The 72,089-nt window shown below is 37.4% G+C and overlaps 5 protein-coding genes and 1 pseudogene across 8 annotated transcripts in view; 3 read left to right on the top strand and 3 right to left on the bottom strand.

The window, feature by feature from the left end:
• The window catches only part of LOC121741539, a 15,580-nt gene extending 9,604 nt beyond the window's left edge, over positions 1-5,976 (bottom strand). The window contains exons 1-2 of one of the 2 annotated variants that reach the window (XM_042134352.1): positions 5,626-5,976; positions 377-5,553 (exon numbers count right to left, since the gene is read on the bottom strand). In XM_042134352.1, coding sequence (XP_041990286.1) covers positions 584-1,558 — 975 coding nt within the window. In that variant the 5' untranslated portion in view covers positions 1,559-5,553; positions 5,626-5,976 and the 3' untranslated portion in view covers positions 377-583. Of the gene's footprint in view, positions 1-376 lie in introns of both variants that reach the window. The other variant, XM_042134351.1, reaches the window with a different exon arrangement.
• Positions 5,977-35,086: 29,110 nt separating this feature from the next.
• Positions 35,087-37,463, top strand: LOC121811155 (annotated as a pseudogene).
• Positions 37,464-37,515: 52 nt separating this feature from the next.
• LOC121811156 (superoxide dismutase [Cu-Zn] 2-like) lies at positions 37,516-39,406 on the bottom strand. The gene is made up of 7 exons (XM_042211955.1): positions 39,255-39,406; positions 39,071-39,169; positions 38,904-38,999; positions 38,790-38,821; positions 38,255-38,330; positions 38,130-38,183; positions 37,516-37,751 (listed from the first exon to the last, which is right to left on the bottom strand). The coding sequence occupies exons 1-7, from the start codon at positions 39,340-39,342 to the stop codon at positions 37,723-37,725; spliced, it is 474 nt and encodes a 157-aa protein (XP_042067889.1). The 5' UTR covers positions 39,343-39,406; the 3' UTR covers positions 37,516-37,722.
• Positions 39,407-41,787: 2,381 nt separating this feature from the next.
• Positions 41,788-43,585, bottom strand: LOC121810588. The gene is made up of 2 exons (XM_042211349.1): positions 42,646-43,585; positions 41,788-42,017 (listed from the first exon to the last, which is right to left on the bottom strand). Exons 1-2 carry the CDS (start codon positions 43,583-43,585, stop codon positions 41,788-41,790), a joined length of 1,170 nt encoding a protein of 389 aa, XP_042067283.1.
• Positions 43,586-57,923: 14,338 nt separating this feature from the next.
• LOC121811339 (DEAD-box ATP-dependent RNA helicase 52C-like) lies at positions 57,924-62,681 on the top strand. Of its 2 annotated transcripts, none has more exons than XM_042212177.1 (7): positions 57,924-58,045; positions 58,312-59,077; positions 59,170-59,253; positions 59,854-60,096; positions 60,579-60,746; positions 61,645-61,758; positions 61,855-62,681. In XM_042212177.1, the coding sequence occupies exons 2-7, from the start codon at positions 58,379-58,381 to the stop codon at positions 62,332-62,334; spliced, it is 1,788 nt and encodes a 595-aa protein (XP_042068111.1). In that variant the 5' UTR covers positions 57,924-58,045; positions 58,312-58,378; the 3' UTR covers positions 62,335-62,681. The 2 variants fall into 2 exon arrangements, with proteins under 2 accessions (XP_042068111.1, XP_042068112.1); XM_042212178.1 differs by lacking the exon at positions 57,924-58,045 and adding an exon at positions 58,081-58,129.
• A 638-nt stretch (positions 62,682-63,319) lies between these two features.
• LOC121742552 (metal tolerance protein 4-like) lies at positions 63,320-68,129 on the top strand. 2 transcript variants are annotated; one of them, XM_042135716.1, is made up of 7 exons: positions 63,320-63,608; positions 65,963-66,135; positions 66,204-66,402; positions 66,489-66,667; positions 66,741-66,891; positions 67,552-67,685; positions 67,759-68,129. In XM_042135716.1, exons 1-7 carry the CDS (start codon positions 63,425-63,427, stop codon positions 67,936-67,938), a joined length of 1,200 nt encoding a protein of 399 aa, XP_041991650.1. In that variant the 5' UTR covers positions 63,320-63,424; the 3' UTR covers positions 67,939-68,129. The 2 variants fall into 2 exon arrangements, with proteins under 2 accessions (XP_041991650.1, XP_041991649.1); XM_042135715.1 differs by lacking the exon at positions 63,320-63,608 and adding an exon at positions 64,342-65,856.
• Positions 68,130-72,089: the final 3,960 nt, after the last annotated feature.

Genomic DNA, 72,089 nt, shown 5'->3' with positions numbered 1-72,089 from the left:
AAATATTTTAGAAACATCGAGCACACTTTGGAAATCAGTTTTGGAATTTAAAATATTTTGGGATTCGCAACCCCTTGACCAGGTTGCTCAGATGTCTCGGTTAAAAAAATGGTGGAGGTAGTTTTAAAAAATTTCAAAATTTGAATTTCAAAAAAATTAGATGGATAGGGAGGTGTACGGTTTCTGAGTGCTTGCATCAGCATGCAACCGTCCCTCTCCTTTTGCCTTTTCTTTTCCTTTTAATTTTATTACCTTAATTTCCTTTTCTTTTTCTTTTTATTGGGTTTTCCTAAATAACTTCCCTCATTCTATTATAACTCCCCCCTCACATAATTTCTCTCTGATAATTCACATATTTTCGAAACCTTTACCTCACCTTTAAAATTCTCTTTGTGACAGTTCCGGCGAAACCGCCATCAACCACCACCGATTTCTGATCCGACAACCATGGAAAACCAACCACAACCACAACCACAACCACATAAAGCCCGACGGAAAAATTCCCAACGGTAAAATCTACCGCCGGCGAGTCGTCTTCAAAACCGCCCCAGAATATACCTGCGAAGAAGCCACCGTCCGCTCCTCAGACAGAGGCGGTGGCAACTTCGTCGTCTAAAGCCACAACAGAGCAACCAGGAACAAGGGGGACGGAAACGACAATCTCCGCCGCTATACCTTCAACCACAGTTCCGCCATCAGTTGATGAGTCCGATCTAGAGCAAATAATGAAGGAATTTATGATGAAGTTCGGTACCAGGGCGAAGGCTAGCGATATATTCGCTCGACTCGTAGAGGAACTCAAGAAGGAGGAGGCCGCTTCAAGCCTAGCCCCGATAAATATTCCCCCACGACCTGCGACCCTAACAAAAACTGTTACATGCAAAGCCATCTCAACCCAGAAAGAGACCCCCAAAACTCCGTCCGGAACCCTAATCTCCGAAGTTACACCGATAATACCATCCGCCCAACTCGAACCCCAATTTGTCACGCATACGGTTCCACCCATTAGTACATGGGACGAAGGAGTATGGAACGAGGGGGATGCGTGTGAAGACGAAAAGAGTGATGTGGAGACGGAGAGGGATGAGGGAGTAGAGGGTGCAGGGAATGAGAGTGAGGGAGATGGAGAATCTGCCGAGAAAGGGTTGTTGAGAATGAGGGTAGCGGTGATAGGACTGGTGAGGGTGTTGGTAAGAATGAAATTGGTGAAAAAAGTGGGGATGTAGAGGGAGAAATCCCTAATGATGAGAGTGTAGAGAGAAAAATCACTACGGGTGATACTACTGAAAATGCAGAAAAGGGAGGGTATGTTGAGGGAGAATTCCCGGAGGTATTGAAGGCTGATGAAAGGGAAGAGAATATCGTCGAGGGAGACGATGATGAAGATGATGGGACCGAGAAGGTCGATGACATGGATGTAGACGGACCCGAACTGTCCAATAGACCAGAACTTACTGAAGGGTAGGCGTTTGAAGTTGGCAGATTTGGAGAGCGACGAGGAGGTAGGGGATGATATCCCCGAGGCCCAGGAGATGCTAGAGGAAGCAGGGGAGGACATTCCCCAGGCCCAAGACAACCCAGTTGAAACAGAGGAGTTTTCTCCTGGGGCCAAGGAAAAGCACTATGCAATGGAACGGAAACACAATGGGAAGCAGGAGCCGAAACCCCTCAAGAAGAAGCCGAGACAAGCCTCGTCAACCCTGGAGATTAAAGAAGCCTCACTGGAACCTTTTCGTGTCCCATTTGCCCAGCAGAAAGAGGAGGATGAAGAGATTGAGTAACAAGAGGAAGCGGAGACAAACCAGGAGGCGGAGCAGGTGTACGAGCCAATGGAGGACGGCTACTAGAAGCCATGGCCCAATTCAAGGACCCCAAACTGGCTCTAACTTGTGAAGGACGCGCTTCAAAGGGGAAGCTCGCGAAGTTCGAAAAGATGTACGATCCACCGTCCCTCCAAGAGATAGAGTCGGAGGAAGAGTTCCTGATGCATATCCGAGCCATAGGATTTGAGTGGCTGCTGGATCACTGCACGGCAGAGGTGCCAATTGCTTTGGCAAAGGAATTCTTCACATCATACAAGTTCAAGTTCACCATGGACCCCACGCCGACTCTATCAGTTTCTGCCTCTTCGGTGAAGACATGACAATGAGCATCCGAGAGTGGTCCCTGCGGATGGGATTGTTCACCCCGGAGGAAGATGACGAGGGAATGTGGAATGAGAGGGAGATAGGGCCCCCGAAGAAGACTGAAGGTTTTGACATGCAGACAGCCAGGGAACTTATAACCCGAAATCGTGGAGGGAAATTCAAGACGAGTTCGTCTAAGGGATACCACATTGCCAACCCGATCCTTCGTTTTGCGTAGGTTTTTCTTGGGTACAATCAGCTTGGTCAAATAGGCATCGCACTCACAACCCCAGATCTTTACTTTACCTAGTGTATGGCGAGAGGTGTGAAGGTCCATCTTGGGTATTGGCTGGCCTATGCTTGCAACTCGATGACTAGTCACACGGTCCGCCATCTCTACAATTGCCACCTCCTTGGTGCTTATCTGAAAAGGAACGTGAGCATGAAGGTGGCGAAGTCAGTGCCCAGCCTTCAGGTGTGTGACGTCCCAGAGCTATTCAACGTGGCGTTCTTTTTCAACAAGGGACTCCTACACATGAAGGACGACAAGATTGTGGTCTATGAAGTGGGCAAGCCTGATGTGATGACCGTGAAGAGGGAGTTGGAGGATTCTGAAGGTCCATCTAATGCTGAACGTGAGGAATGGAGGTGCGAGATGGGAGAGGTCCGAAGTGAGATGGGAGCGATGAACAAAAATATCGCAGGGCTCACGGGGAACATGGAAGTGCAGAATGAACAAATGGCCAAGGCCATTAATGTGATGATGAGGATGATCGCCTCAATGGAGAAACGATTTCCCCAGGTCCAGCAGATGATGCCCCTAGACCCAGCGGTGAGCCTAAACAATTAGGCCCAGGGACCTCCCCTGTCAAGAAAGCCGCCAGTACTCCAACAAGTACCCCGACCGAGAAGAGAAAGGAAGTAGTCACCAATCCCATCACCATGTATGTTAAGAAGAATGTACCAAAGCAAGCAGTGAAGGAGAAAGAGAAACCAGCCCCATCAGTTCCTAAGAAAGCAAAGGCGGACCACCAGAAGAAAGCACCCCAGAAGTTTGGCTCCCATGGGGGCAAGACACAGAATTGAAACCCCCAGTAACAAGTAATTTTACATTTTAGTGATTTTTTTTCAGTTTTTCTTTTAGCATGTTTATCTGTTTTCTTGCATGTTTTAGGTGTCTGTACATATTTGTGTTATGTGTCTTCTCCCACTTAGCTCAATTCTTGGTCTTAGTGTGAGAAGTTTTTGCTGATATAACATGTTTTTGTTCCCGTAATCGTGTTTTGTTATTTTTCTGATTGTTTCTTCTCCCACTTAGTCCATTGTTTGGCCTAAGTGTGAGAAGTTTGTTTTGTACATATGTTTGTTGGTTGTTGTTCTGTTATTTCTCCCACTTAGCCCAATTCTAGATCTAAGTGTGAGAAGTTTGTATTTCATTTCTGTCTGCAGGTTCTGTTATTATGTGAGCACTAACTGCCCAGTTTTCCACTTCACTGAAATGCTTAGGGACAAGCAGGATTGAAGTGGGAGGGGGGGAGTTAGTGCAGTCAGTCAAGCATGTATATATGTTGTTAGTTTTGAGTCAGTAGAGTGTTAGTTTTTTTTAGGATTCTGTGTTTAAGTATAAACTAGCGAAAAAAAGTAAGATTCCCTTAGTGAGAGTGATTGAAGAGAGGATCCATGTCAATTTTAAGACCTCTTTCCTTAATAAATCAAAATCAGTTTGGACGAAGTGAGAACGATAGAAAATGCCTTGTTTTGATCTAGTTCTGAAGCCTTCTAAAAGTGAGTTAAAATCCTAGAGTAGAACACTTTCTACTAATAGAATAGGGAAGGGAGGCTGTCACTTGATGCTTAAAAGAAAATGACATGGGTGAGTGAGGACTAAAGGCAATAGGAGATCCCAGTTGAGCTTAATTCTTTCGAATCTACTGGACTCGCCTCATTGTAAGGGCATCCCTTAGCTAACCAAGTTGAGCCTATAAAAATTGTTCCTTCTTTTGGCACCTCAACCTTCATTTCATGTGAACAAGGGAGCGGAGTGGATGCAACTCACCAATCAGGGTAGGAAGTCAGGTTGAGAAACATGAGAAAGTAAAGTAGAAAGTTAGATAATAACGGGCAGGAGATTCTGTAACCTGACCCAGTAGAATGTTAGTTAGAAAACGGGCATAAAAAAATTGTAACATGACCCGGTAAAAGATATATATATGTTTAGGAAATGGGCAGGAAGAAAATGTATAGTCTGACCCAGAATAAAATTAAAAAAAAAAAGAGAGAAAGAAAAGGTGGGCAGGAAAAAAAAATGTTACCTGACTAAGTAGAAAGAAGTTAGGCAATAATGCCAAAATGGCTAGGGAATCGCTCCAAATTTTGGGAAGTCAAATTTGTAAATAGGGAGGTTGTTTCCATCTTTTGTCCCTAAATTCACATGTCCTTCGCGTATTTGCACTTATACTTTTTGAACTTAGACCCCTAGGATTCTCACCTACACATATTATAATCCCCTAGCCCCGTTACAACCGTATAAAAGACCTTAAAGAACTTTTCATGTGTCAGTAGAACCCAAGGCATCAGTGGTATGGCAAAAGCATAAATGAGTAATGGTCCTAACGTTTCTGGTGAGGAATGAGTGACCGAGTGAATCCAACAATTAGAGAAAATAAATGCTATCTTGACGAACTGACAAACTGACTAGATAGACAAAGGGAGGGGGATGAATCTGAGACTGTAGACAATTGGATTGACCTTAAGCTTGTGGGGACGATTGCTAAAACTTGAACCAGTTTATACATCTATGCTAATCTTTGCTTCTCTGTATTTTTTATTATTTTCTCTTATGTATTTTTGTGTATAGGTCTAGGAGTTTGTGTTTGTTCTTTTCTTTAAGTCAGTTTAATAATAACCATGCACGAAATTTGCTTTATGTCTTTATTTTGTCTTTCATACTTGCCCTAGGGCAAGTATGGTTTAAGTGTGAACAGTTTGATAAGGTCAATTTCATGCATAGGTTATGGGGATAAATCCTATGATTTCTATGAACTAATATACACATATTTCTCTGCGCACTTAAACAATTATGGGGTAAATTCTGGGAGTTCGTGATAGCCGATCATTCTCAATTTCCCACTCAATCAAGCCCCACGTTCAATGTTCACAATCAAACTCAAGCTTCTTGCAAGAATAGGTTCTTCCTATCTAAATCAAATCAAGTTTAAGGTAATTTCCTACAACTATTATCCCCCTCTGTTCTACCGGTTTTGGAATTCAACTTATTAAATTTCGCTGTCAGAAACCGAGATCTAAAGAGAGGAAGTTATTGTTTTTCTTTCACAATCTGCCACGCCCACGGTATACACTCTCACCCCAACTCCAATTCTGGTTTCATACTATCGCATCCACGCATCATACTCTTTTGGCTATCAATCTGTAAATAATCTCATAATCTAATAAACCGAAGCAAACTCTGTAAAACACGAATTCAAATTAAGAACTCAACTTCGGGGAGAAAATCAGGGCTGCCGGAGCAGCGACAGCCGTGGTGGCTACACCGGTAGCGCGGTACTTCGCCGGATCTCAGGGACGACAGCATCGGCGTCGATTCTTGTACAGCGCCAACTTCAGCAACGGCAGTCTCGAGCAACGACACCCGGGGTGACACTTCGAAGGGTCGTCGATTCGGAAATCTAGAACCGACTCAGATATTGAGGGAGGAGAGATTGAGTTTAATTTGGGGGAAGAAGGGTGAGGGAGAGAGAAGGGAGCCGACGGAAATTTGAGAAGTGTATCTGCGTTCTTATCTAAAATTTCTATCCTCTTTCTTCAAATATTTTTAAGTGAAAAGGGAGTATTTTATTCTTAATTGTCTCCCCTTTAACATTTTAGTGGTTGAATAAAAAAATAATGGAAGAGGGGCGGTACGTATGGTTTAGAGTGGGAGTATATGTTAGACTTACAATTTTAATCCCTTTTGTTTATCGTTCATTTCTTTGGGCCACAAAGTGAGTGAACTGCGTTTTAATTGTTTTTGCCAAATTCTTTGATTTGTTTTTAGTGTTGGATCAGGTGATTAATAATTTAAATGGACCAAAGTACTTTGAGAAATGGAATGGAGTAGATTAAATCCTTTTGAACCGAATTATCTATTCGCAAAATTTTGGGGGACGTGAGTGGCCGGCTGTAACACCCGTACTTTTTATAGTACTTGGCACGTTTAAATCAAGGATCGGTGGAGGAATTTATATTTGGAACAACACCAAATTTAAGTGGTTGCGTTGGACGATTTTAATCGTTGTGAAGACAAGATAGCGAATTAATTAAATTTTCCGTGAATTTTAATTAATTGAAAGAAATGTGAGAATGTAAAGTATTTATATACTTGGGCTTCTCTCAAATTAAAATGGGAGTCCAAATGTTTATATAGAATGGTCTTGGGCCATAACAAACAAAAAGCCTAACAACTAAATAATTATACAAATTGGGCTTGCAACTAAATAAACCCTTTTTTTTCTTCTTCTTCTTCTCTTTTTCCTTCCCCATGACCGACGGTTTCTCTCATCAAGGAAGACCCTCCATTTCTAACTCTTCCATCCTTCCATCTTCCACCATTAATCCTAGAAACCAAAGGTCACCCATTACTTCTTCACATAATCTCTTCCCTAACTCCTCACCATACACACATTACATTTTCAAACAAAGTTGTGAGAAAGAGGGCGAGAGAAAGAGCCGAGAGGTTTCAAGGAGTTACTTCCATTTTTGTTTCAACACCCAATTTAACGTTCCAAGGTATAATTTCTTCCCTTTTTCCGAATCATGAACTGTTAGCATTAGTTCATAGCATTTGCATCACATAAACCAAACACGAATTTGAACGCATAACTTGAATAGATGTAATCATCAATCGAACACTCGCCGTATTTAATCGAAAACCCGAAAGAACTTAACTTTGTTTTGAGAATGTAAATTGCGGGTTGATTCGGGGTGGTTCGGAGTGTTTCCGGAGAAGAGGAAGCTGTCGGCAGCGGCGAGCTGCCGGTGACAGCAGCGGCTCCTCCTCATGGCAGCAGCAACTGTTGACGGACCAGCAGCGGCGGCTGACTCCAGGCGGCAACGGAGCAGCACGGGACAGCAGCAGCGACAGCGGGAGTATAATGACACTGAGCGATGCTCGGTGCAGCGGCTACTGGCGGCTCCGACACGAAAGGAGAGGGGAGCGGCGGAAATTGTAAGAAGAAGAGAGAAAGAGAAGAAGAAGGAAGAGACGTGGAGTAGAGAGAGAGAGAGATGAGATGGTGATAAAAGAATGGGGCTTTGTTTTAAAAGAGTTTGGGCCTCTACTTTTTTTGTGTGGGCCAATTAATTAAGGGGATGATTTATTTTAGGTTGGGCCTTTCATTTTGGGGCTTTTAAAATTTAATTGGAAGAAGGAGGTGAGGAAGATAATTAAGGTGTGGGCCGAAAAACTTAATCGTAAAGAATAATTCAAATTAATTGTGGGGAATTATTTAATTAAATCCCGGAATATTTTGAAGGATGAATAATTTTATTCCAAGACCGAAATAATATATTTTCAACGATAAATAATTGCGATATACGCTTAAATAATTTTTTAAGAAATTATTTTCGACGTCATGGAAAATACGATGAGCCAACGGAGGAAAGAACGAGCGTAAGCGGCCGACCGGCGTCACACGCGACACCTTGGGCGGCTGCTGAATAATAAAAAATGCACGAAAACCGAGAAAATAAATTAAAGGATTTTAATTAGAGCGCATGCATTCTAAATACCTTCGTTACCGAGTTTTGATGTGAACTTTATGTATTTTCCGAAAAGGTGGTTCGCACGCATGCTAAAAGTTGGAACGAGGAACTATTTACGGAAATCCTAAGCTTTTGAGGTGGGCTTTATTACTTAAATCTTTTTTATTTGAAATTGATATGTTTATGGTGAAATAAGGGAGGTTTTAAATAGTATGTCATGCCGTATTTTGTTTTGAATTGCCTATCTGATTGTCTACTAGAATAATGTTCTACTAGACTTTGATGGTTAACGAATTCGGGTGTAACTAGGGTCTAAGCTCTACTCAGACTAGTGCACTGATGGGGATCGTGAGTCGTCCTCTAGGTCGGCCGGTCCAGTGATCGAGTTTGTGGCCACATTCTCGTTTCACATGATGGTTCAGATATGGTATATGATGGAGGATGATGATTGCCTGCAAGCATAACGCTATTTTAAGGAATGATTTTAGTGTTTCTCGGCCTTTTAAAGTAAAACCCGAGTTTCACTCAATGATGGCTTGACATAACTTAAACGATAAATGTATTTCGGGCATGAGTTCACTGGGTGCATCAAGTACTCAGCCCCTGCATATGTTTTCCCTATGTGCAGGTTGAGCGAGGACGGGAGGCGGAGGATGTTGAGCAATGATTCCAGAATTGTATTCAATAACTGTTTCGGTTACTATTGTGTCTTCATACATAGTAGTAGCCAAACTCTCAATTGCTTCCGCTACTCTACGTTTTAAGAATTTCTTTTATTTCCTTTGGATTGTCAAACTATGTCATTCATGTTATGTACTTTCGGGATTTGAAACTTTGAATTGATAATGGAATTTCTCCTTTTGATCTACATGTTGTACCCCTTGATTGTTTTCCCCCTTCTGCCCCGCTTCTTAATTCCCCCACTAGTCGCGATCCACCGTGCTTTCTATCCTTAGGAAGTGCGGTCGTGACACCGGCGGGCGTCGTAGCGACACCTTGGGCGGCCGAAATTAATCGAAATAATTATGTATCTAATGGGAGAACATTCGTAATCCGATCGATAAAAACAATCGAAACCTTAGGATGCATGCATCTTATTTATCTACTTGATTCCTTGTGTTGATTTATGTGTTATTTTAAATTCCAAATGTGATATCTCGCAAGTGAATCATGATCGGAAGTAAAAGAATATAATTTCGGATTAAGCACTCAAGGTGGGATTTCTTTTAAATAAGGACAATGTCCTAACTATTTTATCGATGGAAATAAAATGCGAAAATGTTTATCATGCCGTATTTTGCTTTTAACGTGCCCATCTGAAAAGACTTTGCCATTTATTATATAAATCGAATTCGGATCCTTGTATGGCCGCAAACCCTACTTGGATTAGTGTACACCTATGGTAGACTTTGTGCCAGCGTACGGGTTGGCCGGTCTAGTGACTTGGTTTGTAGCCACATTCCAAGTCATGTATGAGCAGATATGGTAAACGTCTATGAGAAAATGACTGCGCACTCGTGATTTTTGAACGATGAAGTATTTTGGTGCTTCGGGCCTTTCTAAAGCTAAAACCCCGATGGTTACCTGACAATGGCGTGATAAATATTCTTTTGATAACTTGTTTTCGGCATAAGTCCACTGATTATTTTATAGTACTCAGCCGTGCATATGTTTTTCCTATGTGCAGGTTGAGCGGCGACGAGCTGGGTGGTGTTGAGCTTAAATTTGTAGTCTTGTTTGTTATTATTTGAATTCCGAGTGTCGTCGTGTCTTCATACATGGCGTCACTCTTTCTCTTGAATGCTTCCGCTGAGATAATAATATTTTTTGCAAATTATATTTTGAACCCCTTTAAACAATAGGATCATAAATTATGAAATAGTAACTGTTTGTCATTGGATTTAAGACATTGCTCTGATTTTCCCTCCGTTATTTGAATATTAAATATTATGATTAAACTCTTTATTGAAACCTTAGTATATTCCCTTTGTTAAAGAACTATTAGTCACGACCACTTGCATTTATTAACCCTAGAAAGGGCGATCGTGACAGTTTGGTATTAGAGCCTCAGTTCTTTCCGCTCTGGACCCAAGAGTCTTCTTTCGGTCTTAATCTAAACCTGTATTGATATACTAAAGTGTTAGCCGTCGAAGGCTCAACACCACGACTCGTCACGCCAACCAAGAAAGAGGAGGTAAAACTATTCTCGTGGAGAATGTTTTTTTCTGATGGCTTGAAATGAAGGATAAATTGTTGATAATTGAGATGAGAGAATGAGGATAAAATGATGGAGTTGTACCCTGAACTCTTTATTTGAGGGTAGCAAATTTCGGGTCGAAATTTTTGTTAAGGTGGGCAAGATGCAACGCCCACTTTTTGAACCCTAAAACTTTTGCATTTAATGCTTTTAATGCCGTGAAGTCCGTGGATTAAATGACAAGTGAAATGATTATTTGATATTCTTGTGACCTAATTGGATTTATGGTTTTGACTATGCGATGACCAAGTCAACTTTGTCGATTACGTGACGTGGCTATTTGAATAATTGATGCGGGGTGAATTTAATTATTATTCGAATGAGTGGTTTTACTGCCAAGGCACGATATAACTTGCTTTTCAAGTTTGACATTGCGATGGCAAAATTACAATTTACAATTTATATAATTCATTTCCTTGAGAAATATTTATATTTATTGGTCTCAATTTCGTATAGGATCCTAAAAATTAAATAAATAATAAAAATTCAAGCTTGTGAAATACAAATTGTGGGCTTTGTTTTAAATAAATAAGGACAATGTCCTAACTATTTTATCGATGGAAATAAAATGCGATAATGTTTATCATGCCGTATTTTGCTTTTAACGTGCCCATCTGAAAAGACTTTGCCATTTATTATATAAATCGAATTCGAATCCTTGTAGGGCCGCAAACCCTACTTGGATTAGTGTACACCTATGGTAGACTGTGTGCCAGCGTACGGGTTGGCCGGTCTAGTGACTTGGTTTGTGGCCACATTCCAAGTCATGTATGAGCACATATGGTAAACGTCTATGGGAAAATGACTGCGCAGTCGTGATTTTTGAACGATGAAGTCTTTTGGTGCTTCGGGCCTTTCTAAAGCTAAAACCCCGATGGTTACCTGATGATGGCGTGATAAATATTCTTTTGGTAACTTATTTTCGGCATAAGTCCACTGAGTATTTTATAATACTCAGCCCTGCATATGTTTTCCCTATGTGCAGGTTGAGCGGCGACGAGCTGGGTGGTGTTGAGCTTAAATTTGAAGTCTTGTTGGTTATTACTTGAATTCCGAGTGTCGTCGTGTCTGTATACATGGCGTCACTCTTTCTCTTGAACGCTTCCGCTGAGATAATACTATTTTTCGCAAATTATATTTTGAACCCCTTTTACTATTTCATCATAAATTATGAAATAGTAACTGTTTGTCGTTGGATTTAAGACATTGCTCTGATTTCCCTCCGTTATTTGAATATTAAATATTTTGGTTAAACTCTTTATTGAAACCCTAGAATATTTCCCATTCTTAAAGTCCTATTAGTTACGACAACCCGCATTCATTAACCCTAGAAAGGGCGGTCGTGACAGTTTGGTATCAGAGCCTCAGTTCTTTCCACTCTTGACCCAAGAGTCTTCTTTCGGTATTAATCTAAACCTCTATTGATATACTATAGTGTTAACCGTCGAAGGCTCAACACCACGACTCGTCATGCCAACCATGAAAGAGGAGGTAAAAATATTTTCATGGAGAATGTTTTTTCTGATGGCTCGAAATGAAGGATAAATTGTTGATAATTGAGATGGGAGAATGAGGATAAAATGATGGAGTTGTACCCTGAACTCTTTATTTGAGGGTAGCAAATTTCGGGTCAAAATTTTTGTTAAGGTGGGTAGGATGCAGCGCCCCACTTTTTGAACCCTAAAACTTTTGCATTTAATGCTTTTAATGCCGTGATGTCCGTGGATTAAATGACAACTGAAATGATTATTCGATATTCTTGTGACCTAATTGGATTTAAGGTTTTGACTATGCGATGACCAAGTCAACTTTTTCGGTTACGTGACGTGGCTATTTGAATAATTTATGCGGGGTGAATTTAATTATTATTTGAATGAGTGGTTTTATTGCCAAGGCACGATATAACTTGCTTTACAAGTTTGACATTGTGATGACAAAATTACAATTTATAATTTATATAATTTCTTTCCCTGAGAAATATTTATATTTATTGGACTCAATTTCGTATTGGATCCTAAAAATTAAATAAATAATAAAAATTCAAGCTTGTGAAATACAAATTGTGGGTTTTCTTCTAAATAAGGACAAAATCCTGACTATTCTATCGATGGGAATAAAATGTAAATATGTTTATCATGTCGTATTTAGCTTTTAACGTGCCTATCTGAAATGACTTTGACATTTATTATATAAATCGAATTTGGATCCTTGTAGGGCCGCAAACCCTAATTGAATTAGTGTACACCTATGGTAGACTGTGTGCCAGCGTACGGGTTGGCCGGTCTAGTGACTTGGTTTGTGGCCACATTCCAAGTCATGTATGAGTAGATATGGTAAACGTCTATGGGAAAATGATTGCGCAGTCGTGATTTTTGAACGATGAAGTATTTTGGTGGTTCGGGCCTTTCTAAAGCTAAAACCCCGATGGTTACCTGACAATGGCGTGATAAATATTCTTTTGATAACTTGTTTTCGACATAAGTCCACTGAGTATTTTATAGTACTCAGCCCTGCATTTGTTTTTCCTATGTGCAAGTTGAGCGGCGACGAGCTGGATGGTGTTGAGCTTAAATTTGAAGTCTTGGTGGTTATTATTTGAATTCCGAGTGTCGTCGTGTCTGTATACATGGCGTCACTATTTCTCTTGAACTCTTCCGCTGAGATAATACAATTTTTCATAAATTATATTTTGAACCCCTTTTACAATTGGATCATAAATTATGAAATAGTAACTGTTTGTCGTTGGATTTAAGACATTGCTCTGATTTTCCCTTTGTTATTTGAATATTAAATATTTTGGTCAAACTCTTTATTGAAACCCTAGAATATTTCTCTTTCTTAAAGTCCTATTAGTTACGACCACCTGCATTTATTAAGCCTAGAAAGGGCTGTCACGACCGCCCTTTCTAAGGTCAATAAATGTGAGAGGTCGCGACCAAAGGGACTTTATGAAAGGAGAATTTTCTAGGGTTTCAATAAAGAGTTTGACCAAAATATTTAATATTTAATAACGAGGGAAAATTAGAGTAAACTCTTAACATTTGAATCCGAAGTGACGCCATGTATGAAGACATTCAAGAGTAAGAGTGACGCCATGTATAAAGACACGATGCCCCTCGGAGTTCAAAATAAATCCAACGAGACTTCAATTTAAGCTCAACACCACCCAGCTCGTCATCGCTCAACCTGCACATAGGGAAAACACATGCAGGGCTGATACTTGATGCACTCAGTGGACTTATGCCGAAAACAAGTTATCAAAAAAAGTATTTATATTTTATCATGTCGTTGTTAGGTGACCATCGGGGTTTTAGCTTTTGAAAGGCCCGAGGCACCAGAATATTCCATTGTTCAAAATCACGACTGCGCAGCCATTTTCCCATAGACGTCAACCATATCTGCTCATACATGACTTGGAATGTGGCCACAAACCAAGTCACTAGACCGGCCAACCCGTACGCTGGCACACGGTCTACCATAGGTGTACACTAATCCAAGTAGGGTTTGCGGCCCTACAAGGACCCGAATTCGATTTAAATAATAATGGCAAGGCCATTTCAGATAGGCGCGTTAAAACCAAAATTTTGGCATGATAACATATTCACATTTTAAATAAGGACATTGTCCTTATTTAAAAGAAAGCCACCTTGCGAGATATCACCTTTAGAATTTACATAACACATAAATCAACACACTTTCAAATTAAATAAATAAGATGCATGCATCCTATGTCTCCAATTATTTTCCTCGTTCAAGACTACCAATTTTCCAAGATTAGAGGCTAAGGTTTTTTTTTGATTAATTCCGGCTCCCCAAAGAAAATGTTAGAACAGGCCCAACCAATTAAAACAACCCAAAGAATTAAATAATTCGGCCTACTGACTGACCCAATAGTTAATTAAAAATTTCTCATTTCTTTACAAATAAAATAGAGAAAGGATTTTCATAGGAAAGCATATACTCCTAGTTCACGATACGTACACACTACTGCCGTTCCACTTTTAAATCAAATACTCCAGCCTTAAGACCATCCACAATAGGCACCCAGCGACCGCCCAGCCGAGCGCTGGCGCTGGGCGGTTCGCTGGGCGGTCTATTGCAGCCGCCCAGCGGCTGAGTGGAGAGAGAAACCGCACAGCGCTGGGCGGTCCGTTCGGCGCTATTGCAGCGCCCGGATCGCCCAGCGCACCGCCTAGCGCGAAAATTAATTTTTTTTTCCGAAACACTATATATACGCGCTTTGCTCGTCATTTTCATTCGCACCACTTGTTTTAACGAGTACTCTCTCTATCTTAATTTCTGTTCAAGATCAATAACGGGAAATGGATCTCAACAACGAGCCTAGTTCCGGGAGTAGCGGGTCACAAACTCCGACGATCCCTGTGGGAAGTGGATGGGGTCAGGTGCCCGGGTACTACAACATGTACCCGTGGCAGCAGATGATGCCCGGGGCCCCAATGGGGGGGAGTCCGCTGGGGGGGTTTCCGCCGATACCGGGGTGGGTACCCGGGATGTAGATGATGCCCGGGGGAGCACCGGCGACACAGTGGACTCCGGGGGTCGTACCGGCGACACAGTGGACTCCGGGGGTCGTACCGGCTACACAGGGGACTCCGGGGGTCGTACCGGCTACACAGGGGACTCCTGGGGGGTCCCCGGCGACGGCGGGAGATGTCTATCGCCCCAGTTTTGATTTTTCGACTGGGTCTTCGCACACATCGACTCAAACACCCTTGGGGTTTGATAGTTTCTCCTTAGATGAGTTGGGGTTTGATACTCTCGGAGCTCCGGAGGGAGACCGGTGGCGGCGGCAGCGGCGTAGGCGGCGGAGGCGACGACGATGGTGGCGACGGAGGCGACAGCGATGGAGGCGACGACGACGGAGCCGAGGAGTGAATTGTCACTCTTTTTTATTAATGTATTTTTTTTTTAAATTAATGTACTTTTTTTAAATTATTGTACTTTTTTAAATTTTAATAGTATTATTAAACTTTTCCCGTATATGTCTCGTAAATTAAATTCCGTATATTGTGTGATTGTTAATTATGTCATTTTATATAATTGTTATTAGTGATGTGGCTATTGATGTGGCTGGGCTATTTATGATGTGGCTAGGCTATGGCTGGGCTATTTATGATGTGGCAGGAGGATTTTTAGTACTGATGATGTGGCAGTGGCTAGGCTATGGCTGGGCTATTGCTGGGCTATTCCTATTGTGGATGGCCTAAAAGGAATATAGCAAAAGGAGTACACGTATACCCCTTTCCCAGAATTATACACTTACTGTCTACTCCTTCACTTCCATTTTAAATCCAAGATTCACAATATTAAATTAATTAACCAATTAAAGAAATAAAACAATGGGGACAAGAACCTCATTCCTACATTCTTCATTCCATCGTGAACTCTCTCTCTCTACACAAATTGAAAACAAAAACCCCCAAATTCACCGCTGCAGGCTCGCCGTCATAACTGCACCAATCGATCCGTTTGAGCAGCAGCTGTCGCCGGTCAGGGCCCCCTCCGAGTTCGCGTGAAGCCGCCGCTGCTGATTCGGCCATCACCGCTGGACAAGCGCTGCTGCTCTGCCGAAACCGCCACTGCCCCAGAGTCGACGCCGCGTCTGACTCCGATTCGTCACCCGCGTCCACCGCCGTCGCTCGGCGCCGCAGCAGCCGCTGCGTCGCCGCTCCGATGGCCTCGACTTCTTCCGAAACAGCCTCATTTCCACCCCGATTAACCCCGCAGATAAGTTCTTAATTTGAGTTCATGAATTAAAGCTCGAATCTTTGATTTAGATTGTTCAAATTATCGATTTGTTTCAGTTACTGTTTTTCGTTAGATGCACAAATATGGAATTGGATAGGAACTGGATGGAAGAAGGATATACCTTCAATTTGCAGATTTGCAACTGAACGAAACAGGAACTCCCTCACTTTAGTTCTCGGTTTCTGACAGGGAGAATGAATGAGTTGATTTTCCAAAACATTGTAGAATAGCAGGCGGGGAAATTTTGTGTAGGAGATTACCTTGAATTTGTTTCGATTGAGATAAGAAGTATGTCAGCCTTGTTCTTGAAACTTCTTGCTGATTTTAGTGGAGCAACTTGTGGGGGTGGAACTTGATTGCGAATGAAATTTTATGGAGGAGTGGCGGTAGAAAAAGAGGAGATTAGGGTTGTTAGATATTGAAAGAAGCGTGTGATTTGGGAGAGATTTAAGGAGTGGGGAGAGATGACGGTTTCAAACGTGAGTTGAGGGGACTGAAATTCGAATTCTTTTTTTTTATTCACGGGTGAGGAATATCTCAGCAGAATCTTTATTTAATATTTGAATTAATGCAGCTTGGTGACCAAGTCAACAGGTCGGAACTAATTAGATAAGTTTAATTCACAGTCCTTTGTATTTTATTTAAATTGTGCAGCCCACAATTTATTTTTCCACTGGACTGGATTTTTGTATTATTTATTCAATTTATCGGATCCAACACGAAATTGAGTCCAATAAATATTCCTCACGGAAAGGAATTATTTAAATTCGCATTGGGATTTACTTCACAAATTTCTAGCTCTCATAAAAAATTATCAATTATTCAAAAACATTTAATTTCACCTCACATCAATTATTCAAAACAGTCGCGTCACGTATTCTACAAAGTTGACCCAGTCAAAATTCCATCATCTTGTCCTCATTCTCCCACGTGGCTTCTTCATGCCCATGATTTTCCCAAAGTTCTTTCACACAAGCAACGAGTTTATTTCTGACATTCTGGATCTTTCTGTCCAAAATAGATTGGGGTCTCTCCTCGTAACTCAAGTCCGGATTCAAGGTGACTTCTTCATAATGGATCACGTGCTTCAGGTCGAACACATATTCTTGTAACTGCGACACATGAAAAGCGTTGTGCACATTTCCAAGGTTTGGTAGTAGCGCCAATCGATAGGCAACGGGGCCCACCCCTTCAAGAATTTCGTAAGGCCCAATAAATCGCGGCTTCAATTTGCCCTTGACGCCAAATCGTGTTATCCTTTTTTTACGAAGATACCTTCAGGAAAACTTTGTCGCCAGCTTGGAATTGTAAGTCAGTTCGTCGGACATCCGCATATGATTTCTGTCTGTATTGAGCTTCTTTTATCCTTTCACGAATTTGTCGAACAATTTCAACCATCTCTTCAACTGCAACGGGTCCTAGTATTCTTCTCTCGCCAACTTCGTCCCAGTATAGCGGAAATCTACACTTTCTTCCGTATAATGCCTCATACGACGCCATGTATATCGTTGCCTGAAAATTATTATTATAGGCGAACTCATTCAGTGGTAGTGCTGCCTCCCAACTTCCTCCTCGGTCGAGTACCACGGCTCTCAACATATCCTCGAGAGTTTGGATCGTTCTTTTGGACTGTCCATCAGTTTGCGGGTGAAACGATGTACTGAAGTTCAATTTGGTTCCAAGCTCTTTCTGTAGACTATCCAAAATCTTGAGGTGAATTTTGGGTCACGGTCAGACGTGATAGTCCCTGGGACTCCATGCAATCGAACTATCTCCCTTATGTAAATTTGAGCTAGTTTGTTGGACCCATAGCTTATGAGAATTGGTATGAAATGCACTCTTAGCAAGTCGGTCTATAATTACCCAAATGACGGTGTTCCCTCCCAGAGTCCTTGGCAATCCCGTCACAAAATCCATTCCGATGTGCTCCCATTTCCACTCAGGAATCTCTAGTGGTTGTAACTTTCCATACGGTAGTTGATGTAGAGCCTTCACTTGTTGGCAGACTAAACATCTCTCAACAAATGACGCTATATCCCTCTTCATACCATTCCACCAAAAGGACGTCTTCAGATCTTGATACATTTTCGTACTTCCTGGGTGGGCAGTGTAGGGGGTCTCATGTGCTTCACTCATAACTTCATTTTTGAGTTCTTCATTATTCGGTATGCATAGTCTTCCTTCGAAAGTAAGGGCATTGTCACATTCTTCACTAAAATTCCCAGATTCGCCGATTCTCACTTTTACCCGAATTTCCTCCAATTTCGTATCCATCTGTATGCTTCAATAATTCTCGACCTTAGATCAGGTTCAACAACTAAAGTGGCGATTCGTGTTCCCACTGTTTCAGGTGTCCTCACCACTTCCAAACGCATCTTGCTAAACTCGAGTATTAGGCTTTCTTCTTTGGTGAGAAAAGTAGCCAGTTGGGAATGGTCCTTCCGGCTCAAAGCATCTGCCACTACATTTGCTTTGTCGGGGTGGTAATTGATGCCACAATCGTAGTCCTTCACAAATTTGAGCCATCTTCATTGTCGCATGTGCAAATCTTTCTGCTCGAAAAAAAAAACTTCAAGCTTTTGTGGTCCGTAAAGATCTCACATCGAACTCCGTAGAGATGATGTCTTCAAATCTTTAAGGCGTGTACTACCGCTGCTAACTCCAAGCCGTGGGTTGGATAGTTCAACTCGTGTGACCTCAATTGTCGTGATGCGTAAGTGTATACCACGTAGTTCACTCCAGGCTCTGGCACGGCTGGAATCGTTGCACTAGTTAGCTTCTCCTTCAAGAGTTGAAAACTTGTCTCACACTCAGGGGTCCAATTTACTTTTGCCCCTTTCTTGAGTTGTTGGGTCATGGGTCTCGCTATCTTGAAGAATCCCTCTATAAACCTTTGGTAGTATCCTGCCAAGCCTAGGAAACTCCGAATCTCGTTTGGTGTTGAAGGTGCTTTCCAATGTTGTACCGCCTCAACCTTGGCGGGATCAACTCGGATTCCTTCTGCCGACACAATGTGACCAAAGAAGTTTACTTCCTTAAGCCAAAATTCACACTTGCTGAATTTGGCGTATAATTTCTCACTCCTTAACGTATCCAAAGTGATTCGCAGGTGTTTCTCGTGTTCTTTCTCATTCTTCGAGTAGACGAGTACATCATCTATGATGACCAAAATGAATTTATCCAAGTATGGGTGAAATACTCGATTCACCAAATCCATGAATACTGCAGGTGCATTCGTCAATCCAAACGGCATTACCACAAACTTATAGTGACCATATCTTGTGCGAAAAGCGGTCTTCGGTATGTCTTCTCTTCGGGCCCTTAATTGATGGTATCCGGACCTTAAGTCAATCTTTGAGAACACATCGGCTCCTCGTAGTTGCTCGATTATGTCATCTATCCTCGGCAGTGGATATTTGTTCTTGAGGGTCATTTTGTTCAACTCTCTATAGTCGATACACATCCTCATCGACCCATCCTTCTTCTTCACAAAAAGCACAGGCGCGCCCTGTTAGGGTTTTGTATACAAGAAATCACCTTTCGAGTGATTGCATACTGTAAAACTCTAATGGTTATTTTCCAATAAATGCAACAGATTATTTTTGTCATAATGTTGTTATGTTTTACATTTAATGGTTGTTTATTGCATATTTAAATGTATAAGCAAACGTAACAAAGTCTAAGTCTTTGTTTTAGTAGACCGGTTGTGGGCGTCGCCCAATTTAAGGTAACACGGTCAGTTCTAAACAAAGAAAAATAAGAATTTCACAACCTACATAGGGCTTGACTACCTATCGCGAAAGGTTGCAATGTCAGTCCAATTATTTCTAAGCCTTATTGAAATAAGATGATGTTGGTGTGGTATAGCACTGAATGGATCTAACAGCAAGACGAGTCTTTATGCTATCTACTGAAAGACGAGGTCTTGATAATTAATTTCTTAATCAATGTACGCTTAGCATTGAGCACACGACATTGAGTATCCACTACTTTGACTTACCAAAGGTGCAGGTTTTTTGTAACCCAATGATCCAGGTATATTAGGTAGTGGTGATCATTATCTAGCGGTGCTAGGATTGCTATTATGTTGAAACGTGCGCGAGGAGAGTCTCGTTTGATAACATCCACAAGAGGAGCTCGAAACGAGGTTTTATTATTCGAAACCTAGCTAGTTGGAGTTTAATTACTCTATGAATAGTAAATAAGAGTTTCTTGCTAAGTCCACTCTTGGAATTCGAAATATGTTAATTAATTAAGTCTATAGCAGACATTAATTAATTAATGGATGTTTCTATCTTAAGCGCGGGAAATAAATCAAATGCAATTAAAGGAAACCCAGAATGCTTGTAATTTCGGATTTGGAAGGCAGTGCAATATTACTTCTGTAGTGGCTGCTCGTAATATTCCAATATAAGCTTATATTAAATTGTGGGTTCAATTTAATTAGTAAAAAGCTAATTGGGTGAGGCCTGTTCCAAATTCTTCCTTAGATCCCTGACTGGGCCCAATATGTGACTTATATAAATAGGAGAATAAAGGAGATAGAAAAACAAAAACACTTTTCAATATACAAAATTTTCGTCCCCTTCTAGAAAAAGAGAGCTCGAAATTTGTGCTCCCTCCGTGAGCAGTTTCTGTCTTCCATTATTCGAGTCCAAGTACATTGGTGAGATTTGGCCACACAAATATCGGCGTATAGTCCGGGACACCAGTCAGAAGATCCGAGGTCTTGTATTGAAAATCTTCACGTGGAGACGGAGCAAGCCATCATCGATTCTTGATTGAATCTACGAGGTAAATTGGCTAATTCTGTAGTAAGCATGCTTTAGGGATTTTATGTGCTAAAGCATGTTTTTAATTCAAGTTATGAGTATGATACATGTGATAGATTTTTTATTTTGAAGAATGTTTTGTTGATACCTTCTTTTAGAAGAAATTTAACTTCTGTTTCTAAATTGGTTTATGATGGATATTCGATTTCTTTTAATGACAACTGCGTTATTAAGAAAGATGGTTCTTATATCTGTCGTGGTATCATAGAAAACAATCTGTATACAATCACTTCTACACAGTTTAATAATCGCAAATCAGAACTCAATACAACATCAAAAATTTCAAAGAAACGAAAGGAACCATCAAGTTAAATGAACGAAACGTACTTCTGGCACCTTAGACTTGGTCATGCCAATGAAAGGAGGATCCATTCTCTTGTTCAACAAGATCTTATCAAAGGTCTAGAGGAGGAACCTTTTCATAAGTGTGAGTCATGCTTAAAAGGCAAGATGACCAAGAGGCCTTTTAAGGCTAAGGGCAATAGGGCCAAGGAAATACTTGAGCTCATTCATTCCGATGTATGTGGACCAATGTCTACTGAGGCAAGAGGTGGTTTTCGATACTTCATCACTTTTATTGATGACTTCTCGAAAATTGGATATGTCTACTTGATGCGTCACAAGTCAGAGTCTTTTGACAAGTTTAAAGACTCTAAGACTCTTGTGGAGAAGTATCATGGGAAGAATATCAAATGCCTACGATCTGATCGTGGAGGCGAATACCTCAGTGCCGAATTTTTGGACTACTTATCGGAAGTGGGAATTGAATCCCAACTGACTGCGCCGGGCACGCCCCAGCAGAACGGCGTGGCTGAAAGAAGGAAGAGGGCCTTATTAAACATGGTTCGATCGATGATGAGTTATGCACGTCTGCCTATTTCGTTTTGGGGACATGTCTTGCTTTCTCCAAGTCACATTTTAGACAATTTACCATCAAAATCCGTACCTAAAACTCCATATGAGTTGTGGACTGAGCGTAAGCCCAATCTAGCACATCTCAAGGTTTGGGGTTGTCCGACTCATGTATTGGAAAAGGATCCAACTAAGCTAGGATCTAGGACGGAGGTATGTTTGTTTATAGGATACCCCAAAGGGACGAAAGGTTATGAATTCTTTAGTCTCCGAGATAAGAAAGTCATTGTGAGCACTCACGCGACATTCTTAGAGGAAGACTATGTAATGAATCATAAACCCAGCAGTTCCATTAACCAAGAACAAGTACCAAGTGTACAAACAATTCCCGAAACTTCAACTTCTACTCAAAATATTGTAGTGCCGCGCCGCAGTGGGAGGGTCTCACATGAGCCCGACAGATACATTGGTTTGGGGGAATCTATGGATCACTCCTCGGACAGCAATGTATTAGATCCCTGGAACTTTGCGGAAGTGCTGGCAGATGTCGATCATTGCGAATGGGTGAAAGCAATGGATTCGGAACTACAATCTATGATAGACAAAGACGTCTACGATTTGTCCGTCCTACCCGAAGGCTGTACTGCCATTGGGAGCGAGTGGATATATAAACGTAAACGTGGACCCGATGGATGAGTTAAAGTATTCAAAGCAAGACTAGTGGCCAAGGGGTATACCCAAAAGGAAGGCATCGATTATGATGAGACCTTCTCCCCAGTGGCCATGCTCAAATCGATCCGGATACTGTTGTCTATTGCAGCTTATATGGATTGGGATGTATGGCAGATGGACGTTAAGACTGCGTTTCTCAACGGCAGTCTTGAGGAGATCATCTACATGAAACAACCCGAAGGATATGCCATAAAGGGCAAAGAACACATGGTTTGGAAGCTTAAGAAGGCCATTTATGGCCTCAAGCAAGCATCTAGATCGTGGAACCAATGTTTCGATCAAACTGTTTGCAAGTTTGGATTCGAAAAGTGCCCCAGTGAAAGCTGTGTGTATAAGAAAGTTGATAAGGGGAATGTAGTGTTCTTAGTTTTATATGTAGATGACATTCTTCTAATTGGAAACAATAAAAATATGTTTTCATCAGTTCGAACATGGTTGTCGAACCAGTTCGAGATGAAGGATATGGGAGACGCGGGACACATCCTCGGGATCAAGGTTCTTCGGAATTGAGAGAAGAAGATGTTGTGCTTATCTCAAGAATCTTACATCGAAACAGTACTTAGTCGTTTTAGCATGCAGGATGCCAAGAAAGGTTTCTTACCTTTTAGACATGGCATCCATTTATCTCAAGAGATGTGCCCTAAAACGCAGTCTGAGATACAGGAAATGAGAAGGATTCCATATGCTTCGGCAGTTGGAAGTCTCATGTATGTCATGCTTTGTACTAGACCTGATATTTGCTTTGCTGTTGGCATGGTGGCAAGATATCAGTCGAATCCGGGCCAAGGACATTGGACTGCCGTAAAGAACATACTCAAGTACCTTAAACGGACTAAGGACTATGCTCTAGTTTACAATACAGCCGAGCTCTGTCCTTTGGGATATACTGACTCAGACTTTCAAGCTGATCAGGACTCGAGAAAATCTACTTCAGGATATGTGTTCACCTTAGGAGGTGGAGCCGTAATTTGGAAGAGTGTGAAGCAGAAATGCATCGCGGACTCGATCATGGAAGCCGAGTATGTGGCCGCTTCGGAGGCTGCAAAAGAGGCGGTATGGTTCAAGAACTTCCTTATGGATTTAGGTGTGGTTTCGAATCTGCCCAAGAGCATCACCATATATTGTGACTATTCTGGTGCTGTGGCAAACTCGAAAGAACCAAGAGCTCACAAAGCGAGCAAACACATAGAGCGGAAGTATCACATCATTAGAGATATATTGTAGAGAGGAGACATAAAAGTGGTCAAGATTGCGTCAGAGAACAACCTGGCAGATCCTTTTACAAAGGCTTTGGCGGTGAAACCGTTCGAATGCCACGTTGAAGGGATGGGAGTTCGACTCATTCAAGACCTCAACTCGCTTTCAGTATAAGTGGGAGAAATTTAGACGTGTGCACTACCATTTTGTATACTTGAAAGTTGTTTTGAGTATAAGTGGGAGATTGTTAGGGTTTTGTATACTAGAAAATCACCTTTCGAGTGATTGCATACTGTAAAACTCTAATGGTTATTTTCCAATAAATGCAACAGATTATTTTTGTCATAATGTTGTTATGTTTTACATTTAATTGTTGTTTATTGCATATTTAAATGTATAAGCAAACGTAACAAAGTCTAAGTCTTTGTTTTAGTAGACCGGTTGTGGGCGTCGTCCAATTTAAGGTAACACGATCAGTTCTAAACAAAGAAAAATAAGAATTTCACAACCTAGATAGGGCTTGACTACCTATCGCGAAAGGTTGCAATGTCAGTCCAATTATTTCTAAGCCTTATTGAAATAAGATGATGTTGGTGTGGTATAGCACTGAATGGATCTAACTGCAAGACGAGTCTTTATGCTATCTACTGAAAGACGAGGTCTTGATAATTAATTTCTTAATCAATGTACGCTTAGCATTGAGCACACGACAATGAGTATCCACTACTTTGACTTACCAAAGGTGCAGGTTTTTTGTAACCCAATGATCCAGGTATATTAGGTAGTGGTGATCATTATCTAGCGGTGCTAGGATTGCTATTATGTTGAAACATGCGCGAGGAGAGTCTCGTTTGATAACATCCACAAGAGGAGCTCGAAACGAGGTTTTATTATTCGAAACCTAGCTAGTTGGAGTTTAATTACTCTATGAATAGTAAATAAGAGTTTCTTGCTAAGTCCACTCTTGGAATTCGAAATATGTTAATTAATTAAGTCTATAGCAGACATTAATTAATTAATGGATGTTTCTATCTTAAGCGCGGGAAATAAATCAAATGCAATTAAAGGAAACCCAGAATGCTTGTAATTTCGGATTTGGAAGGCAGTGCAATATTACTTCTGTAGTGGCTGCTCGTAATATTCCAATATAAGCTTATATTAAATTGTGGGTTCAATTTAATTAGTAAAAAGCTAATTGGGTGAGGACTGTTCCAAATTCTTCCTTAGATCCCTGACTGGGCCCAATATGTGACTTATATAAATAGAAGAATAAAGGAGACAGAAAAACAAAAACACTTTTCAATATACAAAATTTTCGTCCCCCTCTAGAAAGAGAGAGCTCGAAATTTGTGCTCCCTCCATGAGCAGTTTCTGTCTTCCATTATTCGAGTCCTAGTACGTTGGTGAGATTTGCCCTCACAAATATCAGCGTATAGTCCGGGACACCAGTCAGAAGATCTGAGGTCTTGTATCGAAGATCTTCACGTGGAGACGGAGCTAGCCATCATCGATTCTTGATTGAATCTACGTGGTAATTTGGCTAATTCGGTAGTAAGCATGTTTTAGGGATTTTATGTGCTAAAGCATGTTTTTAATTCAAGTTATGAGCATGATACATGTGATAATTACGCGAATAGAATTTGTCTAAATAATCTGCTAAATAGATCAAGTTTATATGATCGGTAAATCACGCACGCTTCCGCTGCCAACCCCTTCACGCCCCACGGGGAAACACTAGGTCTAATGAAACCCAAGTCCATAAGCTCTTGAAGTTGTATCTTGAGTTCTTCCAACTCTTTAGGCGCCATTCGGTATGGGGCCTTAGACACAGGTGCCGACCTTGGCTCTAGGTCGATTGTGAACTCCAATTGTCGATCTGGCGGTGGCCAGGCAAAGCTTCAGGAAAAACGTCCCTCCATTTTTCCTTTATTTCTTCTCATCTCCTTGTAGATAGACAAGATAGGCAGGACGCTCTTTTCTCAACATCGTAGTGGCTTGGGGTGCGGAGATGATAGACGTTTTTCGGTTCGTCGTGATTCCATGATACACAATTGGTTCCTTTCCCGGGGCTTGTAATGATATTTGTTTCTCCTTACAATGATTAGTAGCAAAATACAAGGGTAACCAATTTATTCCCAAAATTATATCAATATCCCCTCTTAACTGCTAACGGGGTCTTTGATTGTTCTCCCTTAACTCCGTCCCCACATTTTTGCTTGGGCACTCTCTAGAAAAGTGATTATATCCACTACAGTTAAAAAAAACTTGATAGTATTATGAATTCTACACTTCCCAAAATGATAGTATGAGCAAACGATGCATTGAGGGGGTTTGGGTCGGAAATCACCCATCTCGGTGCAGCATGTACCCCCCTATACTTTGGTTGGTTATGGGTGGGCTGGTATCCCTTGTTTTCATAGGGAGCCTTATTCTCATCACACTTTCTCTTCTCTCGAGAAGAATGTAGTGGAGGCAGTGCTAGTGTAGTGTTTCACATCGCCCTCTCCTTGGGCATAGCTTCCTCCACGTCTAGTACGTGGGTCAACGATCCAGCGCATGTAAGTCTTCCAAGGTTGGCAACTGCTATCCTTATCTCATGCCTTAAGCCCGAACGGAACTTCTCAGCCATCTTCTTATTGGTATCCCTTGTCCGGGTGCATGCCGAGCCATGTCGCAAGTGTGCGGCCATATTCTGTCACTGACATGCGCCCTTGTTTGAGATTGTAAAACTCGGCTGTCTTCGCCTTTCGGTATAATGTCCTCCCATGTCATTGTATCCATTTGCTCAGTGGTCATGGTCATTTGCTTGTCCCACCAAAAGTCGTCCGAATCCGTGAGTTGGTAGGTTACACAAATCAAACGCTCTTCCTCAGTGCAATTGAAGAATTTGAAGCTGATCTCCAATGCGCGTATCTAAGTCTTGGCCTTTGCTGGCTCTCCTATCCCATCGAAGATAGGAGGATTTTGCTTTAGCAAACCTATTCAATATGTTATTCTAGCTTAGGTGGAGGAGGTGATGGTGATGGTACTAGCACGCGTTCCTCCTTTCGAGTGTTTCCCATTTTAGTTGATTCGATTTCGCCACTTGCTAGACGATTTCCTCTTGTCGAAGACCTTCATTCGTATATCTTAATCTATCAGGGGTGCTCGTATTTTCATTCCAATACTATCGTACAGTGACGATCTTATGCGACGATCTTAAATACTCTGACTCGCAACTTTCTGTTGTTATCCGTATATCCCTTGATCAACCACTTACATAAATTTTGAGCCGCAAAACGTGAACATTTGGTGTACACGGCTTCTCTCAGCTTTTATTTCTCAAGACCTAATATCTAGGTATGGCATAACGTTCGATTCTTCGGTCGCTTGCTACAATTAAGCATAGATGCAAAAAATATTTGACTCCTCGTGTTGTTGATGTATCCTTTTTCTGTATGTGTCTCTTGAAACTTATTTCTCATATATGTTTGCAGAGATGGAGCTATTGTCTTTCTTGAGAGTCTTGTATCAAGAATTTAGAAATCTATTTAATAGTCTTACTTGAATCAGAACGGGTTTCAACATGAGGAGCCCTATTGAAATTGCCCTTGATTTATAATGGCACCGAAATTGACTCAAGAGGAACAAGAATGAGTCACTACTTTCATTAAGGAAACAGTGATGCATCACTTGCAAATTACGGGTCAATCAAAAGTTTTAAATGCGCAAAAAGAATACCATTGTCAATGAGCTTCATAGAAAGAAATTTCTGAGAATCCAAGTAAGTACTGTTAATTAAATTCATCCATTCTAGCTACAAAGGTGGCACTCCGTCGTTTCCCAAAGATAATAGAGGCGTTCTCGAAAACTCTAGATTCGAAGTCAAGATTCTTGGTGTCATTACAGCAATTAACCGTCCTTGCATGTCACATCTTCGTAAAGTGGGGATCAAATTTCCTAAACTAACCAATTTGGCACAAAAGTTGTAAAAGTATAAAGCATAAGGCAGAATTGCATATTTGATTCTAACTACCACTGCCACAACTTCATCTTCTTTATGTGACTAAGCTAAAACAGAGCAAAAACAAAGCATGAAACAACATCGATTAAGAAACACAAAGCATACTTTGAAATGAGTCGCGAACTAGAAAATTAGACTGCTAACTACCAGATCTACGCTACTTAAACAAGATCCTAACAACTACCAATTGCGAAAAGCATCCAACAAACATAAATCGGATTCAACACCATGAGATACAACAAAAATTCAACATAAACTTCCATAACATCAGAAATAAACCAAATCCAACAAAATTCTACGTAGAAATTTAGAACCAACAGCGAAAACAACTACGGAATTCAACTACTAACATGTTCAAAGTACCAACAACTTGCAAAACGAAATTAAAACGTAGCAAAACATGAATTTAAATTGTATCTTCGCTCCTCAGAGCGGTGGAACACATATTACAAACTTAAACAACGCCCGGAACAAGATCCCCCCCCCCCCCCCTCCAAGTGTGGAGGTAGAGAGCTGGAAGTTGGATTTGTGTAGTTTTAAGCTCGGAGGACTTTTCGAGCTGAGAGGAGCTGCCTTCATTCTTGAATATTCATCCCTTTATATAGGGATGCTTGAGGCCAAATTTATAAGGCATATCTCCTTTGATTTGACAATTGTTCCCTTAAAAGTAAGGGTGTCTTCACTCAATAACCAATGCATGAAACGAGTCTTATCAATGAAACTGAGGGAATAGTGTGCAATCCACGGGTCAGGTACTTCGACAGAAGGCACAACCTACATTAGCGATCTTCCTAACAACGCTTGAGACACATGAAGACATAGGAATCAAATAGATTAAATGGTCCAGAGCCTTTGTCCTAGTGGCAAGGAATTTAGACATTATTGCATGAGGTGCCGAGTTCGAGCCCTCTTGACATCAGTAGTAATTTCCTCCTATCTATAGTATAGGAGTTTATTTGTAATTTCCTCCCTTATATAGGAGTTAATTTTTTTAAAAAAAATAATCAAATAGATTAAATGATGTATAACTATTACATTTGGCTCATGTAGTTATTTTGTCAATTCTCGTGTTTTTACATTAATCGGATTAGCTACCCTCATGAATGCATCTTACATAGTTATAATATGTAATAATATATGAAAGTCGAATAACAATTGTGTGAATTGGGAGTGGACGACGCCTTAATCAGTATCATTTGAAAGAATTGAGGTTATGAGTAAAGATATAAAGAATTGAGGTTATGAGTAAAGATATAAATTGAACGTGCTATCATGAGGTGTATGCTTATACTATAAAGAGACTTTAGGCCTAGCTTGCTACATGCAGATCGTGTGCTTCGGGAGAAGGCATGATCTTAATTGATTAATAGCTCAATAACTCTTGAAACCCTTGTCGGTAGCTTGTAGATTGATTAACCGCAAATTGGCATAGAGTCATCGTATATAATCCAAAGGATTCTACACCCGTTTAATTTGATAGTGTTTTCACATGATTTAGTATTTTATACTCCTTTTGTGCGGGACGAAACTTGCCCGGTTAGGAATTTCGCTACTTTAGGACCGTTATAGTTACGACTGCCGTTAACCATGGCTTCGGTCGCCAGCCCATTTAAAATCTTCTGATTTTAGTGTTTTACTTCCTCCGTCCCTTAAATTTTGTCACACTTTGACCATGCACGAATTTTAAGAAATGTAATGAAAAGTGAGTTGAAAAAGTTAGTGAATTGTGGCTCCTACTTTTATATATTAATCTACACATATATAAAATGCTAGTTTTGGGTAGATTTTAACAATCATTTTGTGCGAGAGATACAAATGCAATTTTGAATACTTATTAAATTATCTTTCATTTTGATTCAATTCATTATTGTAACCGTTACATCTGATCACTAAGGGTAAAAATAACTTAAATATTTAACCATGAAATCAATCAATCAACGGTTACAAATATTTAATCAGGAATTTTGGACATTCAGGCCGCAATTGTTTATTAAGAGAACTGCCATGATTAAAAACGTGTGGTACAAAAATTTAAGATTATAATTTCAATAAACTTAAATGCTTAAAGCCTTTTAAATTGTCCAAAGAAAGAAAACAGAGTAATAATTGTCCATATTAAATATAAATTTGAAACAATCTATCTTTATATTTTTTGCTATAAATATGTGATATCTATCGATATATAAAAAGCAAGTTTTAGCCTCATTTTGAATATATATGAGTTTTGAGAATAAATATAAATATTTATAAGTTTTAGGCATGAATTTAAATATTTATAAGTAACTCTCATGAATATTTGATTAAATATTTTAATGAGCACTTTGACTAATTTTTAAAGCACTGAGTAACCGGCTGTTGCAAATCTTTAAATAAGATAATAAGCATTAAGCAAATTTTGTAACATCTATTCTCTTAATTTTATAATTTATGATGTTTTAATTTCATGATCTCTCATATCCTAATTTTGTGCCTATAAAAGACATAGAGTTGTGTATGAATTACACACCAACAAAAGCATTCTCCATTCTCTATCAAGCTCTCAACATTTTATTGTATATTTTAGGAACATTGTACTGTTCAAATTTTGAGCTCCATCAAATTAATCGGTGCCTAGCGGGTTGAGATGTTATATACGTTAGGAGGAAGTCGTTTCATCTTTGGGAATAATACATCAATTCGAGAGCACAAATCGTGATGTAATTTATCTTGCGGAAAAAGGGTTTTTCTTGATTAGACTAATAGTTTGGTTTATTTTATAATTTTCATTGTAATTTCCATTTCATTTATTGTTATTTTTTTTCTTTGATTACAATAGTTAGAGTACCACGTGTATATGGTTCGAGAATTTTATCCTAATACTTCTTACAATTCTTAGAGATGGAAGAATTTTAACATCCTTAAGTCGAAACAACATAATATTTATATTCATCTTTACACAATTTATTACTTTTGTATATTTATATTGTCATTGGCGGCTGACGCTATAATTATATTAAGTGGTGTCACAAAAAATAATATTTATCACTTGTGATTAATTAATAAATGGTGCATAGTATGTATATATATTTGCAATGAGGTAATTAAACCAATTAAAATCGAGTTGATCAAACAATTAGTTGTTCAAACAAAATAAAGTAGTCTGCTACCAAATTTTGGTTTACTAATAATACTATTATTGAATCAGGATTTAGCACTTAATTGTTTTGGAATACAACTGATTTTATATAGAGAGTCTAATTATCTTATCTATAGGTGATCATGTTGGGTAAAATATATATTATATTAAGTATATTTTTACAAACAGAAAATTTGCAGTATTGAGAGTTGTAAAGTAGCATAAAAAAGTGCAATAAATAAAGATAAATGTTCCAACATTCAAAAGAGCTATTATTATTCATTAATATAATAGTGTTAATTCAATCAATTAATGTAATGTTTTTTGTGTAGTTTATCATTTGAATTTTTTTATGGTCATAATTTTGTCGTTTTGAATATTATGAGTTATCGATTTATTATTTTGGTAAAAGTGTGATTTACATTCTTTTTAGTGGAGAAATATGAAGGATTGTTTTAAATATATTTTTCAAAAGTGTCAACACTTGATATGGTTTGTTCATTTTTGTCCAAATAATTGTGTTTGTCTTCATTTTATTTCAAATATGTTTAATTTTATGTCTTTAGCATATATTTATTGAATTGTTATTATAGAGTAGATTTTTCAATTTTTAAATATTATATAATTATATTATTTCTTATTTTAATTAATCAATTAACAATTTAAAACTGTATAACGAAAAATATTCCGTCGTGCATCGCACGTGGGTTAACACTAGTTTTATAATAAAATACGAGTTGAAATGAGTTAGTGGAAATGGAGTCCACTACCAAAAATGGTAAAAAGTGAAACGCGATAAATTTTGTGGGATGGATGGAAATGAAAAAATGTGACAAAATATAAGGGATGGAGGTAGACCTGCACAAGGTTTACCGAACCGGCGGTTAAAATCGAAACCGTAACCGCCGGTTACGGTTCCGAACCGAAACCATGAGAATTAATCCGAACCGAAACCATCGATTTTTGAATCCGAACCGAACCAAAACCATGAGAATTAATCCGAACCGAAATCCATGCCGGAACCGCCGGTTCCGGGCGGTTCCAAACCGGAACCGCGAAAAACCACCGAAAAACTGTGAAACCCAGCCGGAACCGCAAAAAACCGCCGGAAAACTGCCGGTTCGGAACCAAAACCGGGGGTTTTGGAACCGGAACCGTAACCGCAAAACACCCTCGCGGTTCGGTTCCGGTTCGGTAATTTCCAAAACCGGAACCAACGGTTCTGGAACTGTGGGAACCTCTAGACGGAGGGAGTGGTATTTTAACATTTGATTCTTAAAAAGAAAAAATCGACTCTAATATCAATTGATGCAAAAACATATAGAGAATTAGTGAACTGCTTAGTAATCAGAGAAACTCTAGTTTCTTAAAAACGAAAAATATTCGTATTAAAAAACGGACTCTGATACCGACCACTGCAGAAATGTACAGAGAATGACTGATATGGTAAGTAATAAAAGAAACCATAGTTTCTTGAAAGAAAAAATGTTCTTATTAATAAAAAACTGGCTCTGACACCAACTAATGTAGAAACGTATATAGAATGACTGAACTGGTAAGTAATCAAGAAACCCTAGCTTCTTGAATACAAAAATATTCTTATTAATCAAAAATAGCTCTGATACCGAGTGATGAAGAACCGTATAAAGAATGACATAACTGCTAAGTAATCAGAGAAACTCTAGTTTCCTGAAAACGAAAATATTCTTATTAATTATAAATTGACTCTGATATCAATTGATGCAGAATCGTATAGAAAATGACCGAAGTGGTAAGTAATAAGAGAAACCTTATTTTTTTGAAAATGAAAATATTCTTTTTAATAAAAAATGACGTTGATACCAACTGATGCAAAAACGTAAAGAGAATAGTCGAACGGGTTAGTAATCATAAAAACCATAGTTTCTTGAAAACGAGAAATATTCTTATCAATACAAAACTAGCTCTGGCACCAATTGATGTACAAACGTACATAGAACGACTGAACTGGTAAGTAATCAGACAAACCATAGTATCTTGAAAACAAAAATATTTTTTTAATAAAAAACTAACTCTGATACCAATTACTGCAGCAACATAAAGAATGACTATTGGTTAATAAAAAACTGGCTCTGATAAAAACCCTAGTTTCTTGAAAATGAAAGTATTATTTTTAATAAAAAAACTGGCTCTGATACCAAGTGATGTAGAAACGTATATAGAATGACCGAACTGGTAAGTAATAGAGAAACCTTAGTTTCTGGAAAACAAAAAAAAATATTAATCAAAAACTAGCTCTGATACCAATTGATCCAAATGCGTATTGGGAATGACTGAATTGGTATGTAATCAAAGAAACCCTCGTTTCTTGAAAATGAAAATATTCTTATTAATAAAAAACTGGCTCTGATACCAACTGATGCAGAAACGTATAGAGAATGACTGATCTGGTAACTAATCAGAGAAACCCTAACTTCCTCAATCGGATCCCAGAAGCCGCTCATTTGAGAAATGAAAACTCCAAAGAGTTTGCGCGGGCTGGGCATTTTGATGCGTGAAAACACATGACCGAGAATTTTTGTCCGAGAAGATTCCAAAAGATGAGTGGTTGAATTATTTTGAGCATCTTTTCATATTCCAACCCTAGTTTGAGTGTCTTTTCATCTTCCAATCATTCACATTTATAATTAGGGTATTTTGTATCGTTTGTAATAAATAGGCTAGAGATTAGTTCAAAGAGTGTCTCTTCGGAGAGAGTCCCTCCCCATGTTGGGTGAGATGAATGTTTGGAAATCCATAGTCGGGCTATGGTTGCTTTGTGGTTAGCCCGGGGTTAGTCACATAGTAAAAATTGTTGCTTTGATGAAAGTTGTCAAGAGTTGCCATCATCTTTTTGATGGAGGTTCTCAGAGCATCCACAATAACAACGGATTAGCAATAGTCTAGCCGAAAACTCCTCCTGCCACATCATCATGCCCTTCCCATAGCCCAGCAAATAAATTGACAAATAAAAAATGAAGTGCAATGAGTTGTAAATATAGAGTATAAATAATAAAAAAATATAATAATAATAATAATAATAATAATAATAATAATAATAATAATCGGCTAGCCGATCGGTCGTCGCGCAATAGGCGGCCAGCGGTCGGCTAGCTGGTAGTCCGCCTCTCTCTCGTCCTTGCCGCTAGCTGGTTACATTAGTGGACTAGCCGACAGCTAGGGCGGGTGCGAGTCCACCATTGTGGATGCTCTTAGGTCTACAAGAGGTCATTGCCTCACACACTTTTCTTCCATTTTCTGTTCCTCCATTTATTCTATATTATGTTTTACTCTATCTTTTTGTGGGAGGGAACCTCTATCCTTTTTTTTTAGTGTAATTTTATGTTATGTTGTTATTGTAATGTTTAGTTTTTAAGTGTGTTGTATTGTGTTTTTACATGAATAAGTCTTGGGCTAATTTTGGAGATTCTCATAAGTTTCTCTATCCATTTGAGGATGATTTATCAAATTCCGTTGTTGAACGATAGCTTGATTAATTTTCCAACTAATTAAGTAAAGGTATGCAATCTGCTTGTGGTGAATCTAGATTTGTGAAGCCAATGTAGGTGATTGCTTAGGTGAAAGTTGTCTTGGATTGTCATCTAACTCTTTGTAGATTAGATCCTATCCTTAGTGTTCATTGAGTTAGATCACATAAGAGCAAGTCTTAGGCCATCACAACTATGGATCTTCTCGTGAATTTTCATGCCATGATTGACCACCCCATTGAATAGTATCTTACTTAAGAAATAGATTATCTCTTAAGTATTTCATTTAGGGGTGACAAATTGTATGTGTTGGGTTGTTATTGAGTCAACCCGATAATGACTTAACCCAATAATGTATAACCCGAACCCCACATGTTAAGGAAATTCTCAATTCAAATGCGAACCTGACCTGCTACATTCAAACTCGAACATGCTAGCGACACAATATAATATGAGTTGACATGACACAATAACCAGCTGAACTTGATTCACATGATCAAAACCTGATATTACACGATTTGCACTTATAGAATAAAATTTAAAGTTAACTTTTTATAAAAAAAATGTAAATAATAACAATTTAAATAATGATAATAATAATAATAATAATAATAATAATAATAATAATAATAATAATAATAATAATAATAATATTATTATTTTATTGGGTTACTCGAACTCAACCCGAAATTATCGGGTTCCTAATGGGTCAACATGATAAGGATAAACCCGATAAGCCTTGAGCCAAACCCATTAAATTCGTTTGTGTTTTTGTCGGATTTTTCGTGTTACGTCGAAAATTGCTGGCTCCAATTTGCTAGGTTGCTCATATATGCAGGTATCATTGGGCTGGGTTTCAGCCCAACTAAATGGCACAACATATAAGCCCAATTAGGATGAGTAAGAAGCATCATAAAACTACGACGAAATAACTTCATTTCCCTTTCATTTTCAACGACTGTAAATAAAACATCTCCACCACTTAGCTTAGAGAGAGAGAGGGAGAAGAGAGGTAGGGCTTGCAAATGGAATTGGTTTCGGGGAAAAAGGAAAACGACGCCAGCAATAACACTCAGACCTCCTCCGACGAAGATAGAGAACGCCTTATCCTCGATCTCAAGGCCGGTCTCCACCCCCTCAGAGTTCGTTTCCTTCCCTTTTCTCAGATTTACTTGAATTCGATTTTCTTTTGCTGCAATTTTCATGTTTCAGCTGCGCTATTCGAGCATTCGGCCATATAATCTCGCTTTAAGAGGTTTCAGTTTAAAAATCATGATATAGGATGTGAGCCAGTGATATCAATCTTAGTCATGTCTCGTTTCATATGATTCTAAATCAGGATGGAATAAGATTAGGTTGTTTGGGATTAGGGATTCTGAACAAATACATTTTTAATCATACGAGTTTTAATCCACATTAATAATCTGAGATGAAGAGTGATGGATTTTAAATCATTATCAATTTAAACCACCACCAGTCAATTATACAGACTTCCCAAAATCCTTCAATGCAAGCATGATTGTAGGTCATTCATTGATACATTTCCTTGGGAACTTTGTCACACCATCTCAACGCCCGCAACTAGCTAGATTGGGGTTGTATAATGGACAAACTATTGTTGAAATGTTGCTCAAAATTTACTCTTCTTTCTGATCTTTGAATTATATGATCTTCAGAATAAATATGTATTTTGGTACACTTGTCGAACTCCTGGAGTCAGAACTCAGACATCATATGAGGATAATATAAAGAAGATTGTGGATTTCAGTACGGTAAGTTTCTCTTTTTGCTGCATGAAATGATTATAGGGGCTGTTTTGGCATTGGGCTTCGCCTACTCAAGTTTGTGTTCTTGAATGCATCATTACTCAACAACTGGTCCAGGTTGAAGCCTTTTGGGTTTGTTATTGTCACCTAGCTCGTCCTTCAACTTTACCAAGCCCAACAGATTTGCATCTATTCAAGGAGGGTATTCGTCCTCTATGAGAGGTACGAGGACTGATCCAGTAGTTTTTTGCTCCGTTGTTTCCATTGAAGTGTAATATCCTCAACTATATATTCTTTTTTTTGTCAGGATTTTGCTAACTGCAATGGCGGGAAATGGATTATTCGACTTAAGAAGGCTGTGTCAGGCCATTTCTGGGAGGACCTGGTATGGAACTAACCACTTAATGAAAAAAGATCTCATTTTCCCTTCTCAAGTTGATATCTTAAATCTTAATTCTTAACTCTCACCTATAGCTGTCCTACTTACAGAGTTCCATTTGAGCAACCTTTCTGGTGTCCCTTTCTATGCTCTGGCTTCTATTATATACTCCCTCCGTCCCAACTAAGTTGAGTCGTATTCCTTTTTGGAATGTCCCAATTAAGTTGAGTCATTTCCTTTTATGAAAAAAAACGAAACATTAAATCACTTTTACTACATTCCATCACATATTTTACTCTCTCTTTATCTTTCCTCCTTTATTCCTCTATCCTACTTTTCAACACAATTTCTTAATCTCTATGCCCAAAAGTTTTGACTCAACTTAGTTGGGACGGAGAGAGTAATACTTTCCAATGGCATATCATGGGAGTATATTACTCTTCTTGTTGGTCTTGCTTTTACTTGTTGGATTCCTGTTTTTGCTGTGTTGGTATATGTTTTTCATTCTAGTATGTAAGCTTATAATTAAATTGTGATCTTGCACTTGTTAGTTATGATATGCGCCATTTTTTTACTCTTAAACGATGTCTACTAATTGTTGCATAGCGCTATTGATATCTGCAGGTTCTAGCATTGGTAGGAGATCAACTTGATTATGGTGATAATATATGATGTGCAGTACTGAGTATCCGTTTTAATGAGGATATATTGAGTGTTTGGAACCGCAATGCATCTGATCATCAGGTTGGGTATCTTTTTGTCGTGAAACAAAGCGCCCCTGTTCCTCTCCTCTCCCCTTTCCTCGTATGACAAGCATGTTTTACTTTTTTTGGTAAATACCAGGCTGTGATGGCACTAAGGGACTCGATCAAGCGCCATCTGAGGCTTCCCCACAGCTATGTGATGGAATACAAGCCTCACGATGCTTCACTGCGTGACAACTCCTCATATCGAAACACATGGTTGAGAGGAGAGGAGGTGCCACTGATAATGGAAGAATGCTTTTGCTTGACATTCTGTTTCTGCTTCACCAAGAGGACCAATAGGGTTGCAATGTGTTGATGTTCACTAACCACATGATTCGGTTTTCCTGTATAACTCAAATATTCTATTTTAAACATATGTACTTCTTTAGCTTTCTGAACTACCTAGATCCATTGTCTGATTAATTTGTTGCCTTCTTGAACTATAGCAATACTGAAAAATGGAATTACAGAGGTGTTGCAGAACAGCTTAGCAACTGTTAAGATCTTGTCTAGTTAATGTTGTAACAATTTCAGTTCAGTTCAGCACAGCTAAAAATCCAGCCAAGTTGCATTTGGACAAACAAACAAAGAGTTGGCACTTCAAATGAAATGATTCAACTGTATGCAGAGCAGGGCATCTGCCATCTTAATTCAATGATCTCCGTCTCTCTACGTTTTATCCTTAAACAGATGACTGGAGCCCAATTATTCCTGCCGAACATAACGACAGAAAAATCATCAGCACAAAAACTGCTCCACATCTGCCAAATAAATCAAAATGATACTGAATACAAGACTGGTAATGATACATTAGCTCCACACAGAATTAACTACAGATAATTTTACTCGTCGCTTGATCAAAATTGAAGTTACATTTGTCTTATAAATCAACCCTTCACAGGGGAACCTAATGTGACCTTACTGTAGTGGTGAACTAGGTAGATGACAGCGATATACTATCCCCGGAAAAAGTAGATATAAGAAGTAGTTCAAGAGTGTTTATCACTTGTACACCCTCATCCAATCATCCTATCACAACTCCCGTCCACAATAGAAGGTAAAGAAAAGGGGCGAGATGATTACACATACCACAACCGATTCTTGCACCAGCATTTCCAGTAGTTTTGCTGAGTTCATGTCCACCTGTTAATGATATGTCAACGACAGCAAAAGAAAGAAATTATCAACAAGGAGGTGCAGTAGAGTGATTATACCTTTCCCAAGGTCATCAGGATCAGCATGTACAACAACAGCTCTTCCTAGAATGGAGTACTGTCCACTCAGTGGAATCTGTAAATAAGGAGTACCAAGGTTGGAGCAGTATTCATATGGAGTAAGTATTATGGTGATGCTGGGTTCGTTAAACAAGTTAATAGTGAGATACAATATTATGTGACAAGTCACAATAGAATTTGTCTAGGATTAAATTAGTTATAGAGGTGAAGGTAAGATGGCTAATCATGAGATACAATGTAATCATTAGCCGAATTTTTGAGAAAAATGTAACCGAACAAGAGATAAAGATTAGTCATAATAACTTTTAATCACAAGTAATCATGGCGATTAGTCATAATAACTTTTAATCACAAGTAATCATGGCAATTGAACGACTCTTATGCTGTCAGTGGTTAGATTTTTTGAGTTGTATTAGTAATGCTTTCTAGAGTAGGTAAATAATACTTTCACACCTCTATGTACTGCAATCACTCTAAATTATAGTACTAGTGATTGTAAGAATCGTATAATTACCTGATTATCAATAATTGAAATGTCAGCAACCCCTGAAAAATTAAAAAAAATGGGTTAATTTAATTGTGAGAAATAAAATACTGATGAGGTATGATTTGGGGAGGCACACGGCACCGTCTGAGGCGGCGACAATGTTTCCGAGGTCACCGGCGTGGCGCAGATCATCCAAGGGAGAGCCGTGATGCTTGTTTAAAGGGTTGAAATGAGGTCCTGAGAAATAAATAAATAAATTGAGGGAATAAGTTGAGAGTAATTAAATTAAATGAAAGAGGAAGAGAGACCAGTAGAATTGCAGCCATTGGTTGTGTCGCCGAGAGCGTGGATATGAAAGGCATGGAGGCCGGGACGGAGTCCGCTGATTCTTCCTTCCACGAGGGTACCTTAATTAACACTTACATACAGGATATTAATCAATCATTCAGCTAATAATTACTCCAATCAGTAAACAGAAGAAGAGATTATTACCGGAAGAGTGTTGGATGAAGTGGACGAATCCTTTGACGTTATCTGCGCCGGAGATGACGGCCACCGCTTTCACTCCCCCCATGGCCATCTTCTATTACCACCAATTCTTATTAATTGAGTTTTCCATTTACAACTAATTAAAAATAACTTCTTTTTTTTTTGTTTTGGACCGTTCATCGTTCTTATCTAGTAGGAGTATTTAAATTTTTTATGTAATAGTAATATATATTTCTTTTCTTATATTTATAAAACATAATTATCTTTATTTTTAGTTTTATATTAAAATTCATATCATATAAAATTATTTTAATAGTAATAACTTTTTAATATCTAAAATGTTTTTTGAATTTTTAATACAAACCGTCCCACTCTATCCCACTTAAGATGTCCACATTCTTGAGTGACATAAGATTTTAGAAGAAGTTTGTTCGATAGAGTAAGTAAAGAGAAAAAAAATAGTTAATATTTTAATGAAGAGAGATTATTTTATTTTTAAATATAGAAAATGAATATCTGAATTAGACAAACTAAAAAAAGGAAATATGGATATCTTGAATGCGAGAAAAGAATGCTAGTATTTGACACAATGTTTAATCACCAAGTGGAATGTGGAAGTGATGAGTGTTAGAGCATCCACATCCGTTCTCTTGCCAACGAGCACGGATGTGAGTCCGGACCCACTTTTACTCCCTGCTCTTAGGTCTTGCACAACACCCACATCCGTGCTCTTCCGCAAGGACAAGCTCAGGGGTCCCACCATTCTATTATTCAATTTAAATAAAAACATTTTCGCAATATTAAAATGCATTAAAATTACCCGGAATAATATTACAAATTATAAAAAATTACATAATTAAAATCCTAAAAATTAAAAATTACATAATTGAAATCCTAAAAATTGAGATTGAGAGAGTTGTTTGGTATAGTGTAATTTTTTGTGCTTGAAATGAGAGTATTTATAGATGAAAGTATGAATTTTGGGATAAAAATAATGAAAAAATAAATTAAAAGTATGAAAAAATGGATATATTTTATTAGGAAGTGGGAAAATATTTTTTTTTATTAAATCTGAATTTTTCAGATTTTTTTAGATTTTTTTAAAAAATAATAAAAAATGATAAACCAACGGGTCAATTAGAGCATGCCACGTCGACGCCTCGTGCTCTATGCATAGAGTAGCGCCCTGCCGTCGGCAAGAGTACAGTGGCGGACAGGGCTTGTCCTTGCCGACGACAAGAGCACGTCCGTCGGCAAGGACACCGTTGTGGATGCTCTTAGATGTTATCAAGGACAATGTCATGTAAAGTATACGTGGGACAATAATTTCGGTATAATTGACAAATTGTAAATGTATATACTGAAAAATACTCCATTTCATAGTGATAAAACCCAATTTCCTACATTCATGAGAAGAATTTTTCTATTATATGGTTTGTCATTTATCATTCTTTGTTATTTAATTTATAGAAAAATAATTTATCTTATAGAAGTAAGTAATAATCATTCTCAACCTAAATAGAAGTGGACAGTTTATTGTGGATGATTGTTGGCATCTATCTGAAGCCACTTCATGTCTTGGATGACAGATGACATTGGAGTATGGTATACCACTTATTGGATTACGTTGGGACAGATACTTCTTGTTGTATAAATCAAGTATAAGATCTTGGTAGTTATCCATTTCGAAATCTATACCAAGTAACATTTAGCATACGGAGTTGGTCAAACGTTACTTTAACTTGTCAACGTGTGTGAGAATTTCGTCAACCGATAGCGTAGCATCTTGGGTGACAGTGATCATTATTTGAGAATGACTAATATTATTACATTATAGAATTGTATTTCAGTATATAGGCTCTGATTCTCATCACTAATACCATATGTTTTGATTTTAAATAATTGTGCAATTTAATTCAAAATTTTATATGCTTTGATATGTGGATGTCAAATGAATGCAATTTATTTTCCTGTTATATTTTTTTATGAATACCCTACTCACTGTCCAATACCATATGTTTTGCGGATGTCAAATGAAAGCAATTTATTTTTCCGTTCATTTTATGAATTAATGTTTGTGGATACAAGACACTTATATTCTCAACTGATGATTTTATGGATATAAAAAAGGAAGTGGCAAAAAAAACTCATGTACAACTCTTCAGTGTGTCGGATAACCGTACCTGTGTAATCTCAATTAAAGTTGTGTTTATATGTAGGATTGTAATCAAATGCAACTAATTTTCAATCCATAAGCCAGAATTCTTTCAATTTTATTTATTAAATTTATCAACACAAAGACATAATTTTATCAACATAACATATAAATTTAAATATCGACACAAAAACATAATTGTATCAACACAAGACGGTCGATAAAGTTATGTCTTTGTGTTGATAAATTTAATAAACAAAATAGAAAGAATTCTGGATTGTGGATTGGAAATTAGTTTTATTATAACGCGACTCTCTCTATATATATCACATCTCTTTTTTTCTAATTCCTTGTTCCCCACGAGGTGACCCATTCTTGATACTAGTTGAATGATTCATTGGGGGCGCGGGATGACTCAGAAATACCAATTGTTTCCCTTTCAGCATCAAACCTGACTTGTTTAGCCACTATGTTTGTCTTCTCCTCCCTTAGATCAGTCAAATCTTTAACATCTTCATCGCTTTTCTTCTTTGTATGCTCCTTTATAGGACCAAGTTTTGCTTCAAGATCCTTAACCACATACGTCAGAGATCTAGCATCACGAGCTGATGCTAGTCGTCCGGGAGATGCTACCTGTCATGAGAATAAAGGTTATTCCCTCCGTCCCATAAAAATATGTGCACTTTGCATTTTCGTTCGTCCCACAAAAATATGTGCATTCCATTTTTAGAAAGCTATCTCAATTTATTACTCCCTCCATTCCTTATTAATAGAGACATTTCTTTTCAGCACGGAGTTTAAGAATAGTGTGTTAAAAGGATGGTGAATAAAGTAAAAGAAAATAAGTAAGAGAGATGGAGAGAGAATAAAGTAAATGATAGGATTACTTTTTGCCAAAAATAGAAATGACTCAATTAACTTGGAACTTCCCAAAATAGAAAAATAACTCAATTAACATGAAACCGAGAGAGTACTAATAACGTGGGTCCCACTATCCACTAACTACATTAACTACCCTTCTCCTCCTCTCTCTTACTTTTCCAATTTTGTCTTAATTCCCGTGTTACATATCAATTGTCCATATTTTTATGGGACGGAGTGAGTATTGTATTTCAACTAGACAGATGTTTTTTCAAATCAATATTTCGTTATTAGATTTAAAGGAGTCATTAGTGTTTAGAAAACTCGCCAGAGCTTTTGTATCTTCAATTTCATTGTAAGTTGGTTATACACTAGCACTAGCTAGGAGACTTACCTTTTCCAGTTCTTGCACCCTTTGTTTCAGAGCTTGTAGTGATGTTCCCTTGTGAGAAAGCTGGATGATATAAAGCAGGTGGCTGGGGAGATTATCAGACCTGTGCTGCTCGATTGTACGTTGAGGAACCGTGGATTGGCATCCTACTGACTGAAAAGGGCATTTGACAAGCTTCATGGGACATGTAGTGATGCAATGTCTGTCCATCTCGCGTCTCATTATGATGTCCGGGCACTTCTGCTCGCATGAAAGCATTTTAAAAGCACAGGTAGAATCATGATGCTCCATCTTAGCCGCACTAAATGAAGAATCGCATCCCTCATTACCGCAGGACAATGTCCTAAAACCGCAGCTCAATTTGTGCTTTTCTAAATCTCCCAGGGACTTGAAATTCATGTTGCAATGATATGTGTTTCTGAAATCTAGATTTTTCAACAGCGTTTGTGCAACTGTGCTCCTCCGGTTCAGCAACCAAAATCCATTTATTTCCATCTCCTGTACTAGATCATCTATCCAGTCTTCTCTTTTCTCACTCAGTATCCATCCTGAAACTCGGCTGAAGAAATTTCTTTTTGAATGCACAAAGTCATCAACAAAGTCAGATATAATATCGTAAGAGTCTGCAGATACTTCCACATCCCCAACACCTTCTAGGACAACCGATTCAGCCACGAAATTTTCACTTCGTTGGACAAGGTAATCGACCATTTCTTTCCTGATGTCAGCAGCCACATTAGCAGGGGTCTTAAACAGACCTCCGGTTGTGTTGTCAATGCATGCCGAAGCCAAACCAGGTAGAAATGATTGAGCTATTTTATCAACTACGTCAGCATCACAAAAATCACAATGAAACAAAGGTCCACCCTCTATTTCTTCTTCAAGTGTCTCGGGTTTAAGCTCGATATCATCAGTTGGCGGATCCATGTCTACGAACACAAGTGTAAAATCAAATCAGATATAAGCAATAAAACCTCCAGTTGTTGAAAATGCACATTTCTTCTACTTTGATCAAAATCAAACCTACCTATACATAAAACGATTCTGTGATATCTTCCTATTACTATAAAGAAGAGTAATTATTTTGATGGCTTTAGATACAATGTGTCATGGATGCCTTCCTGACATACAAGAAATGGATGGCTTTCTTTGGTTCGAATCACAAAAATTCTATTGATCTAATTGTAAATCACAAATAAAAAAGAAAATGCAGTGCATTTGCATATATCAATATAATCTCATCATTCCATCCTCAATCTTTGCTATCAATAAAAAGCGAAGAAAGGAAGATCCGTCGAGAATAGGGCAATCATGATGGAATAAAAAACAGAGAGAAGGAAAATTGAAAATGTTAAAGTGGTGATGCCTTTGACGATCTCAGAGTGAAGGTACAAGAGAATTGGAAAGAAATATAAGAATTTTGGAGTCGGAAAATGCTTCACCTGAGATAAAAATAAATATTCTCCTTGGAGCTGATTGTTTTGTGTCTATCTCTAAACGTGTATGTTTGTCAAAGGCGGATTTGAAGACCCGTATCTATATATAGGTTTCGCAATGTGGCATTTTTCTCCTTATGATTAATTGAAACAAACAAGAACAAGTAGTAGTAGTCGTATTTAATTTCAGATGCTTTCGATCTCTATGGCTAGAATGATTGAGTGGGGCCATTGTTGTCAAATGAAGTGGGGTGCGCTCTGGCAAGTGGGAAATTGGTGCTGCATGATCAACGGGAGAGAAGCAGCACCATCTTAACTGTTATTTTCTTGCTATGCTTCTTCTACATAAGAGCATTAGCAATGGGGCGCCCTAAGGCGCGCCTTATGCACCGCCACGTCATCATTTTATTCTCCTACCCTCCCACCTGCAGTGGGGCGCTTAAGGCGCGCCCTATATGTTTTACTATTATTTAATTAATTAATTTAAATGTTTTCAAATATATAATGCAAACTAATTAAAAATCACAACAAGTAGCTAAAAACCGACGAATACTGCAACAAAAGTTACACGATTCAAGTTGGCTAATCTACGCAATTCCCAACTCCCGGCGCAGCTCATCGATCAACCCCTGGAGGTATTCGGCTTTGGTGGGGTCCGTACACTTCTCGAGGGCCTTGTGCGTCTGCAACAACGTCCGCGCCATCGAGGCTCTTGCCACCCCCACATACGCGGCGGTCGTCGGGCTCGGGGTCGGGGTCGGGGTCGGGACCGGGAGCGGCGGTCGAGGATGATGTCGTCGTCGCCTTCCCCTTGTTCTTCGCAGCCTTGATTCTCACACCTCAACCCCTCTGACGTATACTCTTTTAATAAATAAATCCCTTATCATAAAAGGAATCAATACACGTGTCTAATTCATAGAACATCCATATTATACAAGTTCAAACCAACACTTATCCGATACATATTTCAAAATATCATGTAAAGTAGTGGAACCCTCACACTAGTCTATATACTATACATTTATCTACATGCAAAATGACGTGGAGAAGAAGGTTGCCAATATGTGTCAGCCGCCGAACCTAATAACACGTGGAGTTCCTATGACCCATGTCAGTCAAAACTTTACTGCTATCTTATTCCTGAAAAATTTAGTGGTTTATATGAGCCACAACTCAGTATATATAAATTTCCACCTTTAATCTCACATGATACAAACATCAAGCATATTCTTTTATCAATACATATAATAAAAAACCATATATAACATAATTTAAAAACAAACCATTTCATATTCATATGCATATGTCACTCTATTCAATTTATTATTCTGTAACAGTCAAGCCTGGTATCTGCCCGGGATTCCTCTATGATTGACCCGTAGGTCCCATTATGATTTGGACTCATAGGTCCCTTTGTATTTGGACTCATAGGTCCCTCTATATTTGGACACATAGGTCCCTCTGTATTTGGACTCATAGGTCCCTCTGTAATTTCAGATCCAGTACAAGGCTGTCACAGATCCTTTTTAATCACATGATTCATGTACTTTCAATACCATATGTAAAACATCAATTACATATTTCTATCATATAATTCATTTACAACATCATATTCATTGGACCAATCACATATCCATATCATATTCCACCATCTATATCAAATAACACATAATCATATTGGATCACATCATATAATCGAATCATTCATTTTGTTTAACACCTAGCAAGGAAGCAAGTAAAACATGTAAAATTAAAAGTGTGATTTATACACACCTACTTATGCCAAAGATTCCAAATCTTGATTTATAGCTTTCGAACATCAAGATCACTATTTTTTTTTCTTATTTCCTTCTCCCTCCTAACTCTCTATTTCTTTTCCTCTTTTCTCTCTTGATGTTCTTCTCCTTTCTTTTATTATTCTCCCTCCTATATAAAAAGATTCATCTTCACCTTGCCACACGCGTCAAAAGTATGAGACGATAGGGCCAGATCTTCCTCTTTCTTTTCTTACACGTGTCTCTATGTGTAATCAAATATATTTTTTTATCAAAGAACTCAAGCTACATATGTATAAGTACTTTAACTATTAAAATATTGGACTACATTTCTTATACAAACACATATACGTATATATCTATATGGTTTTATTACTTTCATTAGTTAAATATTTAAATTGCTATATACATTCTTAATATACAGACTTAGATTAATTATACTGAACATAGTTTTAATATAATACCATATTTTATAACAATCCATTTATATATCTATACTTCCAATGAATATAAATGCTAATATGTAAAAATAAAGCATATTTTGGGTCATGGATGTCACAATTCTTCCCCTCTTTAAGAATTTTGTCCGCAAAATTCGCTTTCTCCATGAGTTAATGCATCCAATAAAATCACTAACCCGTAAACAGATGTGGATAGTTCTTTTTCATTTTTTTTTCTTCAGTTTCCCAAGTATCCTCTTCGACCCTGTGATTCCGCCAACTAACTTTTACCATTGGAATATCTTTTCTTCGGAATTGCTTTATCTGGTGGTCCACTATATTGACATGTTCTTCTATATAACTCAATTTCTCAGAAATCTGTATATCAGTATCTTTCAAAATATGTGAAGGATCAGATCGATAACGTCGAATCATACTGACGTGGAAAATATTATGAATCTGTACTAATTCCGGAGGTAGTGCTAACCTGTACGCCAATGGTCCAACTCTTTCGACAATATCACAGGGCCCAATATAACAAGGACTCAACTTACCTTTATGTCCAAATCGTATTACTCCTTTCCAAGGTGAGACTCGCAAGAAAACTTTATCTCCAACCTCATATTCCATCTCTTTCCAATGCTGATCATAATAACTCTTTTGTCTGTCTTGTGTCGCCTTCAATCTGCTTTTAATGATATCAATCTTAGAAACAGTTTCCTGGATAATTTCTGGTCCTTCTACAAGCTGTATATACTGGACTTCTATATTTTCTACCATACAATGTCTCATACAGTGTTATAAATGAAATTGATCACTACATGCAAACTCTATTAGAATAATATACTAATCCCGCGAACCCTGAAATTCAGTAACACAAGCACAAAGCATTTCTTCCAAGGCATATATAGTTCTATCTGACTTACCATCTTTCTGATGGTCAAAAACATTACTTAAATATAATCATGTCTCCATATATAGTAAATTGCAGATCTCCGCTAGACATAAAAGATAGAATACCATAAAACCGTGCTGCATCTTTCGCATACTTTTCAGTTAAGTGATATAACGAAGAAATCCAACAAATAGATAAGAAATGTGCTAACTTACTCAGTTTTTCTAGAATCATCTAAATAATATAATTCCTCTTTTGTGTTACCGATGACCCTGTACCAAAATCTATAGTAATGCGTTCTCATTTTGAGACTAGAATAGTTAAAGGCTTCAACAAACCTGTAGGTACACACTGTTCTGCTTTAACCTGTTGACATATCAAACACCTTGAAACAACTCTACGACTTTCTTCTTCATCTTCGACCACCAATAATACTTTAATAATGATGTTATTTGCATATGTGTAATCACTCTGCTTGACTTGTAACTCAAAGTATCTGTAACAACATTTTCCTTCTCAAGATGGTATTCGATGGTGCAATCATATTCTTTAAGAAACTCCATCCAATGTCTTAGTCTCATATTCAACTCCTTATTCTTCAAATATTTCAGACTCTCGTGATCAACCAGAATTCGACGAAGTCCTCCATACAAATAATGATGCCGAATCTTCGAAGGAAAACAACACTGCTAAATTCAAATCAGAAAGAAAATAAGAAGCTTCATGTACTCATGATTGTCCTTGTCGCATAAGCAATAAACTTTCCATTTTTTTAATAAAAATCCAGATCAGATATAGAAAACCAAATCCATGTTGCAGTGCATTACTGTAAATAACATAATATCATGTACCTTGAAATTGATCAAATAAGTCTTCTAATCTCGGTAATAGATATTTATTTTTCACAGTCACTTGATTCGACTTCCAATAGTGTATATAATGTCGCAGTGTGTCGTCTTTCTTCTTCAAAAATAATATTGATGCTCTCCAAAGTAAAACATTGAGTCATACATATCTCTTGTCTGACAACTCTTGCAACTATTTATTTAACTCTTGAAACTCTAATCAAGACATTTGATAAGGATGAATAGAAATAGATACAGTACCTTGTAGTAACTCAATAGTGAATTTTGTCTCTTGATCAGATGCTAATCCAAGCAAATCTCCACTTTGAATAAATCGAAAAGCCGATGTAGCAATATACGACAAGTTACAATTGGTCGATACCATTAAATATCACTCGATCTCGTCTCGATGATTATATTACCATTTCTTTAACATGACAAGTTGCCTTAGTTCGATGAAGTGACAACCAGTTTATACCCATGATAATATTAAATTTGTGTATGAACAAGAGAATCAATATTCGCTGGCAGCTCAACTGAATTAACTCGCACCACGCAGTCTAGATAAACCGTGTATACTGAAACAATGCCAGCTCATAATCAACAACAAACATAGTTCTTTGTAAAGACAAAAACTCTCTTTACTTCTCATCACAATACACTTCTTGCATATATTTATCATTAAATTCTCTAGGAAAATCGTCTGAACTTAGTACCAAAGGTTGTATAATAGCTTGTGAGACTGTTTTTGCCCAATAGTAAATATTACTTCAAAAAAGAGACACTGTATAATCAAAACATTCTTCTGACATACAACTCATCCGATTGAACACTTGTTCTATCCTTTTCAACCATATCTTGGCCTCGGTCGGATCAGTAGTCTCATAAAGTCAACAATTCCACTTTTCGGTGCTATTTAATGTTTCTACCTCTGACTCATCATTGGTCCATGTATTTACTGGAAATCACCATATGATGCAATATGTATATGAGATGTTTCTAAAATTAATTGATGATGCAGGGCGGCTGACCCTTCTCTCTTCAGTGAGACATGTTTATGATAATACAAATGCAAATAAAACTTCTAACCAAAATGTATCATATGATATTCATGAATGCCATGTCCCAGCGGGATTCTATCCCCGCTCTGATACCACCTAAACTCTCACACCTCAACCCCTCTGACGTATACTCTTTTAATAAATAAATCCCTTATCATAAAAGGAATCAATACACGTGTCTAATTCATAGAACATCCATATTATACAAGTTCAAACCAACACTTATCCGATACATATTTCAAAATATCATGTAAAGTAGTGGAACCCTCACACTAGTCTATATACTATACATTTATCTACATGCAAAATGACGTGGAGAAGAAGGTTGCCAATATGTGTCAGCCGCCGAACCTAATAACACGTGGAGTTCCTATGACCCATGTCAGTCAAAACTTTACTGCTATCTTATTCCTGAAAAATTTAGTGGTTTATATGAGCCACAACTCAGTATATATAAATTTCCACCTTTAATCTCACATGATACAAACATCAAGCATATTCTTTTATCAATACATATAATAAAAAACAATATATAACATAATTTAAAAACAAACCATTTCATATTCATATGCATATGTCACTCTATTCAATTTATTATTCTGTAACAGTCAAGCCTGGTATCTGCCCGGGATTCCTCTATGATTGACCCGTAGGTCCCATTATGATTTGGACTCATAGGTCCCTCTGTATTTGGACTCATAGGTCCCTCTATATTTGGACACATAGGTCCCTCTGTATTTGGACTCATAGGTCCCTCTGTAATTTCAGATCCAGTACAAGGCTGTCACAGATCCTTTTTAATCACATGATTCATGTACTTTCAATACCATATGTAAAACATCAATTACATATTTCTATCATATAATTCATTTACAACATCATATTCATTGGACCAATCACATATCCATATCATATTCCACCATCTATATCAAATAACACATAATCATATTGGATCACATCATATAATCGAATCATTCATTTTGTTTAACACCTAGCAAGGAAGCAAGTAAAACATGTAAAATTAAAAGTGTGATTTATACACACCTACTTATGCCAAAGATTCCAAATCTTGATTTATAGCTTTCGAACATCAAGATCACTATTTTTTTTTCTTATTTCCTTCTCCCTCCTAACTCTCTATTTCTTTTCCTCTTTTCTCTCTTGATGTTCTTCTCCTTTCTTTTATTATTCTCCCTCCTATATAAAAAGATTCATCTTCACCTTGCCACACGCGTCAAAAGTATGAGACGATAGGGCCAGATCTTCCTCTTTCTTTTCTTACACGTGTCTCTATGTGTAATCAAATATATTTTTTTATCAAAGAACTCAAGCTACATATGTATAAGTACTTTAACTATTAAAATATTGGACTACATTTCTTATACAAACACATATACGTATATATCTATATGGTTTTATTACTTTCATTAGTTAAATATTTAAATTGCTATATACATTCTTAATATACAGACTTAGATTAATTATACTGAACATAGTTTTAATATAATACCATATTTTATAACAATCCATTTATATATCTATACTTCCAATGAATATAAATGCTAATATGTAAAAATAAAGCATATTTTGGGTCATGGATGTCACATTGATGCCTATGGGACGCCGGGAGGACATCGGTGTGCCGGAACTCTCCTCCTCCGTGTATGTCCGGTTGAGGTCCACTGGACGAGTTCCGCTTTCGCTGCTCGTGTAACCACCATCGGCGGTGGTCTTCGTCCTCTTTGTCGCACCGGTGTGCAGAATCCCGCCTTGAAACTTCTGCTTGTCCTTCAAGAGCGCCCAGATGCCCAAATGCTTGAAGTCGCCGTACAGGGACTGGTATGACAACAGCGCTCTATCACGCACGTCGCTGAAGCTCTCGCCGCTCCCCGGCTCCCTCGCGCACTTCTCGTACTCCGACGCGAACAGGTTGACTTGATTCTTCACCTGATCCCAGTGCTTGAGGAGCTGCTCCCGTTGGCGCTTGTACGCGCTCGGCGGCTTCGCCTCATTGCAGCGCTCGGCGATGCGCTCCCAGTACGCGAGCTGCTTTTGGTTGTTGGCGAATATCGGGTCCTCCGATATATCCACCCAACACCTCGCCAAGACGAGGGTTTCATCCGGCTGGTAGTTCGTACGGCCGGGGGCGTACTCTTCATTCATTGCCGGAGGTGGCAACTTGTTCGCGTGGTGCCGGATCCGCTTCTTTTTTGCGGGGGCGGCAGCGGCAGATGGGGTTGCAGCGGTGGCGGCGCGGCGGGAGGGGGCGGTGGGTCGGTTTGGAGACGGCTCCATGTCAGACAAACCATACAAATCCGTACTGAATTCGGGATCGTACTGCGTGTTGGCGTCGAACAGCCGATATTCGTCGGGTTCTGTACCTGGCCAACGCGCATCACCACTAAACATCGGACTATTGAGACTTGAATCCATTTCGTAGTAAATGTGAGTTTCGAGAGTGGAATCGTGAAATTAAATGTTACAAATGAAGCCGGGGTAGGGGGTATTTATACAAATTTTGTCGAATTTAGCATTTAAAAAAAATAAAAAACGCGTGCCATCGTCCGCGAAGCCCATAATGGTGCCCGATGGCGCGGACGATAGGCCATCGTCCGCACTTCTTCCGCGCCCGAAGCTTAGGGCGTGCCATCGGGGGGGCACCCACAATGGAGCCACCGGACGCGCCCGAGGATGATGGCACGCATCGGGCGTGCCATTGTGGGTGCTCTAAAGTTTATTTAAATTATATCACTCGATTTTTTTGGAGAATCTAGATGTTCCAGAGCTGCTCAATTCCTTGAGATTTTGTTATATCACTCTATCCTTTAATTTTTTAGACTGAACTATAAAAATATCTCTGGACTATGGGTTTATCTCGCCCATAGTCCTTGGACTTTAAAAATATCGTCAGACATCCTTGTACTAAGGGTTTATCTCGAAAATGATCATTTTTCACTGTTTTCGGTCGAAAATACCCTTTTGGAGGGTTTGGTCTTTCTACACTTTTAACATTTTAAATCTGATATTATTTCAGTTATGTACTAAATCTGATATTTCAAAATTATCATTCTTCTTCTCTTTTGTCATCCTTCACTTTGTTTCTTTATTTCAATATTAGATTTAATTTTACAAAATTAAATTTTAAATTTCAATTTTTAAATATCAATAAATTTTTTTAATTATAAAAATTATTAAATAACAAAAATTAATAGTCATAATCGATATTTGATAGTGTCTAATATTTAATCAATAAGGTATGACAATGCCTTGGTTTTAATCAATATTTAATAGCTTTAATCATAAATAGATCATATAACACAATTTATTTTGAAATAAATATGCATCTAATGTAAGACTAATATAATTTTTGTTTATTAATTTAAAAACAATCAAAATTTACTAGAAAATTTCAACAAAAATACTCCTATATAAAATTTTTAGTAGGATCAAATTTTTAGTCAACTTCATAATATTCAATCACAAGCAATTATAACAACCGAACAAAGGCTAAATAGAATAGCTTTTATTTTTCCATCATGATTAATATTATTTTTCTGTACTTCTTCAATTCAACTGAATATTATATTAAATAACAGAAATTAATAGTTTTAATTAATATTTATAGTGTCCATGAACTAATAGTTTTAATTAAAAAAATGTATTGATATTTAAAAATTAAAATTTAAAATTTAATTTTATAAAATTAAATCTAATATTGAAATAAAGAAACAAAGTGAAGGATGACAAAAGGGAAGAAGAATGATAATTTTGAAATAATGTCAGATTTAGTACATAACTGAAATAATATCAGATTTAAATTGTTAAAAGTATGAAAAGACCAAATTGCCCAAACCTCCCAAAACCCCCAAAAGGGTATTTTCGACCGAAAACAGTGAAAATGACCATTTTCGAGATAAACCCATAGTCCATGGATGTCTGGCGATATTTTTAAAGTCCAGGGACTATGGGCGAGATAAACCCATAGTCCAGGGACCATTTTTGTAGTTCACTCAATTTTTTAAATTGTCCTATATTTGGTCAGAAATGAAATTAATGTGATAATCAAATATGATATGCTAATAAAATGATACTTCCTATGTCCCTAAAAATAACAATATTTGAAACCATACGAATTTTAATGTATAGTTGGTAGAGTAAGAGAGATAGAAAGAAAAAATGATTGGAGTATGATACCCCCACCTTATTAGAGAGAAAAAATTTCCTTCTATAGAATTAGGTATTTTTAAGGGACATCAAAAAATAGCAAATATGGTCTATTTTTAAGGGATGGGGAGAGCATTATTTTTAATAATATGGCATTGTTAATAGCAAATATGGTCTATTTTAAGGGACAGGGAGAGTATTATTTTTAATAATATGGCATTGTTATATTTCAAGTATTTTTTTTAAAGATACCGATATATCTACGATGAAGTGGTTTTGTTGTTACTCCCTCCGTCCGCGAATAGGAATCCCATTTTTCTATTTTAGTATGTCCGCAACTAGGAGTCTCGATTCATTGTTACTATAAATGGTAATAGGGTCCTACATTCCACTCACATTTCATTTAAAACTAATACATACAAATGAGATTCATATTCGCTAAATTTTTTCCACCCACATTTCTTAACAATTCTTAAAATCCATGCCTCTAAGGAATGAGACTCATAATGGCGGATGGAGGGAGTATATCGTTATCCCTCCTTCCCATGTGTAATACCCCAACTTTTTCTATATATATATATTTTTTAGTTGAGCTCATAACGATATCGAATTTTACAAGCCAAATTTTCTTTCATTAAATCCTTTTGTATTTGGGCTTGCCTATAAAAGAAGGATAAAGTCCAAATCAAATTATAATATTTGGGCCCTATTTTCAGTTCATAAAAAGCAGCCCAAAGAGATTTTTTATTCACCACGATCCCACTTCTTTTCCGCTACAAACGTGATTCTGTTCCACTATCTGCACTTTTAAATCCCACAATGAATCCCAACAATCTTGCTATCTACTCCATTCACTCTTCTTGATTTCATCAATGGCGGCAGTGGTGACGGCTGCGCGGAGGAGAAACGACGGCGGAGCGGGACGACAGTGATGGCACTTCTCGGCTGCTCGAAAAATTCCGAACAGCAGCGTTGGGTAGTCCGTGTATCCAGCAGCAACGGTGGAGCTGTGAGAGAAGAAAGGGTTTTCCCGATTTGTGATTTACGAATTGAGAGATTTAGAGAGAGAAGTGACGAGATTGAGAGGGAAGCCGAGGTCTCCAATGTCCGATCGAGGCAATATTTGGAGATATGAAGAACAAGATGGGAGGAGTAGCGACTGCGAACAGCAGCGGCGTTAAGCGCTGCTTGACGACGAACGGTGGACAGAGACGACGAGTCCATGGTGGCGGCGTACCCCGAGCAAAAGGAAAGTTAGTAGCAGCGGCACTGCGTTTTGACGAAGGAAGAGAGATGAAGAAGTTGGGCAGCGGTGCTGTTTTTCGGGGCTGCCGAACCGAGAAAAAGGAGGAGCCCTGCGACCTTTGACACGTTGAGAAGCCCGAGAGAGAGATGGGAACAGAGCAGCAACGACGAGCCCTCAATTTGGAGTACGGACAACAACCGCGGGAGAGAAAGATGCAGTGCTGATCATTATGAATTCAGAAAAAAAAAGAGGATGTGAGGCAGCGGTAGAACGGGATCCACTCCGGGCTAAACCGATGTGGAGCTGCGAGCTGAGGAAGGGAGATGGCGATGTGAGACGGCAGAAAGAGAGAAAGAGGAGGCGAATAAGGGACAGCAGCGGCGCTCTCCGTGAACAGCCGAGGCTGGATAAACCGAGCAGGCAGCTCGGGAGATGACAACAGCAGCGTATGGCGGACAGCGGCTGCTCGGCGATGACGAGAGCTGAGCTGGAGCGACGGAGATAGATAAGAGACCGAGAGGCCGAGGGAATCATCAGCCTTGGTAGACTTGAACGACGGAGACGGTGGGTGAGAAGGCAAATGGAATCGGATGATAGAAGAAAGAATTGGACTTTATCTCAAATGCCAATTTTTGGAATTGACATAATGAGAAAAAAAGAGATAAGTATGGCCCCTTTTACTATTTAATAGTATATTTGTCCATAAGATATGATTTCAAGCAATATTGATAAATAGTAGTATGAGATGAAGTTATATTTACAGATGTCAATGAGTTAATTAGGAGACGTAGGCCGCCTGTTTTTTTTGAGTTGGACTGGAATTTGAATACAAGGATGACGAGAGCTAGGACGGAGTCAATACAAGGATGAATACAATGTGCTAATATCATAGATATTTTAGAAATTCCTAAGTGAGACCGAAGGGTAAGATTTATACAGGTATGCATAGTTGAAATTAAATTATTTTCTTACGATCTAATTTTTGCATTCTATTTGAGAACGGAGCTGATTGACAAGTGAAGGATTTAAGAGAACGAGGTGAGCTTTCTTTTTAAATAAGGACTATGTCCTGAGTATATTTATTTTTGCGAAATATGTTTGTCATGCCATATTTTTGTGTCGCTATGGGACCTATCTGAAGTGGCTTTTGCCATGTATGGTTAATCAAATTCGGGTCTGACTAGGGAGTGAGTCCCTACTCAGGCTAGTGTACACCCCGTAGATCGTGCGCTGTCTCTTTGAGTTGGCCGGTCTAGTGGCTTGGAATGTGGCCACATTCCTTGTCATGTATGTTCAGATATGGTATGGTAATGTTGATGTAGATGATGTTGAGGTTGATGGTGATGATGATGTTGGTGAAATGTTTTAGTGACTCGGGCCCTTTCAAAGTTAAAACTCCGAGGTCACTCGTTAATGTCATGATAATTATTTTTATTGAAAATGTTTTCGGCATGAGTCCACTGAGTGCATCAAGTACTCAGCCCTGCATTTCTTTTAAAAATGTGCAGGTTGATCTGTGACGAACGCGGTGGGTGTTGAGCAGAGCTGGTGAAGATTTGTGTTTGCTTTTAAATGTTCCGAATATATTGTGTCTTCATACATAATATTATTCTTCTCTCGAATGCTTCCGCTAAATATTGTTTCTTTTGAGTTCGTGTATTGTTGAGATATTTTCATTTGGAGTTGTTGATTGGTGAAATGACACTCTGATTTTATTCGAGCTATTCCCGTTTGTTTCCCCGCTTCTTTAACCCTCCCCTAGTCGCGATCAACCGTGTTTTCTATCCTTAGAAAATGCGGGCGTGACACCATGGTAGTTGGGACATTTTTTTTACAAGGAATTTAAGAACTTGATTTGTTAAAGGTTAAAGTAGAAAGAGTAAATTAAAAGAGGGAATAAAGTAATAGAGATGAAGAGAGAGTATGTAAGAGAGAATAAAGGTTTTACCAATACAGTAATGACTCAATTACATTGGAACAAACCAAAAGGAAATATGATTCAATTACCTTAGGACAAAAGGAGTATATGATTGTCATATTAATTTTAATTTTGACTTACTACTGACAAATGCGAAAAATTGAAAAATTATAATTTTATATTCCAGTTTCAAAAGATAGGATTGATCAAAATAGAAAGTTATAATATAAATTATAGTTATTCTTATAAAAAATAAAGTTTGGTACGGAACACGCTAAGCCATATAAATTAAGTAGTAAAAGTCAATTTTGGACTTAAAACATATGACCTAAATACGAATCTGGTACAAAACATTCAATTTTTGAAAAACAGATCCATACCAATGAAATTTTTGTCGGAGTGGTCTTTTTTTGACTGTTCCGTCAAAAAACTAACGGTCATGCCACTGTGCAATTAACGCTGACCATTAGTTTTTTTTGACAGAAACGTAAAAAAAGACTACTTCATCGATATTTTAATTTATTATGGACATGTTTTTCAAAAAGTGAATATTATTGACCAAATTCAAATTTGGTTAATATGTTATCAAAATTAACTTTTACTCTAAATTAAGAGCACACAAATCTTAATAATGATTTATGGGATTTTGCGTACCACTTATAATTAACACCAATAGTATTAAATATTCAATAATATATCATATCAAATACAGATATAATAAAATAATAAAAATATTTGAATCAAATCTATGACATTATCTCATTATTTCTAATGACTCGATAGCAAATTCATTGGTAATTATTCAATTTCACCGGTAAACAAATACATATAATAAAAATAGAGGTACTGGTCTCTAAAACAATAAATTTAATAATAAATCTTTGACAAAAATTTGGTATTTTTCACAAATTCTAAAATTGGTTTAAAATATCATAAATTATATACTTAGTTTGTTATTTTTTATGGCAGGTCAATTAACTTATCCGACTAATTTAAGTGTATTTTTTTTATCCTTCTCAGCACTATTAAATTAACATGGTTTTTTATGTAGTTTTTTATCCTACTTGTCACGAATTTAAAATGATCTAAAATATCATAAACATTTTACGATTGTCCATATATTATAAGTTTTCTACCATAGAAATCTTATTTGGGCTGGATTGAGAAATAGCAAATAAAATGTAAAACTTATGATATTTTAGAGCAAATTTTAAAGTTTGGGGAAAATAACAAAATTTGAACAAAATTTATAATTTTAGGACCAATATCCTAAAAAGTAATAAAAGGAAAAAAGATAATGCAGTAATTATTAATTTGGACAATATATACTTTAATCGAACCATAATTGCGATGATATAAAAATCCAAATTCCAAACCAAATAGGATTAGCTTTAAACAATAGAACCGTTTATTAAAAGGATTTAATTATCCAACTGGTAATTAGTGAATAGTGTGGAAAGATTTGAAGAGCGAAAGAAGCGAGTCAATATATATAGATACAGTCCAAGAGATTTCATAAGCCTATTTTTTAGTATTAAATTTAAATCCTATATTTCCTCTTTTCTGTCGTTAGGGTTTACTGAAATTCCGTCTTTCTCCTCTCCAAGGTATTCTCCTTTTCTTTCGAATTTGAATTCTATGTATGTCTATGTCTATGCGCACACATTGTCAAATGCTATTGAAATAAATGAGTGAGCTAATTAATCTCTTTGCTATGTTTTCTAGCCGATTGTTTTTTTTTATTCTATTGGAATAGCAAAATTTTACTGTTTTTTTGTTTGCATAATTTTCACTGATGAAGACTTGAATTAAGGTTGACTGTTCTTTTCTGGTTAGAATGAGATTTGATTTGATTTCTTGTCTCGTATTTCAGGGTGTTTAGTTGACAAATTCAGATTCGACTTCAATTCAGAGTGATAATTGCTGAGTTTGCTGGAAAAATGGGGACTTCATGGGCGGATGCTGTTGAGAATTCACCAACTGGACCTCCAGGTAATGCTGGCATTGCTGCACTTAAGTCAGCATATGTTCCACCGCACCTTCGGAACAGACCGCCTGCGTCATCTGTGGCTGCCCCACCATCAGGAAATGATGGGTTTGCAAATGCTAGACCCACGGGTGGTTCGCAATGGCCTGCTTCTAGGCCTGATTATGGGCGTCGTGGATATGGTGGTGGAGGTCGTGGCAGTGGTGGTTGGGGTGGCAGGGACCGGGAGGTCAATCCGTTTGGCAAAGATGATGCGGCTGCTGCTGATACGGAGCCTGCATTTAACGAGCAGGAGAATACAGGCATTAACTTTGATGCGTATGAGGATATTGCTGTGGAGACGAGTGGGCAAAATATACCACCTCCAGTGACTACGTTTGCTGAGATAGATTTGGGTGATGCACTTAATTTGAATATTAAGAGGTGTAAATATGTGAAGCCAACCCCTGTTCAGCGGTATACGATTCCCATTTCTCTGGCGGGACGAGATTTGATGGCTTGTGCTCAAACAGGCTCTGGCAAGACCGCTGCTTTCTGCTTTCCCATTATCAGTGGAATTATGAGAGGACATATTGCAAACAGACCACAGGGAACCCGGACTGTTTTCCCGCTTGCGCTTATTCTCTCACCAACAAGAGAACTCTCAGTGCAGGTGACCGTGTGATGTTGTGTGCTATAGTTTCACACTTTTATCTTTCTACACAAGTCGGAATAGCTAATTTACAGGTTGAATTTGATATACAGATACATGAGGAAGCTAGAAAGTTCTCCTATCAAACCGGTGTTAGGGTGGTTGTTACTTATGGAGGAGCGCCAATGCACCAGCAGGTTCTTTCCTTTAGTTTCTTGTTCTGTTCATTTTTGTTTGGTGGTTAGTGCATTGTCTTTTGATGCATAATATTGTCCTGATGGTGTAAATGAATATCCATTTGACTGTAAAATAGCATCATTTACCAGAGAAATGTGGAAAATGAAAATTCAAGAAACTGAACAAATTGTACTAATTTAGCTCACTTTCAGAATAATATGAATCTTACATTTGCTGGTGCTATTCCAGCTTTCTGCTAAAAGTTGCTGCTGCATACATTAGTAATTGGTTATTGAAATTTACATCATGGCTGAGGTACTTTTCGTTTTGAATTGCTAACTAAAAAAGCTATTAGCTTGTTTACTGTAATGATACTTTACTGTAATGATACTTTTCGTTTTGAATTGTTAACTAAAAAAGCTATTAGCTTGTTTACTGTAATGATACTTTAGTGTCTCTTAGTATAACTATCAAAGTTGATATATTGTGAATATGCTTCTGACAAATTTATTTTAAGGTCCCTTTAAAAATTTCACACTATATATCGTGAACAGCCTTTCTTGCTAGAAATAATTATATCTACTTGTAATTGTGACCGAATCTTTCTATTATTTATACAGCTCCGCGAACTTGAGAGAGGGGTTGATATACTGGTGGCAACTCCTGGAAGATTGGTTGATTTGCTAGAGAGAGCTAAAGTTTCACTGAAAATGATAAGATATCTAGCTCTTGATGAGGCAGATAGAATGCTGGATATGGGTTTTGAGCCTCAGATCAGAAAGATAGTGGAAGAAGCAGACATGCCTCGTCCTGGCGAACGACAGACAATGTTGTTTAGTGCCACCTTCCCGAAAGAGATCCAGGTTTCTGTCCTAGATTTTTATCCTTTATTTGCTCAACTTTGACATGTTTTCCTTCAGAGCTTTCACTCTAATAGATCACAGGGTATGGCATCACAAGTTCACAACATGTGTTGGCTGCTGGGCAGACAACCTTAAGCTCACATGTTTTCTATTAAAATTTACTGCAGTTAATTCTTATGAAAATCTTCCATTGTATTGCTTCCTGTTGGCTTTCAGATAGATGGTTTGGGGTAATAGTGGAAAATAAATTTGGACAAAAAATAATTTTTATCATAAGCACCAAGAATCATGTAAAAATGCCTCATGTTGCTGGAAATATGAAATGTTTCTCTATTTAGTGAATCAGTTGTTTCTTAATTTTCATAAAATCTGGTGAGGCTAATTCTAATATAACTGGAGAGTGTATGCTGTTTCCTTTCTGAAGAATATTAAGTCTTTCTACAAGGAGTATATATTCTCAAAATTCTTCACTTGACATGCAGAGACTGGCGTCAGATTTTCTTTCAAATTACATCTTTTTGGCAGTTGGGAGGGTTGGTTCTAGTACCGGCTTAATCGTTCAAAGAGTTGAATTTGTTCGTGAGGCTGACAAGAGGAGCCACTTGATGGATCTTCTTCATGCACAGAGGGACAGTGGAATTCAGGGAAAGGTAATTTACACTTTGGTAACCTCCTTTTGATTTGTCTTCCCTTGATCCAATATAAGACTTACAATTTCTACACTACACGAAAACATGACACAAACACACATGGATTTAATTGGTCAGTGTAGAGTCTTATCTTGTTTGTGTCCTTATTGGGTCAACTGTACCCCGTTAATAATTAATATTATTTTTATTTTATTTTATTTATTACTTTATTACTTTTATTTTCTTACTTTCGTATGACGTCTCCATTTCTTGCCTTTAACGCCATGACCGCCCCCACCTCGTTGTCAGGTCATATCTCATTCGCAACCGTCCTGAAATGTTTCATTTCATTATCATGTGTTTGTCGTGGTGTCAAGTTTTTGTAATTGTCGTGTCGTGTAAACGTACAAATGACTCGTATCACTTTTGGATTCATGTCGTGTTCAGGTTTAATGTGGCAAGTGGAGCCCGTATTCGATTTGATGGTTTCTTTAATAGGCCGTGTTTCGGTTTGCCCTTAATGAGGTGGATTGTTATCAGGTCAACATGAGAACAATCTAACCCGCATGATTTGCCAGCCTTATCCAATATATGACTAAATCATTATCATGGTTAGATTCACCAAATAGTAAACTTTGGTGGAGGGTATCGGTATCTGACTAGTTGTGTATAATATAGGTTACCACGTTTGTTTAAGTATCAGCTCATAGCTTACCACATTAGTTTAAATCTCAGAAATTTGCACACTTGATAACTTTTGAGGACCTGCAAATATTTTATATTTTGATGATCACAAAATAAGTCTTTTGCTTTGCTACAAAAATATTCTGGTGTTCTAGTTCTTCAATTTTGTCTGTTCAGTTATCAGTTTATCATTTCATCTCAAAGGAAATTTTTTTTTTCCGGTTGTTTCTGGCAGCAAGCTCTCACTTTAGTATTTGTGGAAACAAAGAAGGGAGCTGACGCATTGGAACATTGGTTGTGTCTTAATGAATTTCCTGCTACTACTATTCACGGGGACAGGACGCAACAGGTAATGATATATGTGATTGTTACTCTACATAATTTTTGTAGACATCAGCATATATCATCTAACTCGCTTCATATTTGATGACATTTCTTACTTCAGGAAAGAGAGTTTGCACTGAGATCGTTTAAGAGTGGAAGAACACCTATTTTAGTTGCAACAGATGTGGCAGCTCGGGGACTTGATATTCCACATGTTTCCCATGTAATCAACTTTGATCTCCCAAACGACATTGATGATTATGTCCACCGTATAGGACGTACTGGACGTGCCGGAAAATCAGGGCTTGCCACAGCATTCTTTAATGAGAAAAATATGTCAATGGCCAAGGGTTTAGGTGAGTTAATGAAGGAAGCAAATCAGGAGGTGCCTGAGTGGCTGACTCGGTTTGCAGGTCGTCCTTCATATGGAGGAGCTAAAGGTAGGCATGGTGGAGGACGTTTTGGTGGTCGTGACTTTAGGAGAGATTCCTCATCTAACAGGGGTGGAAGTGGACATGATTATTACGGAGGAGGAGGCGGTGGTGGTTATGGAAATTATGGCGGAGGAATGGGACCTGGGGTTAGCAGCGCTTGGGACTAATGTCTCGAAGTAAGCTTTTATGTTTTCTTGCAGAATCTTCTATCCATAATCTAACTTTGAGGATTATTGGATAGCTTTTTTTGACTTCTTAATACACCTGTGTTATCCCTTTTTCCGATTATGGGATAGATTTCACGGTAGGTACGTTAGGTAGTCGAAAACCTGACCCCATCCTGTTTTAATCTTGTGTTTCTAACTGTGGTACTTGCTGTGAGTTTTTGTTGGTTGGGAAAGTTGGATATGGATGCGTAGGTGAAGGAGAAGAATGAAGTTCCTTTTTTTGATTCTTGATAATTGTATAGAACACCATCCTCCAATGCATTTGTTCAAGTGCCCCATTTTTGAAACTCTATCTTTTGTTTATTCTATCTTCGATGATTGTTGATTTGGAATTCATTTCTAACACCTAAATGAATCAACAAGAATAGTTTCGAATGTGTTAATGAACAAATGTTATGTTAGTTATTTGATGTCCTAGGTCAATTCAGAAGTTATTTAAAAAAAGCTGATTTGAAGCCAATTTTGAGTTAGTTAACCATGTGGAACCTGTCCACTTTGAGGCTGAATTATTAATGAAAACAATTGAAGGCGATAGTGCTAGAATACAAGTACTCCCTCTGTATGGGTGATCAATTTTTTTTATTTTAGTCTGTCCGTAAATAAGAGTTTTGGTTCATTTTTCCTATAAATGGTAATGGAGTTTCACATTCCATTAATTCGTTTCATTCACATTTCATTTATAATATATATATATATATGAGATTCTACCACATTAATTTTTTTTCACTCACTTTTCTTAATATTTCTAAAAATCGCCACCAAGAAATGAGACTCCAATAAGAAATGAGACTCCTAAAGGCGGGCGGACGGAGTGAGTAATTAATAGACAGGTGAAGGATGGAGGTCTGCAATAGTCAGATTTAAAATAAATTGCTAGTTAGTATACATACACATCTGTTGAGCCAGCTAGCTGCACCTTTGATTGACAACTACACACTCTCTCATTTAATGCAGCCTTATCAATTATTACTGTAAATTCGAAAATACATAGATATTTATTCAATATGATTTGTTGAAGCTGCAAAACATTATGGAGTGGGAGAAAGATTTGACAAAACCCTTAAAAAATGAGGGGAGAGAGAATATGAGCACAAACTGGATGAGTAGAATGAGAGATGATTTCATTCAAAGATTGCCACAAAAACTCAAATCTGGGCTGGATTCTGAGGATCTTTTCGATCTCGATCTTTCAGCCGTTCAAGGCCTGCTTCAAGGTATCTAATTTAAATTATTTAATCTAATCTTCTCCCAATAAGAGCAATTTTATTTGTTGGCAAAATTTTAAGTAACAGAGTATTCCTGTCTCTTTTATTACAGCTATTTCAAAATAGGACTGCTCCTACATGAATAATTACGTAATTAAATTTAAGCATGATTGCTAGCTCTTCATTAATGATTCAATTCAATTTTGTGCGTGGTCAAAAATATCGAGCCATAAACTAAACTTGAAGAAATGGACAATCTTTCTGTTTACCTAATCAGTTGACTACTTATTTTTTTTTTTAATAATTTTCTCGATTTCATATTCACCTAATCTGTTGTTGAGATGTAGATGTTGGAAACATTAATTTGATTTGTTTAATCATCATTGTCTAGCTTTGAAATGCACTTTTCTTCTAGGTATAACTTCACTTATTTTTAGGGGAGGTCATAACTCATAACTTAAAGTCGAAACTATTAATTTCATGATCCAAACAAGTACTCCATCCGATTCACCATTTAGTACATTCCATTTAAAAAGTGAACTTTTTTTTTTGACAAAACAATTACTCACTTGCTTTATTTTATTTTATTTATTTTAATTCATTTACTTTATAACTCCTACTTTATTTTCACTCTTCTTAACTCTTTTTAGTACATTCCATTTAAAGTGAACTATTTGTTTTACAAAACAATTACTCTCTCTTGCTTTATTTTAATTTATTTATTTTAATTCATTTACTTTATCACTCCTACTACTTTATTTTCATTCTTCTTAGCTCTATAAACATCATTTTCTAATTTTGTGGCCAAAAGAAATGTCTGGTAAAACAGAAGGAGTCTGTTCGGCCACAACTAATAATCCTGTTTTTCTATTATATTCCTTCTATAAAAATTAATCATCTTTCAATTAGCAACACCGGCCATAATTTTTTCTCACTCTTATATTGTATTTTTCGTTTCCCCCTCCTATTTTTTGTGTCTCACTTCTATTTATTCACATTCATTTAATAATATTTCCATTACTTTTTTTTTTCTAAACTGCTACTACTTTACTAATTGTAGTTTAATAATCTTGCCTTCTGCCACTAATAATCACGGTAGTGGCCAGTCGATTCATAGATTAACACTTTGCTAAATATACCATAGACCTAAGACAATTTTCACCACTAAGTATACTTGACTAATAAATTCCTGATAACCAAAAAATGCATTTTTTGGCATTCAGCTAGCTAATTAGTTGTTTTTAGTAGTACTCTTACCAGCTGTGATTTCAGTAACCAACTTCTTTTCCATTACATAAATTGACAAGATACATTTATTTAAATGTTTTATGCTTAATTAGGCCAAAAAGTAGATTTGAAAGCTACATAGAGACACGCAATACCACGTAGTACCATCCATGGACTATGATTACAAATTAATGAAACATGTGTAGTATTTATTATTTGTGTGGAAGTACCATCTATAATTTTTTTTATCATTGCGCCACTTGAAATAATAGATGTTCCATTTAATTGAAAAAGAATTTTTATTAATATATATACAGATTCCAAGTTTAGTTTAACCTCGAATTTAATTTTTTCCAAAGAAAAATTAAAGAATAGAAGCATTATTAAATACAGGCAATTTTTAAACAAATTTATAGTAAACGAAATATCAACTCTTTGGAGATACATATTTGTAGCCATGAGACCTGGTCAAAGAAAATCCATGCATAAAATGAGGGAAGAGGTTTTATGAAAGTCTTATATAGTCCTTCAATATTCTTTACAAATCATTACATATATAAATAAATAAAAGGGGCATATAATTAATTAACAGAAGCAGTTGAGTTACACATGTTATAATTATGGCTGTTGAATGGGATTCTCTCAAACCATGTTCTCATTTATCTAAACTTGTCTTAATGTGTTTGTTCACATCTTGTTTTCTTTTTCTTCTCTCAGATTCACAAACACCTTAATTTGTGTTATACACATGTTTCATTTCAATGAAAGAATGATTTTGGTGTAGGGAAAAAGAGAAATTCTCAAATATTTTTGTTTTCTTATTTTTTTTTTTTTGCGGGGTGAGCAATGGATGAGAAAACTCCATTGTTGAGCAATGAGAAACTAAAAGTGTTAAATGGAAAAAGTTGGAACTCAATCAATACTCTGAAATGTGATTTCTTATCAAAGTTGCCTGAGAAGCTAAGGAAATGCCTTGATCCTGAGGCTCCTTTACATCTTGATGTTTCTAAAACAGCTTGCTTATCTCAAGGTAATCTTGAAATGGAGATTAATCTTATATTCTAAAGGCCATTTCTCATGTGTTGATTAGCATTCATTTTTAGACCAAAACTTGTCTTTGATCCTGTCTTGTTCAGGTGAGAAGGAGTACTATGAAAGACAATTTTCCACCTTAAAATCGTTCGAGGAGGTCGACTCCCATGACTCACCCGACGTGATCGACCAAGAGCTAGAGCGTCAGGAACAGGCTCAGCAGGAAAGAGCTATGAATATTTCAAACTGGGCTAATGTTTTCCTCCTTGCATTCAAGGTACATGAACATTCTTGGTTTTTACTATCGAAACATGGAGTACTAAAATTTCCTTGATTTTCTTTCAGATTTATGCCACGGTACAGAGTGGCTCCTTGGCCATTGCAGCCTCAACGCTCGACTCTTTACTCGACCTAATGGCCGGAGGAATACTATGGTTCACTCATCTCTCAATGAAAAGCATAAACATTTACAAATATCCCATTGGAAAACTCAGAGTGCAGCCAGTAGGCATCATCATCTTTGCTGCTGTAATGGCAACTCTAGGTAGCTTTCTCCTTCTCCTCCTCTTCTTCTCCGAATCCATTTCAAATATTCGGGTTTTTCTTACTTGAATATCCAAAATCATACAGGCTTCCAAGTGCTAATACAGGCTGTGGAAGAGCTAATAAAAAATGAACCATCACCAAAGATGAACTCAACTCAATTGTTCTGGCTCTATGTCATTATGCTCACAGCAACCGCAATTAAACTCGTTCTCTGGATTTATTGCCGAAGCTCGCGAAACAAGATAGTTCGCGCCTATGCCAAGGTACTTATCTCGTATTTGAAACCTTTGATCACCTAATTTGTCACCAATGATAACTTTTAGTATGATAAATTAGGACCATTACTTCGACGTGGTGACAAACTTGGTGGGATTGGTGGCTGCGATTCTCGGCGACAGATTTTACTGGTGGATTGACCCGGTCGGTGCTATAGCTCTTGCTGTCTACACAATCGTTAACTGGTCAGGAACTGTGCTCGAAAATGCAGGTATGAATGACCTTACCTTATACTCCCTCCGGTGCCTATTAAATGTCTCATATTTCCTTATTTGGACAGTCCATAATAAATGACCCATTTCATTTTCCCACTTTTAATAAATGGATATCACATTTCACTAACTAATTCTACTCATAATTATTATAAAACTATTATATAAAAGTGGGTCCACTAACTTCCCACCCACTTTCCTTCACAAAGTCAAACAATTTCTTAAAATCCGCACCGGTCAAATATGTGACGTTTAATGGGGACCGGAAGGAGTCTATGCATAAAAAATCTAGTTTTTTTTTCAAACACCATCCCAGCGGGGGTTTAGGCAGACCTCCAACCTGTATATATCAATACGTCAAAGAAACATACATCAACCAAGTCCAAAAGTGACTCGATCCGCACGAGAGATACAAATCACAAGAGCTAACCAAACTACTATGGTATCCCCACAGACCGGGTACTACCCATCTAACAATCGAGAGATCTAAAGAGAAAAGAAACATAAAAACATGATAATCACAAGGATGATGGCCAAGGGTTGGCCAAATCCAAAGGGAAAATAAAAAGCCATAAATCAAAACCACGAACCAAGTGTAGAACATAAAAAATCTAGTTTGTGTTTTGTTTGTTCAAGTTTGGTGGTTGTTTTTGATGCAGTTTCACTAGTTGGACAGTCGGCTCCGCCAGAAGTACTGCAGAAACTTACGTATCTTGTGCTAAGGCACGACCCGAAGATCAAGCGTGTAGACACGGTCCGTGCCTACACGTTTGGGGTTCTCTACTTTGTTGAGGTAAGGCAGTTATTATTAGATACTAGTAGGTAGGTAACGCGTTGAGGCTGAAAAGAACGTTTTGTCCGAGCAGGTGGATATCGAGCTGCCAGAGGATCTGCCGTTGATCGAAGCACATGCGATTGGAGAGTCGCTACAGATCAAGATAGAGCAGCTTGAAGAAGTGGAGAGGGCATTTGTTCATCTTGATTATGAATGTGATCACAAACCAGAGCATACCATTCTCAGCAAACTCCCAAATACAGACCCCTAGATTTTCAAACTCTAATCTAGCTATTTGTTAGTTTGAAATGTGCTATTGTAAAAAATTGCAGTTTGGTTGGAAACATTAATATATGCCTGCAGTAGGCTAGATGGTGAAGTTGTTCAATTCCAAGATAGAGTTTGCAAATGGCACAAACAAAACATAATGTGGAAATATCATTTACCATTTAACTCTCTCAACTTTCATAACTTACTACTCTAGTATTTCTTTCATGTATAACTCTCCTTCTTTCTCAGTTTTTCTTCTAGCTTGGATTGAGAAGCTGCTTCTCAATTCCTCTCTGTTCCTCTATGATACTCCCTCCGTCCAATAAAAATAGGGACTTTGAGGATGACACGAGTTATAATGCACAATTGATAAAGTATGAGAGATGTAGATAGTGGCTTATCCAATTCATAACAAGGGGTACAATTATACTCCCAAGTGTTACTACTTTATTAAATATTGTGCAAGGTTAGAGCATCCCCATCCATGCTCTTGACAAAGAGCATGGATGTGGGCCTGCACCCACATTTATTCATTTTTAATTCTCTGCTCTTCGCAAAAGCACAACACCTGCATCTATGCTTTTCCAGCATGCTCTAACACTATTAAAGGGTCCCACAATTCTATTATTCAATTAAATACTTCAATTATTAAAAACATTTCCACAATATTAAAATGCATTCAAAATACCCAAAATAATAGTACAAATTACAAAAAAATTTAAAATTACATAATCGATGAATCTTGTTGCTTCCTAATTGAAGACACGGGATTAGGCTTATATATAAGCTACAAAATTGGGAATTGCAACCATAAACATAAACCTATCTATCTTAAGTTAAAATTGACATTTGATGAGAAAGATTGATGGGTATCTCTACTATTTGATGTAAAAAAAAATCATTTTTTTAAAAAACGGTCGAAAAACAGCTATATTTTTTGGAATCCAATTTTTTTAAAAATTATTTTTGATTTTTTATGAATTTTTTTTAATAAAAATAAATAAAAAGGAATAAAAACACGCTCAATCGGTCATGGGGCGATTGGGCATCACCTTCCAATGGAACGCTGTCACGTTGCTCTGCTCTTCGGCACGGTGATGCTCTTCGGCAAGAGCACGTCCGTGCCATCGGCAAGAGCCCAGCAGCGAGCACAACACCCACATCTATGCTCTACCACAAGAGCATGCTCTTACACTATTCATGGGTCCCACATTTCTATTATTCAATTTAAATACTTTAATTACTAAAAACATTTACACAATATTAAAATGTATTCAAAATACCCAAAACAATATTACAAATTACTAAAAAATTAAAAATTACTCCCTCCGTCCCACTTAAGATGACCACATTCTTGAGTGACACGAGATTTTAGGAAGTGTTGTTAGGTGGAATAAAGTAGAGATGAAAAAAGTAGTTGAATATTTTAATGAGGAGAGATGAGAGATGAGGTTATTTCCAAAATTGGAAAGTGACCATCTTGATTAGGATAAAAAAATGCGATCATCTTGAATGGGACGGAGGGAGTACATAATTGATGAATCTTATTGCTTCCTAATTGAAGACACAAGAACATGCTTATATATATAGGCTACAAAATTGGGAATTGCAACCGTAAACATGAACCTATCTATCTTAAGTAAAAGTTGACATTTGATGAAAAAGATTGACTGATATCACTACTATTTGATGTAAAAAAATCATTTTTCAAAAATGGTCGAAAAATGGCTATATTTTTTGGAATCTGAAAATATATATTTTTTATTTTTTGAATTATTTTCAATTTTTTATGAATTAAAAAAAATAAATTTAACTGAATAAAAACACGCCCAATCGCGCATGGGGCGATCGCCTTCAAATGGAACGCTGCCACATCACCCTGCTCTTCGGGACGGTGGTGCTCTTCGCCAAGAGCACGTCCGTGCCATCGACAAGAGCGCATCGGTGAGCACAATACCCACATCCATGCTCTTTAACAAGAGCATGCTCTTACACTATTCAAGGGTCCCACCATTTTATTATTCAATTTAAATACTTCAGTTATTAAAAACATTTCCATAATATTAAAATGCATTCAAAATAGCCAAAATAATATTACAAATTACTAAACAATTAAAAATTACATAATTGATGAATCTTGTTGCTTCCTAATCGAAGACACAAGAACATGCTTATATATATAGACTATAAAATTAGGAATTGCAACCATAAACATAAACCTATCTATCTTAAGTAAAAATTGACATTTGATGAGAAAGATTGACTAATATCATTACTATTTGATGTAAAAAAAATAAAAAAAATTTAAAAAAATGATAAAAAAAAACAGTTATATTTTTTGGAATCCAAAAATATACTATATATTTTTTATTTTTCAAATTATATTCAATTTTTTATGAATTTTTTTAAAAAAAATTTAACTGAATAAAGCCACGCCCAATCGCTCCTGGGGCGATTGGGCATCACCTTCTAATGGAACGCTGCCACGTCGCCCTGCTCTTCGGCAAGAGCACGCCCGTGCCGTCGACAAGAACACAACTCTTCCGCAAGAGCACCGATGCGGATGCTCTTATAGTGTTTCAGTGGCGTAGTGGTTGAAAGCGTCCATTCTATGAGCAGAGGACACGATCTAGTCCCAGTTCTTTCTTTTTATTTTTTCTGACTTTTTCTCTTGTTTGCCATTAGTGTTCTTAGATAATTTATTTAAATTAGTAGTACAATTATATTTTGGTCAATTAATCATTTTATTTTTTCTGTTACTTTTTCTTTTACATTCCATTAGTATTCTTTGATAATTTATTTCAATTAGCAGTACTATTATATTTTTGTCAATGAATTTATATTTTGGGTAACCGGAGAATGTTTTTTCTTTTTCTAAAAAAGAGTGCAGTTTGGTACAATAATTTATGTTAGATTTATTTCTCTCAAATAATTTAAGAATTATGATAAAAAAACATATCTATATAAAACATCTATAATTAATAAAATGGAAGAAAAATAATTGGTCAAATTTTAAAGTTTCAAAGTCATTATAGTTAAATATAGCGCCCAAATAAAAAGTTCTAGATCCGCCTTTAGATGCGGAAATAAAAAGTGATTAAAGTATTGTTAGTGGATAATATGATAGGTATAAGAGAGAAAAACATACAAAAAAGGAAGATGATGGGCGGCCCAAAATAGATAAAGAAGACTGTTTTTATGGGGTGGAAGTAGTATTTGTTTAAGTTCAAATGTGAATTTTTTATCGATGCATATTGTGGGAGGGTGCGAGATATGTATATCCGTTGGAAAAATCAATGGTGACTTTATTTTTGCAATTACAACTGTATTAATATCGCGTGGAGAAACAGAACAAATTCTGGCGTTTGGAGGTTGAAGCTGAAATGGGCTCAAATCAAAGATTCAAAGTGGCTTTTGAGTTTTGAGTGTTTCCAAACCAAACGTGTAATATATTTTTGTGGACTTTAAATTCTGTTGTAAGGCCTAAAGAATTAAATTGAATTTTATTATTTTTGTCTTGAACAACTTCAGGCCTAAACAACATTATTTAATTTGGACTCTATTACTTTCAGTAGATAGATCCAAATATATTTTAAAATTCTTTTATATTTTCTTAGATTGAACTTTTGTACAGATTTAGTAACTTGATATTATTTCAAGTACTAAAGTCTAAACATAACTTGAAAACCCTCTTAAATGCAATGTTTTAAAAACCGGACCGGCAAGCGAACCGGCGACGTTACTGGTTCACGGTTCAACCGGTCCAACCGGTCCAACCACCGGTCTAACCGTTTTACTGTTGCAAATATATATAAAAATATATTAAATTTAGTAAATGATTTACAATTAATAATATATCACAAAACATTAAACCTTATAGATAATTAGTGATATATAAATATAAATAGTATTAAAATTTAGTAAATATATTCAGATATATATATTTAATATTAGTTATTCTAGATAAAAAATTTAATATTTTATGTATTAAAATAGATAATGTTTATATTAATTTAAGAAAATTTATTTCGCAAAATAATATATAATTAAATACGAATTAAGTACTTATTAATTAGTTTAGATAAGATTATTCATTAATGTCAATAGCTAGGGTATATAAATTAAGTATGTAATATAAAAAATTTATTTATA

Source organism: Salvia splendens, chromosome 7, assembly GCF_004379255.2.
Source record: "Salvia splendens isolate huo1 chromosome 7, SspV2, whole genome shotgun sequence".
Classification (NCBI taxonomy): domain Eukaryota; kingdom Viridiplantae; phylum Streptophyta; class Magnoliopsida; order Lamiales; family Lamiaceae; genus Salvia; species Salvia splendens.
Note: the sequence above shows the minus strand (reverse complement) of the source record. Positions and strands in the feature narration are given on the sequence as shown.

Excerpts from the sequence above, each read along its gene's own strand:
- LOC121811156 (XM_042211955.1), bottom strand. The coding sequence starts at position 39,342 with ATGGCCATGGGGGGAGTGAAAGCGGTGGCCGTCATCTCCGGCGCAGAT. Across the intron at positions 39,000-39,070 it reads CAATGGCTGCAATTCTACTG|GACCTCATTTCAACCCTTTA; the intron begins GTCTCTCTTCCT and ends TTTATTTCTCAG. Across the intron at positions 38,331-38,789 it reads TTTCAATTATTGATAATCAG|ATTCCACTGAGTGGACAGTA; the intron begins GTAATTATACGA and ends CCTTATTTACAG.
- LOC121810588 (XM_042211349.1), bottom strand. The coding sequence starts at position 43,585 with ATGGATCCGCCAACTGATGATATCGAGCTTAAACCCGAGACACTTGAA. Across the intron at positions 42,018-42,645 it reads AAAGGTAAGTCTCCTAGCTA|CATCAGCTCGTGATGCTAGA; the intron begins GTGCTAGTGTAT and ends CCGGACGACTAG.
- LOC121811339 (XM_042212177.1), top strand. The coding sequence starts at position 58,379 with ATGGGGACTTCATGGGCGGATGCTGTTGAGAATTCACCAACTGGACCT. Across the intron at positions 59,254-59,853 it reads GAGCGCCAATGCACCAGCAG|CTCCGCGAACTTGAGAGAGG; the intron begins GTTCTTTCCTTT and ends TTATTTATACAG. Across the intron at positions 61,759-61,854 it reads ACGGGGACAGGACGCAACAG|GAAAGAGAGTTTGCACTGAG; the intron begins GTAATGATATAT and ends TTCTTACTTCAG.
- LOC121742552 (XM_042135716.1), top strand. The coding sequence starts at position 63,425 with ATGGAGTGGGAGAAAGATTTGACAAAACCCTTAAAAAATGAGGGGAGA. Across the intron at positions 66,403-66,488 it reads TGCTGTAATGGCAACTCTAG|GCTTCCAAGTGCTAATACAG; the intron begins GTAGCTTTCTCC and ends AAAATCATACAG. Across the intron at positions 67,686-67,758 it reads GGGTTCTCTACTTTGTTGAG|GTGGATATCGAGCTGCCAGA; the intron begins GTAAGGCAGTTA and ends TTGTCCGAGCAG.